Genomic DNA, 62671 nt, shown 5'->3' on the forward strand with positions numbered 1-62671 from the left:
CAAACCCAATGTCCACCTGGCACACTGACAGGGTCTGAATCAAACACAATGTCCACCTGGCACACTGACAGGGTCTGAATCAAACCCAATGACCACCTGGCACACTGACAGGGTCTGAATCAAACCCAATGTCCACCTGGCACACTGACAGGGTCTGAATCAAACACAATGTCCACCTGGCACACTGACAGGGTCTGAATCAAACCCAATGTCCACCTGGAACACTGACAGGGTCTGAATGTTAAGGGGAGGGAAGATTGGTCAAGAGGGTGATGATTATTGTTGTTCTACTGCCTGATTGTTAAAAAAGCTTTGTTAAAGAACAAGAAGACCTGCACACTGTTTACAAAAGCTTTGTTAAAGAACAAGAAGACCTGCACACTGTTTACAAAAGCTTTGTTAAAGAACAAGAAGACCCACACACTGTTTACAAAAGCTTTGTTAAAGAACAAGAAGACCTGCACACTGTTTACAAAAGCTTTGTTAAAGAACAAGAAGACCCGCACACTGTTTACAAAAGCTTTGTTAAAGAACAAGAAGACCTGCACACTGTTTACAAAAGCTTTGTTAAAGAACAAGAAGACCCGCACACTGTTTACAAAAGCTTTGTTAAAGAACAAGAAGACCCGCACACTGTTTACAAAAGCTTTGATAAAGAACAAGAAGACCCACACACTGTTTACAAAAGCTTTGTTAAAGAACAAGAAGACCTGCACACTGTTTACAAAAGCTTTGTTAAAGAACAAGAAGACCCGCACACTGTTTACAAAAGCTTTGTTAAAGAACAAGAAGACCTGCACACTGTTTACAAAAGCTTTGTTAAAGAACAAGAAGACCCGCACACTGTTTACAAAAGCTTTGATAAAGAACAAGAAGACCCACACACTGTTTACAAAAGCTTTGTTAAAGAACAAGAAGACCCACACACTGTTTACAAAAGCTTTGTTAAAGAACAAGAAGACCTGCACACTGTTTACAAAAGCTTTGTTTAATCAGCACAACAGTTTTCAGCTGTGCTATCATTATTGCAAAAGGGTTTTCTAATGATCAATTAGCATTTTAAAATGATAAACTTGGATTAGCTAACACAACGGGCCATTGTAACACAGGAGTGATGGTTGCTGATAATGGGCCTCTGTACGTCTATGTAGATATTCCATAAACCAATCAGCCGTTTCCAGCTACAATAGTCATTTACAACATTAACAATGTCTACACTGTATTTCTGATCAATTTGATGTTATTTTATTGGACAAAAAATGTGATTTTCTTTCAAAAACAAGGACATTTCTAAGTGACCCCAAACTTTTGAACGGTAGTGTAGATCTACATGATGTATTGTTACACCATGTAGGAGCAGTATAGACCTAGTCTGTTCATTATATACATCTACATGATGTATTGTTACACCATGTAGGAGCAGTATAGACCTAGTCTGTTCATTATATACATCTACATGATGTATTGTTACACCATGTAGGAGCAGTATAGACCTAGTCTGTTCATTATATACATCTACATGATGTATTGTTACACCATGTAGGAGCAGTAGAGACCTAGTCTGTTCATTATATACATCTACATGATGTATTGTTACACCATGTTGGAGCAGTATAGACCTAGTCTGTTCATTATATACATCTACATGATGTATTGTTACACCCTGTAGGAGCAGTATAGACCTAGTCTGTTCATTATATACATCTACATGATGTATTGTTACACCATGTTGGAGCAGTATAGACCTAGTCTGTTCATTATATACATCTACATGATGTATTGTTACACCATGTAGGAGCAGTATAGACCTAGTCTATTCATTATATACATCTACATGATGTATTGTTACACCATGTAGGAGCAGTATAGACCTAGTCTGTTCATTATATACATCTACATGATGTATTGTTACACCATGTAGGAGCAGTATAGACCTAGTCTATTCATTATATACATCTACATGATGTATTGTTACACCATGTAGGAGCAGTAGAGACCTAGTCTGTTCATTATATACATCTACATGATGTATTGTTACACCATGTAGGAGCAGTAGAGACCTAGTCTGTTCATTATATACATCTACATGCTGTATTGTTACACCATGTAGGAGCAGTATAGACTGATAGTAGCTGGCTACTTATTTAGATTTAGTTTGACCTAATGAAACTGCCTTAAATGTGCTGTAGTAAAATAAAATGTATTCGCACTAATCAATCAACACATTCCTGTCTTTGTATGTCTCAATATAATAGTATTATGTAATGAAATCCATTTAAAATAATATTTTCCTCAACTGCGTTTCCCACTCCAGTCAGCAGACGGCGATTTGCGTCGTTCAGGCGATGCTGCTATCGTGACGTATAATGTAGTGGACGGTTCTTCAAAAACAACAAGTCAACCACCTCGGTAGCTTGCTAGCCAACATAGCCGAAAGATTCAAGCTGTTTTCACGCTTTCGGTGTATATTAGCTGCTGTGTTTTAGACACACTTCTATCGTATCTACTTGTTAACCTATTTAATTTAATATGACGTTATTTTTTATTAGTCAGATATAGTAGCTGGCTGGTTAAATTAGCACTAGCTTAGTCGCTAATGATAGCTAGCTAGCTAACATCCCCGACCATGAGCTCACTAAGCTTCTCCCCTCCTGCTAAAGAAGAAGGGGTCTGCTGGACGGAGAAAGAAGCTCTGGGGCTACATTTTAGTGAAAGAAGAGAAGGAAGAGGAGGATGTCACAGTTAAAAAAGAAATTGAGGGCGAGGCTGTTACAGTGAAAGAGGAAGACGCGTTCACAGTGAAAGAAGAGGATGAGAAAGAGGATGCCGTTTTTGACTTGAAGAAGGAAGGGGAGATTTCTGTCACATTGAAGATGAAGAGGTGGAGGTAGGAGATCTGATTTACATCAGTAAGTACCGCCTTAAATAGTTTTTTCACTTTGGGTATTCGGAGTTGGCTCGTCAATACCTCATCAAGGGAGGGCCCTAGGATGATGACTGATATGTCTAGAATCAGACGACGTAGAGAGCAAGCTACCCCTTGTTTTCTCCGCTCCGTTTTCAAAAAGTGACTTAACATATATATTTGAGAAGGGTCTATCTGGGGGCCACGGCATGTAGTGATTTTACTGTAGTTATGATTTACTACACACAGTGCCCCCCAATAGTGCCATGCGAGAGTTGGGTTGGCTACACCAACGATTATGGATATACTGACAATAAGTCTCTGCCCTAACAAGGGGAGTCGTTGTCCACAAAGCAGCACTGTGGGTTGTCTAGCTCCCGCCTATCCTTTCTTTGGATTGGTGGATCTTATTATTATTGTTATCTATTGTTTATATTCTATGAGGGTTGTTGTCGTCAACCGCCTGTATTCAATGGAGAGAGATGCTAAGCTACTAGCATGAATATGCATAGCGATCTGGAGACAACTCCTATAGTGTTTTTTATCAAAGTTGTCGGTATGTCACGTGTCCACATAACAATTTAAGAATAACGACACTTCTGTTAGATCAAGTAAACCTCACGTAGCTAATAAGCCATTCATTTTGTTGTTGACCAAATTCAACACTTTCCACGTTGGGTTGATAATTGTTTCCACTAGAGAGAGAACCAATTGGGTACAACCTACTGTAACCTACTGGCATGACCTAGAGAGAAAACCAATTGGGTACAACCTACTGTAACCTACTGGCATGACCTAGAGAGAAAACCAATTGGGTACAACCTACTGTAACCTACTGACATGACCTAGAGAGACAACCAATTGGGTACAACCTACTGTAACCTACTGGCATGACCTAGAGAGAGAACCAATTGGGTACAACCTACTGTAACCTACTGACACGACCTAGAGAGAAAACCAATTGGGTACAACCTACTGTAACCTACTGACATGACCTAGAGAGAGAACCAATTGGGTACAACCTACTGTAACCTACTGGCATGACCTAGAGAGAAAACCAATTGGGTACAACCTACTGTAACCTACTGGCATGACCTAGAGAGAAAACCAATTGGGTACAACCTACTGTAATTGCATGAGAAAATAATGGTACCAGTCAAAAGTCTCCATGACTCTGCCGTTGTGCTGTAGAATTTGTGAACTTTGTCGCTTGTTTAATAAGGGACTATCATTTGTCGCAAAATCACAGGCCACAGACTTTGATAAAGACTTCCAAAAGTTTTTCCGCAGTTTGAGATCGACTGAGTTTTTTTTTATGGGGTTTCTCCCTGTGCACCTGCCAATGTAAATCCATTGAACGAGACAAGTTACCAGACAGGACATATTGCTGATGCTCTTCCTATTGATAACCTGAATGACAATTAACTTGTGGGTGGTGGTCGTGATGACGGCCTATTCGATGACGTCCATCGGGATTCCCCCCAAAAAAGAAGACGCTCTGGATTGATCACTGGAGTCAGATGTGAAGGAGGAGGTTGATCATCAGGAGTCAGATGTGAAGGAGGAGGTTGATCATCAGGAGTCAGATGTGAAGGAGGAGGTTGATCATCAGGAGTCAGATGTGAAGGAGGAGGTTGATCATCAGGAGTCAGATGTGAAGGAGGAGGTTGATCATCAGGAGTCAGATGTGAAGGAGGAGGTTGATCATCAGGAGTCAGATGTGAAGGAGGAGGTTGATCATCAGGAGTCAGATGTGAAGGAGGAGGTTGATCATCAGGAGTCAGATGTGAAGGAGGAGGTTGATCATCAGGAGTCAGATGTGAAGGAGGAGGTTGATCATCAGGAGTCAGATGTGAAGGAGGAGGTTGATCATCAGGAGTCAGATGTGAAGGAGGAGGTTGATCATCAGGAGTCAAATGTGCTTCTTCATTCATTACACCGGTAAAGACAGTTATGCCGTGCTCAACGTTGGATCCAATATCCCAAACAAATTGATGTTTATAATGTGTTACCGTCTGCTTGATTTACAGTAGGGTCTCGTTACTCTGTTTGGACACGGAGATACTTAGCTCATCTGTAGAGAACTGTTACTTGATGGTTAGGCTATTGCACAACACACAGAGCTATTTTCCTTCATTCAGGACATTTAGAATGACAACACATTACAGAGTAGCCTAGTGGGATTATTCACAAAATTATCTGGTGATCAGGTTATGAAATGTCATGACAAAGACATTTTAGTTTCCATGTTTCACCTGAAATATTAAATGATTTATAATTCTAGGTCTATGTTGTTGTTAGGTGAAATTATGGGTCCTACAGTAGGTCTATGTTATTGTTAGGTGAAGTTATGGGTCCTACAGTAGGTCTATGTTGTTGTTAGGTGAAGTTATGGGTCCTACAGTAGGTCTATGTTATTGTTAGGTGAAGTTATGGGTCCTACAGTAGGTCTATGTTATTGTTAGGTGAAGTTATGGGTCCTACAGTAGGTCTATGTTATTGTTAGGTGAAGTTATGGGTCCTACAGTAGGTCTATGTTGTTGTTAGGTGAAGTTATGGGTCCTACAGTAGGTCTATGTTATTGTTAGGTGAAGTTCTGGGTCCTACAGTAGGTCTATGTTATTGTTAGGTGAAGTTATGGGTCCTACAGTAGGTCTATGTTGTTGTCGGGTGAAGTTATGGGTCCTACAGTAGGTCTATGGTATTGTTAGGTGAAGTTATGGGTCCTACAGTAGGTCTATGTTGTTGTTAGGTGAAGTTATGGGTCCTACAGTAGGTCTATGTTGTTGTCGGGTGAAGTTATGGGTCCTACAGTAGGTCTATGTTATTGTTAGGTGAAGTTATGGGTCCTACAGTAGGTCTATGTTATTGTTAGGTGAAGTTATGGGTCCTACAGTAGGTCTATGTTGTTGTTAGGTGAAGTTATGGGTCCTACAGTAGGTCTATGTTATTGTTAGGTGAAGTTCTGGGTCCTACAGTAGGTCTATGTTATTGTTAGGTGAAGTTATGGGTCCTACAGTAGGTCTATGTTGTTGTCGGGTGAAGTTATGGGTCCTACAGTAGGTCTATGGTATTGTTAGGTGAAGTTATGGGTCCTACAGTAGGTCTATGTTGTTGTTAGGTGAAGTTATGGGTCCTACAGTAGGTCTATGTTGTTGTCGGGTGAAGTTATGGGTCCTACAGTAGGTCTATGTTATTGTTAGGTGAAGTTATGGGTCCTACAGTAGGTCTATGTTATTGTTAGGTGAAGTTATGGGTCCTACAGTAGGTCTATGTTATTGTTAGGTGAGATTATAGAACATTTTGGCATACGCTTAGTGGACAGACCCTCATTGTCCGGCTGATGGGAAAACTAGCCAAAGAGCATTTTACTGGTTGAAGTCGTTTTTAAATATAAAGTAGTAAATTTGACAAAAACATAAACATTATATTAATCAGGACATTCAAATGAACCTTACAATTATAATCCAAAGTAGTGTGAAATGCACTCATAAGTAACCTGTAAATGGAGGCTATATCTGCTGTCAGCCTATGAGAACTCCCCTGAGTTTTCCCCCACGGTGGTGAATTAGTGAATAGACACAGAGCTTAATGTGAGTTTCCTTGAGTAGCACTCCTGATCTTGCACTGATAGTGTGTTGTCATATTCAGAATACATTGTGGAAAAACTACAATCTTTGCTCACCTTTTTTGCTCCAGGCAGATATACAACATCCATAACTAGTGGTTTCTGCATTATCAGGGAGGTGTTTCTGCAACCAAATTGCATGTGCATCGCCCTTGTCGCAATTTTAGCAAACACAGAAAGGGGCCTATATTGGAGACCAAAAGTCATCTGGCACACTGCTTAGGATTTCAACAACTTTTACTTTTTTCAAGCCTAAAATCATTGATGTTACTACTAATGGGAAAAAAAAGACTAAATATGACTATTGTTGCTCACTTGACTGTCTTAAGACAATTGTCAAGTAATTTTAACATTCATTACAGACGTCAGTTGTTGTACAACATCATGGCTACGCTGTTGGCATCACCTTTTACAGTGGATTTCTGCTGTTGTGGGCCTTTAACCATCTGTCTGACTTGTTGTTCACACAGGAGAGAGACGTGACTATCGTGGATCTTCTGGGGAGCCTCAACAACATTATGAAGCTGACGAGGCAGAGAAGAGTCCCTCCTGATCAGAACACCTCAAGAAACACCAGAGGAGACCCACAGGGAAGAAATCTCACTGCTGCTCTGACTGTGGGAAAGGTTGCAAATCTTCATCAGAACTTAAAATACACCAGCGAGTACACACAGGAGAGAAATCTCACCACTGTTTTGATTGTGGGAAGAGTTACTTAAGATCAGAATCACTAAAAGTACACATGAGAATTCACACTGGAGAGAAACCTTATAGCTGTGATGAATGTGGGAAAAATTTTACTCACTCAAGCTGCCTGATAGTACATCTGAGCGCACACACCGGAGAGAAACCTTACCACTGCTCTGACTATGGAAAGAGTTTTATTAGTTCAACAGATTTAAAATCACACCAGAAAATACACATAGTAGAGAAACCTTTTAACTGTACTCAATGTGGGAAGAGGTTTAATCACTCAAGCTGGCTGATAGTACATCTGAGAGCACACACAGGAGTGAAACTTTATAGCTGTGATCAATGTGGGAAGAGTTTTGTTACATCTAGCCATCTGACTATACACCAGAGAACACACACAGGAGAGAAATCTTATAGCTGTAATCAATGTGGGAAGAGTTTTACTCAGTCAAGCAGCCTGGTATCACACCAGAGAACACACACAGGAGAGAAATCTCATAGCTGTGATCAATGTCACAAGAGATACTCTGATAAAAGATCTCTGATCAAACATCAGAAAATACATACATGAAGTAGTTGTTTCATGATATCAATGAAATGTCACAATGTAGAATATTTGAATGATGTCACAATGTAGAATGTTTTAACATTGTAGTAGGAATACAAAGGATTTGAATTTGTTAAAAGTCCATATTGATACAGAAACACTAAACCATGATTTAGATGTATTAAGAACAAGTTGATTGACAAAGTCATGAAAAATGGAATAAACCACATTTTGGCTCTGATAAAAGATATGGCTCTGGGGTCAAAATGATCCATGTCAGAACTATGGTTCAATGTAAATATGTAGTGGGTCTAAAGTTTGTTTTAAATTATCACTCATTAAACACGAATCAATCAACACATGCTTCTCTTTGAACGACTTCATATAATATTACACTTTTATGAAATAAATGAAAATAAACTTTTGGTTCCTCAACTGCGTTGCCCACTCCAGTCAGCAGAAAGAGACGCAGCAGAAGTGCCTCTTTTTAGATTTGATTTGATTTATATATTTTTTTATTCAAAATGCAGATCTACAATTTACATTGTTACATCATACAAAACAGAACACAGGTATTAACGAGAAAATACTAAAACAGACAAAAAATATAAATAATGAACTATTCTAGTGTAGTTGTAATCACTCTGAAAAAATCTATAATGATTCAGGAAGATGTTGTTGTTGTTGTTATTCACTAGGATTAATGTTTTAATAAAATAGTTACATTCAATCAGAAAAATGTGTCATTTTGGTATAGAATTTTGGAATTTTTGTTCGTGTATAAAGTATTTGGCAACAAGAATAAAAAAAAAGAACAATCATTTCAATTGTCTTGTTATCATTGCAATAGTAACATATTATATCTTTCATGTCAAAAACATGGGTCGTGTTCATAATGGTAAATAAGTATTTTGCAAGGTTTTCCCAAAATTCTGACACAAATTTACATTAAAGAACAAGTGGGACAGATTCTCACCTTTTTCACAGAAAACGCAGATATCATCAACAGCCACAAATTTGGATATCATAGAATTACATGGATATACAGTATCTTATGTAAAATTTTAAAGTGCACTTCCTTAACTTTGTTTGGTATACAATATTTGTAAGGCCTTAACCAGGCATTTATCCAGACAATGTCAGGAATAATAAGCATGTTCCAGAAACATTTTCCTCTCGGTGGAAGTTGGTTTTGTGAATGAAGAATTTGTCTTATATATTTATTACAACAGGATTTCTCAAGTAAGCCCACGCCTTCCAATCTGAGTTCTGGATAAACTTTGTGATCATTACCAAAGCTAAGATGAGTTTTCATGAGTGTAGTTAGACCACTGGGAACGGCTTTGATCACAGAAATAAACACTGAAAGGAATTGGAAACTCTTTCAATGTTATAAATTGTTCAAATGTGAGAATATTACCTCTGTTGTCAAAAACATCAAGAACAAAGTCAATATTCCTCTCATGCCAGTTGGGGTAGAACAATGACTTATTCCTTACAGTTATGTCTGAATTATTCCACAAAAGAGCTTTATGTGGGGGAAAATTGTGTAGGAAACATATTTTCCAGGCCTTAAAGCTTGTTGGTGAAACCTAGCCAATTTAGCGGGTAATCTTTCAGGAATATAATGACATTTCAGTAAAAATTGAAGACCTCCCACCTTATGAAACACATTATTTGGAATGAAATACCATATTGAATCAGTGTTGATCAAACATCTTGTCAATCAGTTGATCTTGAAAGTGTTATTTATGTCACAAAGTCCAACACTTCCAGACCTCCTTCAGGTCTTTTATTACAGAGGACTGACTTCTTCAGTTTGTGAGACTTATTTTTCCAGATGAAGTCAAGAAAGGTCTTGTTGATCTCTTTACAAGTAGCAGGATTTACAAACAAAGATGAGGGGTACACAAAACAAGACAGTCCCTCTGCCTTGGACAGAAGTACTCTCCCAAGTATAGAAAGATCTTTTTGTAGACAATTATTAAATATATTTTTGGTTTTCTTAATTTTAGGAGAGAAATTCATATGTTGTCTGACTGTGGTTTTTTGACAGATGTATTCCTAAATATTTAACACAGTCCTTTACAGGAATATTTTCTATTTCTTTATCATCAGAGTCAAATAAACATAAGATTTCTGTACTATATTAACACTGCTAATCCAACAATATTGCTAGGTTCCTGCACGAAAGAAACACTGCTAATTCAACAATAGTGCTAGGTGCCTGCACACTTGAATTAAAGGGGAACTACTCACAAAAATGTAAATTTCTTAGATTTTCCCCAAACCTCAAAAGTGGTCTCCTGATTGGTTTAAGTATTGTTGTGGACTTAGAACAATTGCATTGTTTTTCTGTTAAAAAAAAGTCTGACTTTGAGAACATAAACCCGAAAAATGAGAACAATTCTGAATTTGTGAATTTCTGACTCAGTTTCTCTGTTTCAATAAAAGGCCTACTATTATCCTACTGAACAGTACAGCTTGGGTTGGTCTACTATTATCCTACTGACCAGTACAGCTTGGGTTGGTCTACTATTATCCTACTGAACAGTACAGCTTGGGTTGGTCTACTATTATCCTACTGAACAGTACAGCTTGGGTTGGTCTACAATTATCCTACTGACCAGTACAGCTTGGGTTGGTCTACTATAATCCTACTATTATCCTACTGACCAGTACAGCTTGGGTTGGTCTACTATTATCCTACTGAACAGTACAGCTTGGGTTGGTCTACTATTATCCTACTGAACAGTACAGCTTGGGTTGGTCTACTAGTATCCTACTGAACAGTACAGCTTGGGTTGGTCTACTATTATCCTACTGACCAGTACAGCTTGGGTTGGTCTACTATTATCCTACTGACCAGTACAACTTGGGTTGGTCTACTATTATCCTACTGAACAGTACAGCTTGGGTTGGTCTACTATTATCCTACTGAACAGTACAGCTTGGGAAGTCTACTATTATCCTACTGACCAGTACAGCTTGGGTTGGTTTACTATTATCCTACTGAACAGTACAGCTTGGGTTGGTCTACTATTATCCTACTGAACAGTACAGCTTGGGTTGGTCTACTATTATCCTACTGAACAGTACAGCTTGGGAAGTCTACTATTATCCTACTGACCAGTACAGCTTGGGTTGGTCTACTATTATCCTACTGACCAGTACAGCTTGGGTTGGTCTACTATTATCCTACTGAACAGTACAGCTTGGGTTGGTCTACTATTATCCTACTGAACAGTACAGCTTGGGAAGTCTACTATTATCCTACTGACCAGTACAGCTTGGGTTGGTCTACTATTATCCTACTGAACAGTACAGCTTGGGTTGGTCTACTATTATCCTACTGAACAGTACAGCTTGGGTTGGTCTGCTATTATCCTACTAAACAGTACAGCTTGGGTTGGTCTGCTATTATCCTACTCAACAGTACAGCTTGGGTTGGTCAACTATTATCCTACTGAACAGTACAGTTTGGGTTGGTCTACTATTATCCTACTGACCAGTACAGCTTGGGTTGGTCTACTATTATCCTACTGAACAGTACAGTTTGGGTTGGTCTACTATTATCCTACTGAACAGTACAGCTTGGGTTGGCCTACTATTATCCTACTGAACAGTACAGCTTGGGTTGGTCTACTATTATCCTACAAACGCCAGTTAATATTCCAGAATAGAGCACCACAGAATTTATAGGCTCCTTTGACAACTGGTCAATTTGGAGTACCTCCGGCCTGGGCCAGGGGTGCGTCCCAAAAGTATTTACTGCTTCCTGACATGTGCACTCGTTCACTACACCCCATGCAGTGTAAAAGCATTGGATTGGTGAAGGCGTAGGTTATAGCACGAGTTTCCAAACTAATCAATTCTTGTCAAATCCTGTCCATGAAGGGAAGTGAACAAGTGCACACTTTGGGAGGAAGGGGAGATTATTGGGGTACAGACCAGGTATGCAGACGTTTCCCCAGCCCAGGTATGCAGACGTTTCCCCAGCCCAGGTATGCAGACGTTTCCCCAGCCCAGGTATGCAGACGTTTCCCCAGCCCAGCATCACTTCAACCAATACATCATCAAATCCTTTATGATTAGACAATTTGACTTCAGGCATTTCACTGGTGGTCTGGAACAAAATCCTGCAAATCCTGTATCTCTCCAGGGTTGGTGGGTGACTTCTGGACCCTGATCAGACATGGAGTAGTTGTCTCTGCATTTACACTGGGGCTCTGTTCACAAACACAAACAGACCCCACAGAGCCCCAGGACAGCAAACATATTAGACCCAACCAAATCATGAGAAAACAAAAAGATAATTACTTGACACATTTGAAAGAATTAACAACAAAAAAAGAGCAAACTAGAATGCTATTTATCCCTGAACAGAGAGTACACAGTGGCAGAATACCTGACCACTGTCACTGACCCAAACTTAAGAAAAGCTTTGACTATGTACAGACTCAGTGAGTTAGCCTTGCTATTGAGAAAGGCCCCCGTAGGCAGACCTCAAATCAAATTGTATTAGTTATGAGCCCCTAACCAACAAAGCAGTTAAAAAAAATATGGAAAGAATAGGAAATTAAAGTAACAAGTAATTAAAGAGCAGCAGTAAAATAACAATAGCAGGACTATATACAGGTGGGTACCTGGCTCTCAAGAGAAGACAGGCTATGTGCACACAGCCCACAAAATGAGGTGGAAACGGAGATGCACTTCCTAACCTCCTGCCAAATGTATGACCAGTTAATTCATACTGTATGTTGTAGTCTGTCCAAGAGGGAAATCACACAGACTGATCTCAGTTAATTCATACTGTATGTTGTAGTCTGTCCAAGAGGGGAATCACACAAGACTGACAGCTTGTAATTTTATTAAAAGCATTCCGTTGATTACATGACAGTTAATAGAGAAACATCATAACAATAATCTACTTCATAATCAAAATCATAACATTTATAATCAATAACATCATGAGAGGTAAACAACAACAACAAACCCCTTTATCAATTTTTTTTTTTAAATACAAAGAACGAACAGATGATTATAATAATACATGAACTAATAATGGAGACACTTCAAGATAAAGAATCTAAGAGACACTAAATAAGATAAAGAATCTAAGAGACACTAAATAAGATAAAGAATCTAAGAGAACACTAAATAAGATAAAGAATCTAAGAGATACTAAATAAGATAAAGATTCTAAGAGACACTAAATAAGATAAAGAATCTAAGAGACACTAAATAAGATAAAGATTCTAAGAGACACTAAATAAGATAAAGAATCTAAGAGACACTAAATAAGATAAAGAATCTAAGAGACACTAAATAAGATAAAGAATCTAAGAGATACTAAATAAGATAAAGATTCTAAGAGATACTAAATAAGATAAAGAATCTAAGAGACACTAAATAAGATAAAGACTAAAGACATTAAGACAAAAGCAACAAGCAATACATTCTGGAACACAAGTCAGATGTAATGAGCTACTATCTTCAAATATTTAAAACCCATGTTACCAAAACCCTATGTTACCAAAACCCCATGTTACCTCAAACCCCATGTCACCAAAACCCCATGTTACCCAAAACTCCATGATACCAAAACCCCATGTTACCAAAACCCCATGTTACCCAAAACACCACGTTACCCAAAACCCCATGTTACCCAGAACCCCATGTTACCAAAACCCCATGTTACCCAAAACCCCATGTTACCAAAAACCCATGTTACCCAAAAACCCACGTTACCCAAAAACCCACGTTACCCAGAACCCCACGTTACCAAAAACCCCAAGTTACACAGAACCCCATGTTACTCAAAACCCCATGTTACCCAAAACACCACGTTACCCAAAACCCCATGTTACCCAGAACCCCATGTTACCAAAACCCCATGTTACCCAAAACCCCATGTTACCAAAACCCCATGTTACCCAAAAACCCACGTTACCCAAAAACCCACGTTACCCAGAACCCCATGTTACCAAAACCCCATGTTACCAAAACCCCATGTTACCAAAACCCCATGTTACCCAAAACCCCATGTTATCCAAATCCCCATGTTACCCAAATCCCCATGTTACCAAAACCCCACGTTACCCAGAACCCCACGTTACCCAGAACCCCATGTTACCCAAAACCCCATGTTTCCCAGAACCCCATGTTACCCAAATCCCCATGTTACCAAAACCCCATGTTACCCAAAACCCCACGTTACCCAAAACCCCATGTTACCCAAACCTCATGTTTTTCTGGTGGTAAAAACCAAACTTAAAGGAATAATGGTGGTTGCAGTCACTCCTTTTAGATTCCTTCCAAGGTTCTAGAAAGATAAACTAATTCTGAACTTGTTATTAAAATTAGAACCACTTCAGGTTTGTCACCACATTTTAAACACCAGTCCACTGCTGACCATCGATTTAAAACACAAAACTGACCTAAGATCAGCATGTAGGGTCAGCTTCATTCTACTCCTACTCCGTCCCCTGGGCTGCTCTCTCCTCTCCCGGTCCAGCTTCAGCTCTGGAGCTCAGAGAGACCATCTCCATGGCATTGACATCAAGATCCATGCTGCTCACCCTGTTCACTCTCTTCTGCCTCCTGGTGGGCTAGGGAGACACAGCACCAACAGTCAGACATTTACTCTCTAGTACCTCCATTCGCCCTCCCTCTCCCCCTCACCCTCACCCTCTCCCTCTAGTTTAAATGACGTGTAACGTCTGAGTAAATGTCTTTACCTTGTAGTACAGGTAGAAGGTGGTGATGGCTGTCAGTAGGAGCAGCAGCACTACAACGTGTCTGATGATGAAGGCTGGCAGAGGAGAGGCTGCAAACAGAAACACCTTTGATGAGGGGACTGATCATCATCACATAGATCTGTGGGAAATCTGTCAATGACAAAGTTATAAGTCTGGTTCATGTTCAGTTACCTGTGATGGTGAGGGAGAGGAGCTCACTCTCAGAGGAGAAGTTATGAGAGAAAACATAATTGTCATAAACACAGCTGTAGTTCCCTTGGTGGGAGTCATCTGCAGCAGGGAAGAGGAAGGCAGCAGAGTGATTGACAGCTGGCTGGGTCTGGGTTCTGTTGGAGCCGGTGAACGTGAGGAGGAAGGAGCCTCCTGGGTACTGTGGCTGAGTGGAGCAGGTGATGGTGAAGCTGTAGCCCCTGAACACCTCGGGCCCCTGGTGGCCCCTGGAGACCCCTCCCATTGAGTCAGTCAGGGAGATATCAGGCTGGACTGTAACAATAAAAGAGAAGAAGAAAAACCTCTTCAACTAGTTTCCTATAGATATGACAATAACATCAGCATGTAACAGTGCTAGCCACCCTCCCTCACAGGGCAACATGAGTAGTGGGCCTACAGTCACTGAGACAACATATGTTGATATCAGGCTTAAGCAGGACATCTGGAACAAGAGGAGAGAAAAAGAAAACGTAGCTCCTCAACTACTTTCCTCATTTAGATATGACAATAACATGACATGTGACAGTGGTAGTGAGTAGAGACGTTCACTGAGATAACACTCAAATACAAAAGCATTCTGGGATATTTAAGTTGTATTTGATTCCTACTTGACTGAGTGATATATTTTGCAAAGCAGACTTACAAGTTAAACAGTCATCATGAGAGGTGCAGAGGAAGTTGTGTGAATGAAGGAAATCAGTTGAATATAATTATAATATGTTGATATTTCCTGAGCAGATCAATGTGAGTCCAGGAAGGAGATATAATACATGGACAAAAGTATGTGGAACTCAGCAGTGAGTTTTACAACAGAGGATTATTTTTACGCTCTACGTGGTTCAACACTCGGCGGTCCGTTCTGTCAGCTTGTGTTGTCTACCACTTTACGACTGAGCCGTTGTTGCTCCTTGACGTGCCACGTTAAGTCACTGAGATCTTCAGTAAGGCCATTCTACTGACAATGTTTGTCTATGGAGATTGCATGACTATGTGCTCTTTTTATACACCTGTCAGGAAGGGGTGTGCTGAAATAGCCGAATCCACTATTGTCCACATACTTTTGGCCACATAGTGTGTCTTGTTATTACCTGAGCAGATCACTGTGAGTCCAGGAAGGAGAAAATAACCTCTGGAACACTCCCTCAGTGAAGACTCAGACCCATAACAGTAAACTGCATTCCCACTAGTGGTGTCTCCAGGTGTTACTGAAACAGTGGAGCCACAACCCAGCTGTCTACACACTACTGCAGCTATAGCCTTCATGTCACAGAAAGATCCCACAATCCTCCACTCTCCCTGGTAGTACCACTCCACTCCACCAGCACAGCGACTGCCTCCTCCCACCAGCCTCACATCATCAGGCTCTGAGAAAAGAAAAGAGAGAGACAGTAATCTTACTATTTTCTCACTAAAACACACCTATATTGTCTCTCATATTCTTCACTCCAGGTGAGAAACAATGTTGATTGAGTGACAAACTGTTTCTTACCTGAGCAGGTGAGTCCAACAACATTACTAGGTAGGCAGGTGTTGTGTTTTCTGTCTGAGGTGTCACAGTCCAGGAGAAGGGACTCTTTGCCTTTACACTGGAACTCTTTATCCCAGGTCTGACCCTCACCTCCTCCATAGAGCCCCCCCTGTAGAGCTGCAGGAGCCCCAAGCTCCCCACAGACTACCTCTGCATCCTGCCGGTCAAAGTCAGCTTCACACACTGAGGCCCAGGACTGATTGGACTTCACCTCCACTCTCCCAGAGCAGAGACCAGCTCCATCTACAAGCCGCACAGACTCTGGAGAAAAAGAGTTGGTTGAACATTCAATCAGTTTTGTTGATGACACTATCAAGGACTAAACACAAATATGTTGGATAAAAGATTGTAGTTTGCTATGTTTGATACTGTAAGAGGTAGAAATGGGTTCTTAGTCACTCAGGATAGGGTTGGGAATAAGGAGACAGGAATAAGTTCACTTCACTTTATAGAAAATAAACAGCTGGACATCCATCAGGCAGCTTCACTTCAGTACCATCTGAACTACAATGATCTGCCCATGAACATCTCCCATAAACCAATATGACAAACACAAATATAATGCTTAAATACATCTGACATCTCATCCTCTCTTTAAATGAAATTAAAAACACATAAAACATAAACCTTTAAGCTGCATACTGGATCCTATTCCTACTAAACTACTGAAAGAGCTGCTTCATGTGCTTGGCCCTCCTATGTTGAACATAATAAACGGCTCTCTATCCACCGGATGTGTACCAAACTCACTAAAAGTGGCAGTAAAAAAGCCTATCTTGAAAAAGCCAAACCTTGACCCAGAAAATATAAAAAACTATCGGCCTATATCGAATCTTCCATTCTTCTCAAAATATTTTAGAAAAAGCTGTTGCGCAGCAACTCACTGCCTTCCTGAAGACAAACAATGTATACGAAATGCTTCAATCTGGTTTTAGACCCCATCATAGCACTGAGACTGCACTTGTGAAGGTGGTAAATTACCTTTTAATGGCGTCAGACCGAGGCTCTGCATCTGTCCTTGCGTTCCTCGACCTTAGTGCTGCTTTTGATACCATCAAACACCACATTCTTTTGGCGAGATTGGAAACCCAAATTGGTCTAAACGGACAAGTTCTGGCCTGGTTTAGATCTTACCTGTCGGAAAGATATCAGTTTGTCTCTGTGGATGGCTTGTCCTCTGACAAATCAACTGTACATTTCGGTGTTCCTCAAAGCTCCGTTTTAGGACCACTATTGTTTTCACTATATGTTTACCTCTTGGTGATGTCATTCAGAAACATAACGTTAACTTTCACTGCTATGCGGATGACACACAGCTGTACATTTTGATGAAACATGGTGAAGCCCCAAAATTGCCCTCGCTGGAAGCCTGTGCTTCAGACATAAGCAAGTGAATGGCTGCAAACGTTCTACTTTTAAACTCTGACAAAACAGAGATGCTTGTTCTAGGTCCCAATAAACAAAGATATCTTCTGTTGAATCTGACAATTAATCTTGATGGTTGTACAGTCGTCTCAAATAAAACTGGACCTCGGTGTTACTCTGGACCCTGATCTCTCTTTTGACGAACATATCAAGACTGTTTCAAGGACAGCTTTTTTCCATCTACGTAACATTGCAAAAATCAGAAACTTTTTGTCCAAAATTATGGAGAAAAATTCATCCATGCTTTTGTCACTTCGAGGTTAGACTACTGCAATGCTCTACTTTTACGGCTACCCGGATAAAGCACAAAATAAACTTCAGTTAGTGCTAAACACGGCTGCTAGAATCTTGACTAGAACCCCAAAAATGTATCATATTACTCCACTGCTAGCCTCTCTAGACTGGCTTCCTGTTAAGGCAAGGGCTGATTTGAAGGTTTTACTGCTAACCTACAAAGCATTACATGGGCTTTCTCCTACCTGACTCCAACTGGCGCCGACAGAGATGGGCGCCGACAGAGATGGCCGCCTCGCTTCGCGTTCCTAGGACACTATGCAGTATTTAGTTTTTTGATGTGTTATTTCTTACATTGTTACCCCAGGAAATCTTAGGTTTTATTACATACAGTCGGGAGGAACTATTGGATATAAGAGCAACATCAACTCACCAACATTACGACCAGGAATACGACTTTCCCGAAGCGGATCCTCTGTTTGGTCCACCACCCAGGACAATGAATCGGATCCCAGCCGGCGACCCAAAACAACGGCGCCGCAGAAGGGGCAGACGGAGCTGTCTTCTGGTCAGGTTCCGTAGACAGGCACATCGCGCACCGCTCCCGAGTATACTACTCGCCAATGCTCAGTCTCTTGACAACAAGGTAGACGAAATCCGAGCAAGGGTTGCCTTCCAGAGAGACATCAGAGATTGTAACGTTCTTTGTTTCACAGAAACATGGCTCACTCGGGATACGTCATCAGTCGGTACAGCCACCTGGCTTCTTAACGCACCGCGCCGACAGAAACAAACATCTCTCTGGTAAGAAAAAGGGCGGGGGTGTATGCCTTATGATTAACGAGACGTGGTGTGATCATAACAACATACAGGAATTCAAGTCCTTTTGTTCACCTGACATAGAATTCCTTACAATCAAATGCCAACCGTATTATCTACCAAGAGAATTCTCTTTGATCATAATCACAGTCGCGTATATCCCCCCCAAGCAGACACATCGACGGCCCTGAAAGAACTTCATTTGACTCTATGTAAACTGGAAACCTGTCAGGTCCTGACCTTACTGATCCTTTTTATGTCTCTGTTTTGGTTTGTCAGGGCGTGAGTTTGGGTGGGCATTCTATGTCTGGTGTTCTATGTTGTCCTTGTGTTGTATTTCTATGTCTGGCCTGATATGGTTCTCAATCAGAGGCAGCTGTCATTCATTGTCTCTGATTGGGAGCCATATTTAGGTAGCCTGTTCCCACCTGTGTTTGTGGGTGGTTGTTTCCTGTTTCAGTGTTTGCACCATACGGGACTGTTTCGGTTGTTTGTTCATGTTTTGTTATTTTTGTTCTGTGATCATTTTGATTTATTAAAAATCTATTATGGAGACTTACCACGCTGCGTATTGGTCCGATCCTTGCTACTCCTCAGACGAAGAGGACGAGAACCGTTACAAAACCACATATCCTGAGGCTGCATTTATTGTAGCTAGGGATTTTAACAAGGCTTATCTGAAAACAAGGCTCCCTAAATTTTATCAGCATATCGAATACGCAACACGGGCTGGCAAAACCCTGGATCATTGTTATTCTAACTTCCGCAACGCATATAAAGCCCTCCCCTGCCCTCCTTTCGGAAAATCTGCCCACGACTCCATTTTGTTGCTCCCAGCCTTTAGACAGAAACTAAAACAGGAAACACCCGTGCTCAGGTCTGTTCAACGCTGGTCTGACCAGTCAGATTCCACGCTTCAAGATTGCTTCAATCACGTGGACTAGGATATGTTACGCATAGCGTCGAACAACAACATTGATGAATACGCTGATTCGATGAGCGAGTTTATTAGCAAGTGCATCGGTGATGTTGTACCGACAGCGACTATTAAAAATTCCCCAACCAGAAACTGTGGATTGATGGCAGCATTCACTCAAAACTGAAAGCGCGAACCACTGCTTTTAATCAGGGCAAGGTGACCGAAAACAAACAGTGTAGCTATTCCCTCCGCAAGGCAATCAAACAATCTAAGCATCAGTATAGAGACAAAGTAGAGTCGCAATTCAATGGCTCAGACACGAGAGGTATGTGGCAGGGTCTACAGTCAATCACGGATTACAAAAAGGAAATCCAGCCCCGTCGCGGACACCGATGTCTTGCTCCCAGACGAACTAAACAACTTCTTTGCTCGCTTTCAGGACAATACAGTGCCACTGACACGGCCCGCTACCAAAACCTGCGGGCTCTCCTTCACTGCAGCCAACATGAGTAAAACATTTAAACGTGTTAACCCTCGCAAGGCTGCCGGCCCAGACGGCATCCCCAGCCGCGTCCTCAGAGCATGAGCAGACCAGCTGGCTGGTGTGTTCACGGACATACTCAATCAATCTTTATCCCAGTCTGCTGTTCCCACATGCTTCAAGAGGGCCACCATTGTTCCTGTTCCCAAGAAAGCTAAGGTAACTGAGCTAAATGACTATCGCCCCGTAGCACTCACTTCCGTCATCATGAAGTGCTTTGAGAGTCAAGGACCATATCACCTCCACCCTACCTGACACCCTAGAACCACTCCAATTTGCTTACCGTCCCAATAGGTCCACAGACGACGCAATTGCAATCACACTGCACACTGCCCTAACCCATCTGGACAAGAGGAATACCTAAGTAAGAATGCTGTTCATCGACTACAGCTCAGCATTTAACACCATAGTACCCTCCAAACTCGTCATTAAGCTCGAGACCCTAGGTCTTGACCCAGCCCTTTGCAACTGGGTCCTGGACTTCCTGACGGGCCGCCCTCAGGTGGTGAGGGTAGGTAACAACATCTCCACCCCGCTGATCCTTAACACTGGGGCCCCACAAGTGTGCGTTCTCAGCCCTCTCCTGTACTCCCTGTTCACCCATGACTGCGTGGCCATGCACGCCTCCAACTCAATCATCAAGTTTGCAGACGACACTACAGTGGTAGGCTTGATTACCAACAACGACGAGACGGCCTACAGGGAGGAGGTGAGGGCCCTCGGAGTGTGGTGTCATGAAAATAACCTCACACTCAATGTCAACAAAACAAAGGAGATGATCGTGGACTTCAGGAAACAGCAGAGGGAGCAGCCCCCTATCCACATCGACGGGACAGTAGTGGAGAAGGTGGAAAGTTTTAAGTTCCTTGGCGTACGTCAGTACAGGTGCATTGAAGCGGGGACCGAGAGACTGAAAAACAGCTTCTATCTCAAGGCCATCAGACTGTTTAACAGCCATCACTAACATTGAGTGGCTGCTGCCAACATGCTGACTCATCTCTAGCCACTTTAATAATGAAAAATGTATGTAATAAATGTATCACTAGCCACTTTAAACAATGCCACTTTATATAATGTTTACATACCCTACATTACTCTTCTCATATGTATATACTGTACTCTATACCATCTACTGCATCTTGCCTATGCCGTTCTGTACCATCACTCATTCATATATTTTTATGTACATATTCTTATTCATTCCTTTACACTTGTGTGTATAAGGTAGTTGTTGTGAAATTGTTAGATCACTTGTCAGATATTACTGCATGGTCGGAACTAGAAGCACAAGCATTTCGCTACACTCGCATTAACATCTGCTAACCATGTGTATGTGACAAATACAATTTGCTTTGAATTGGTTTGATTTTGATTTGATTTGACCTATCTTTCCGAGTCCTGCCGTACATACCTATGCGGACTCTATGGTCACAACACGCATGTCTCCTAACTGTACCTAGAATTTCTAAGCAAACAGCTGGATGCAGGGCTTTCTCCTACAGAGCTCCATTTTTTATGGAATGGTCTGTCTACCCATGTGAGAGACGCAGATTCAGTCTCAACCTTTAAGTCTTTATTGAAGACTCATCTCTTCAGTAGGTCCTATGATTGTGTGTAGTCTGGCCCAGGAGTGTGAAGGTGAACGGAAAGGCTCTGGAGCAACGAACCGCCTTTGCTGTCTCTGCCTGGCCGGTTCCCCTCTCGCCACTGGGATTCTCTGCGTCTAACCCGAGTCACTGGCTTACTGGTGCTCTTCCATGCCGTCCCTGGGAGGGGTGCGTCACTTGAGTGGGTTGAGTCACTGACGTGATCTTCCTGTCCGGGTTGGCGCCCCCCCTTGGGTTGTGCCGTGGCAGAGATCTTTGTGGGCTATACTCGGCCTTGTCTCAGGATTGTAAGTTGGTGGTTGAAGTTATCCCTCTAGTGGTGCGGGGGCTGTGCTTTGACAAAGTGGGTGGGGTTATATCCTGCCTGTTTGGCCCTGTCCGGGGGTATCGTCGGACGGGGCCACAGTGTCTCCCGACCCCTCCTGTCTCAGCCTCCAGTATTTATGCTGCAGTAGTTTATGTGTCAGGGGGCTAGGGTCAGTCTGTTATATCTGGAATATTTCTCCTGTCTTATCCGGTGTCCTGTGTGAATTTAAGTATGCTCCCTCTAACTCTCTCTCTCTCTCTTTCTCTCTCTCTCTCATAGGACCTGAGCCCTAGGACCATGCCTCAGGACTACCTGGCCTTTTTGATTTATTTTTAATTTCACCTTTATTTAACCAGGTAGGCTAGTTGAGAACAAGTTCTCATTTACAACTGCGACCTGGCCAAGATAAAGCATAGCAATTCGACACATACAACAACACAGAGTTACACATGGAATAAACAAAACATACAGTCAATAATACAGTAGAAAAAAGAAACCAAAAAGTCTATATACAGTGAGTGCAAATTAGGTAAGATAAGGGAGATAAGGCAATAAATAGGCCATGGTGACGAAGTAATTACAATATAGCAATTAAACACTGGAATGGTAGATGTGCAGAAGATGAATGTGCAAGTAGAGATACTGTGGTGCAAAGGAGCAAAATAAATAAATAAATACCAGTATGGGGATGAGGTAGGTAGATAGATGGGCTGTTTACAGATGGGCTATGTACAGGTGCAGTGATCTGTGAGCTGCTCTGACAGCTGGTGCTTAAAGCTAGTGAGGGAGATATGAGTCTCCAGCTTCAGTGATTTTTGCAGTTCGTTCCAGTCATTGGCAGCAGAGAACTGGAAGGAAAGGCGACCAAAGGGGGAATTGGCTTTGGGGGTGACCAGTGAAATATACCTGCTGGAGCGCGTGCTACGAGTGGGTGCTGCTATGGTGACCAGTGAGCTGAGATAAGGCGGGGCTTTACCTAGCAGAGACTTGTAGATAACCTGTAGCCAGTGGGTTTGGCGACGAGTATGAAGCGAGGGCCAGCCAACGAGAGCATACAGGTCGCAATGGTGGGTAGTGTATGGGGCTTTGGTGACAAAACGGATGGCACTGTGATAGACTGCATCCAATTTGTTGAGTAGAGTGTTGGAGGCTATTTTATAGATGACATCGCCGAAGTCGAGGATCGGTAGGATGGTCAGTTTTACGAGGGTATGTTTGGCAGCATGAGTGAAGGATGCTTTGTTGCGATATAGGAAGCCGATTCCAGATTTAATTTTGGATTGGAGATGATTAATGTGAGTCTGGAAGGAGAGTTTACAGTTTAACCAGACACCTAGGTATTTGTAGTTGTCCACGTAGTCTAAGTCAGAACTGTCCAGAGTAGTGATGCTGGACGGGCGAGCAGGTGCGGGCAGTGATCAATTGAATAGCATGCATTTAGTTTTACTTGCATTTAAGAGCAGTTGGAGGCCACGGAAGGAGAGTTGTATGGCACTGAAGCTCGTCTGGAGTTTAGTTAACACAGTGTCCAAAGAGGGGCCAGAAGTATACAGAATGGTGTCGTCTGCGTAGAGGTGGATCAGAGAATCACCAGCAGCAAGAGCGACATCACTGATGTATACAGAGAAGAGAGTCGGCCCGAGAATTGAACCCTGTGGCACCCCCATTGAGATTGCCAGAGGTCCGGACAACAGGCCCTCCGATTTGACACACTGAACTCTATCAAAGAAGTAGTTGGTAAACCAGGCGAGGCAATCATTTGAGAAACCAAGGCTGTCGAGTCTGCCAATAAGAATGTGGTGATTGACAGAGTCGAAAGCCTTGGCCAGGTCGATGAATAGAGCTGCACAATAATGTCTCTTATCGATGGCGGTTATGATGTCATTTAGGACCTTGAGCGTGGCTGAGATGCACCCATGACCAGCTCTGAAACCAGATTGCATAGGAGGACAGGGTACGGTGGTATTCGAAATGGTCAGTAATCTGTTTGATAACTTGGTTTTCGAAGACCTTAGAAAGACAGGGTAGGATAGATAGGTCTGTAGCAATTTGGGTCTAGAGTGTCACCCCCTTTTAAGAGAGGGATGACCGCGGCAGCTTTTCAATCTTTGGGAATCTCAGACGATACGAAAGAGAGGTTGAACAGGCTAGTAATAGGGGTTGCAACAATTTCGGCAGATAATTTTAGAAAGAGAGGGTCCAGATTGTCTAGCCCAGCTGATTTGTAGGGGTCCAGATTTTGCAACTCTTTCAGAACATCAGCTATCTGGATTTGGGTAAAGGAGAAATGGTGGGGGCCTTGGCGGGTTGCTATAGAGGGTGCCGGGCAGTTGACTGGGGTTGGGGTAGCCATGTGGAAAGCATGGCCAGCCGTAGAGAAATGCTTATTGAAATTCTCAATTATTGTGGATTTATCGGTGGTGACAGTGTTTCCTAGCCTCAGAGCAGTGGGCAGCTGGGAGGAGGTGCACTTATTCTCCATGGACTTTACAGTGTCACAGAAATTTTTTGAGTTTGTACTACAGGATGCAAATTTCTGTTTGAAAAAGCTAGCCTTAGCTTACCTAACTGCCTGTGTATATTTGTTCCTAACTTCCCTGAAAAGTTGCATATCACGGGGGCTATTCGGTGCTAATGCAGAACGCCACAGGATGTTTTTGTGCTGGTCAAGGGCAGTCAGGTCTGGAGTGAACCAAGGACTATATAAATTCCTAGTTCTACATTTTTTTGAATGGGGCATGCTTATTTAAGATGGTGAGGAAGGCACTTTTAAAGAATAACCAGACATTTTTTACTGACGGGATGAGGTCAATGTCATTCCAGGATACCCTCGGCCAGGTCGATTAGAAAGGCCTGCTCGCAGAAGTGTTTCAGGGAGCGTTTGACAGTGATGAGGGGTGGTCGTTTGGTCGCAGACCCATTACGGATGCAGGCAATGAGGCAGTGATTGCTGAGATCTTGATTGAAAACAGCAGAGGTGTATTTGGAGGGCGAGTTTAGTTAGGATGATATCTATGAGGGTGCCCGTGTTTACTGATTTGGGGTTGTACCTGGTAGGTTCATTGATAATTTGTGTGAGATTGAGGGCATCAAGCTTAGATTGTTGGATGGCCGGGGTGTTAAGCATGTCCCAGTTTAGGTCACCTAGTAGCACAAGCTCAGAAGATAGATGGGGGGCAATCAATTCACATATGGTATCGAGGGCACAGCTGGGGGCAGAGGGAGGTCTATAGCAAGCGGCAACAGTGAGAGACTTGTTTCTGGAAAGGTGAATTTTTAGAAGTAGAAGCTCAAATTGTTTGGGTACAGACTTAGATAGTAATACAGAACTCTGCAGGCTATCTTTGCAGTAGATTGCAACACCGCCCCCTTTGGCAGTTCTATCTTGGCAGAAAATGTTATAGTTAGGGATGACTCCTTGCTGTCCCTTGTCCACCTGGCCGTGCTGCTGCTCCAGTTTCAACTGTTCTGCCTGCGGCTATGGAACCCTGACCTGTTCACCGGACGTGCTACCTGTCCCAGACCTGCTGTTTTCAACTCTCTAGAGACCGCAGGAGCGGTAGAGATACTCTTAATGATCGGCTATGAAAAGCCAACTGACATTTTCTCATGAGGTGTTGACCTGTTGCACCCTCGACAACTACTGTGATTATTATTATTTGACCCTGCTGGTCATCTATGAACATTTGAACATCTTGGCCATGTTCTGTTATAATCTCCACCTGGCACAGCCAGAAGAGGACTGGCCACCCCTCATAGCCTGGTTCCTCTCTAGGTTTCTTCCTAGGTTCTGGCCTTTCTAGGGAGTTTTTCCTAGACACCGTGCTTCTACACCTACATTGCTTGCTGTTTGGGGTTTTAGGCTGATGTAAGAAGGGATTTATAAATACATTGGATTTCTTGATTGATGATACATGCTAATATTGTATAATGTATAAATAAATCTCTCAAAATGACCAGTATCTTACCTGAACATGTCACATGACGATAATATCCACCATCACAGACACCAGGTTCTCCTATGATGTCACACTGTCTAACAGAAGACTCATCTCCGTTGCAAACGCTATGTAGTCTGATTCCTCCTCTTCCCATTTCAACCAGAGGTCCTTCAGATACAGATACAGCATTCCCACAGTTCAGCTGTCTACACACAACCTTAGTCACTCTCATGCTCAACGCCCCAGTACATACACCTGTCCACTCTCCTTCGTAGAAGACTTCCACTGTCCCAGAACAGGAAGTGGTCCCATCCACCAGTCTGATTGAGAGTTCAGCTGTAAACAGCAGAGAAGAAAACACAGTGGTGAGGACTGATTATGACAGTGATTCTGTTATTCTAACAGCAGTAATGCTTTGTGGTTGACAAGTATTAGTAGTTCCATAAAACACTACTTGTTATTGGGTTTTAGAATGGTTTGTATGGACACATGAATTTCTCCATGTGGGATAATAAAGTTGACTAATATTGAACTGCTATAATCACTGTAGATTTATACTCTACCTACCTGGTGGACTGACGCTTTGAGCCTGGAGATCTGAGGAGAAAGAGAGAGACAGAGGAGAAAGGGAGGAGTCAGAGGAAGAGAGAGACAGAGGAGAAAGGGAGGAGTCAGAGGAAGAGAGAGACAGAGGAGAAAGGGAGGAGTCAGAGGAAGAGAGAGACAGAGGAGAAAGGGAGGAGTCAGAGGAAGAGAGAGACAGAGGAGAAAGGGAGGAGTCAGAGGAAGAGAGAGACAGAGGAGAAAGGGAGGAGTCAGATGAAGAGAGAGACAGAGGTTAAATGAACATCAACATGACCTTTCATGATGTGATGGGGAAGACAGGTTTATCATGAGGTTTCACCTGTGTTTGGTTACATAGTGTCCAATGTTCTTCTTAGTGATAAAACAGCAAACATTAACAGTGTTTACTTATCAGACCCACATATATAATAAATATACTATAATATACTATATTCATATGTTTTTAGTACTCACACATGAATCATATCATGTATGCAGGTCATGTGTTGTTTTGAGCCAGCAGTAAAAACACACTGACAGGACAGTTCCTCTTATGGCCACTAGGTGGTAATCCCCCCTCTCCTCCTCTCCTCTTCTCCCCCTCACTTCTCTCCTCTTCTCCCCATCTTCTCCTTCTCTCCCTTTCCTCTTCTCTCCTCCCCCTCTCCTCTCCTCCCCCTCTCCTCTTCCCCCCTCTCCTCTCCCCTTCCCCCCTCTCATCTCCTTTTCTCCCGCTTTTCTCTTCTCCCCCCTCTCCTCTTCACCCCCCTTCTAATCTCCTCTTCTCCCCTCTCTCCTATCCCTCTCCTCTTCTCCCCCTCTCTTCTCTCATCTTCTCTCCCTCTCCTCTTCTCCGCTTTCTTCTCCTATTCTCCCTTTTTTTTGGTAGTGTTGCAAACAAGGACAGACGATTTTTATGCGCTAGTCGCTTCACCACTCTGTGGTCCCGTTCTGTGTGACCTACCACTTCACAGATGAGCCATAAGATGAGCCAAGTTAAATAGTTCCTTAATGGATACCTGGACTGTCTGCACTGACACTACAAACACTCACAAGACTACACATACACACTATATAAACACTCACTAGACTACACATACACACTATATAAACACTCACCAGACTACACATACACACTATATAAACACTCACTAGACTACACATACACACTATATAAACACTCACCATAAACACTATATAGCCTCACTTCTGTATATAGCCTCAATACTGTTATAGCCTCGCTAATGTTTTAGCCTCGCTACTGTTATAGCCCCTCTACTGTATATAGCCTCGTTATTGTATATAGTCTCACTTCTGTTTATAGCCTCTCTACTGTATATAACCTCTCTACTGTATATAGCCTCTCTACTGTAAATGGCCATGTGACTGTATATAGCCTATCTACTGTATATTGACTCGCTACTGTATATAGCCTCTCTACTGTATATAACCTCTCTACTGTATATAGTCTCGCTACTGTATATAACCTCTCTACTGTATATAGGCCCTCTACTGCATCTAGCCTCGCTACTGTATATAACCTCGCTACTTTATTTAACCTACCTACCATCTATAGACCCTCTACTGTATATAGCCTCTCTACTGTATATAGCCTCGCTACTGTATATAGCCTTGCTACTGTATATAGCCTCGCTACTGTATATAGCCTTGCTACTGTATATAGCCTCGCTACTGTATATAGCCTCGCTACTGTTATAGCCTTGCTACTGTATATAGCCTCGCTACTGTATACAGCCTCGCTACTGTATATAGCCTCGCTACTATATATAGACTATATATAGCCTCGCTACTGTTATAGCCTCGCTACTGTATACAGCCTCTACTGTATATAGCCTCGCTACTGTATATAGCCTCGCTACTATATATAGACTATATATAGCCTCGCTACTGTTTTAGCCCCACTACTGTATATATCCTCAAAACTGTATATAGCCTCTCTACCGTATAAAGACTCACTTCTGTATATAGCCTCACTACCGTATAAAGACTCACTTCTGTATATAGCCTCACTACTGTATAAAGACTCACTTCTGTATATAGCCTCACTACTGTATAAAGCCTCACTTCTGTATATAGCCTCACTACCGTATAAAGACTCACTTCTGTATATAGCCTCTCTACTGCATATAACCTCTCTACTGTATATAGCCTCACTACTGTATATAGCCTCACTACTGTATAAAGACTCACTTCTGTATATAGCCTCACTACTGTATAAAGCCTCACTTCTGTATATAGCCTCACTACTGTATAAAGCCCCTCTACTGTATATAGCCTCACTACTGTATATAGCCCCTCTACTGTATATAGCCTCACTACTGTATATAGCCTCACTACTGTTATAGCCTCGCTACTGTATATAGCATCACTTTTGTATAAAGCCTCACTACTGTATATAGCCTCGAAACTGTATATAGCCTCATTAGTGTTATAGCCTCATTACCGTATATAGCCTCACTACTGTATATAGCCTCACTACTGTATATGGCCATGCTACTGTATATGGCCATGCTACTGTATATAGCCTCGCTACTGTATATAACCTCTCTACCTCATATAGCCTCACTACTGTATATAACCTCACTACTCTATATAGCCTTACTACTTTTATTTTCAATCTTTTAACTGTTGTTTGTTTTTCTTTACATATCTATTGTTCACCTAATATCCTATTTTTTTACCTAAAATTGCACTGTTGGTTAGGGCCTGTAAGTAAGCATTTCACTGTAAGATCTACACCTGTTGTATTCGGTGCACGTGACACATAACCTTTGATTTGATGTAGGTAGAGTTATTAAAGTGACTATGCACAGATAATAAGAGAGTAGCAGCAGCGTGTGGGGGGGGGGGGGGGGGGGGGGGGAAGCAAAAAGTCTGGGTAGCCATTTTACTAGATATTCAGGAGTCTTATGGCTTGGGGGTAGAAGCTTTTTAGAAGCCTTTTGGACCTAGACTCTGGTACCGGTTGCCGTGCGGAAGCAGAGAGAACACTCTATGACTACGGTGGCTGGAGTCGGACAATTTTTATGGCCTTCCTCTGACACCGCCTGGTATAGAGGTCCTGGATGGCAGGAAGCTTGGCCCCGGTGATGTACTGGGCCGAACACACTACCCTCTGTAGTGCCTTGCGGTCAGAGGCCGAGCAGTTGCCATACCAGGCAGTGTTGCAACCCGTCGATACCGACAGTGTTGGAGTTGTGCCTGGCCATGCAGTCATGAGTAAACAGGGAGTACAGGAGGGGACTTAGCACGCACCCCTGAGGGGCCCCTGTGTTGAGGATCAGCGTGGCGGATGTGTTGTTACCTAACCTTACCACCTGGGGGCGGCCCGTCAGGAAGTCCAGGATCTAGTTGCAGAGGGAGGTGTTTTGTCCCAAGATCCTTAGTTTAGTGATGAGCTTTGAGGGCACTATGGTGTTGAACGCTGAGCTGTAGTCAATGAACAGCATTCTCACATAGGTGTTCCTTTTGTCCAGGTGGGAAAGGGCCATGTGGAGTGCAGTAGAGATTGCATCATCTGTGGATCTGTTGGGGCGGTATGGAAATTGGAGTGGGTCTAGGGTTTCTGGGATAATGGTGTTGATGTGAGCCATGACCAGCCTTTCAACCAAAGAATTAAGAAAATTATGATATTCAAAAGGAAAATCTACTCATTAAAGTAAAAATCCACTCGCAACCACTCATTGTTTTTAATTTACTGTGTAAAATAACACTAATGTGTGAGAACAATCATTTTTGTTAACAGATCTTTCCTTTCTGCGTTATAATAAGGTTGGTAGAAATATGGAAAATCATTGAGGAAATCTGTTGCAGCTCAAATGGAGTACAAAATCCACAATGCAATGATCTCACCTAAACAAACTGCACTATCAATGTAGGTCTCCAATCTCACCATATTCAACCTGCAGATCGATGTGTCTCACAGAGTGGAGTTTAAATCACAACGGCAGATATACTTTTGAGGAGATGGGAAACGTTGACGATGAAACGTCATTGGCCCACGCGGTGCATTCTGGGCGATTCTGGGACAGGGATCGCTCTTCTTCGCGAAATGAATGGGAGTCTACTGAGCGCTAGCTCAAAAACCCAACATTAACACGAATTTAGTCAACAAGAAGTACAACATTACTAATATTTTCCGAGATGTGAGGTAATTAACTTGCTATCTGTAGTATCGTATAGCTTTGGAATCGTGGCACTACGTACTTTTCGAAGAAAATAGGCACATTTCTCGACACAAAGTATACTGACTATGAGAAGGGATTGCGTGACGATTACCGCGTGACGATATTATTGTGTTGCCTACGCGTGACGCAGCATGACAACCTGAACGTGATTGGTCAACAGTCTGCTGGGAAGGACGTTATACATTGGACCATTAAATTGGATCCCTATCTCCTTTCTATAATATCTCTGGCAAAGGCACCAGGCAATGCATCCTGGACTAAAGAGGCCGACAAATAGGAGAAACGTGTTAGACCCTCCGTTTACCAGTTTCTCAAGGTAGGAATATCACAAAAATATGATCAATGGCTCATTCAAGAGAAGACCTCCCGAATTATATCGTCCAGTATTGAAATCTGACGTGTATGAATAACGTTTTGGCGATCTAAAAGTAATATTCCTATTAACTTCCAGTGTAGTGAGACTTTATCACGGTGCTACGTCATACCAGAAATAAGTCATATTCCTATTAACTTACAGTGTAGTGAGAGACTTTATCACGGTGTCACGTCATACCGGACATATTTCTGCCTGCTTGAAGGCAAATAACTCAGATACACATGGAAACAGGAAATGACGCAGGGAATCGACAGAACATCACTCAGAAATGAACAAAAACGATACAATATTTAACCTGCACCGCTGATTGGACAGCGCCTCCATACAGGAAGGCAATGCATAGTGGGGCTCCGTGGCCTGTGGTTGAATGAACAACTTTTCTGTCCAGTAGCCAGCTAGAAATATTCAGTTTGTGGGCAGTTAAACATTTTTTGGGCACAGTTGAGTAGCATAAAATACTTATATGGAAATAATTACAGTCACGCAGATCTTTAGAAATTGTAGGATCAATTGTAGAGTGGCACTCATGAAAAACGTCGTCGACCCCCTGCTATAATGTATATGAAGTCACCCTTGTGGAGCGGTTCGTATTGTGTACTATGACAGTGTCATTGTCTCATGTGCTTCCGAACAAAATTGTTGCTTTGCATTCAGAGATGTTCCTTATGATGTGTGCACCCAGCTCATTTTGTATTTGCCTGTCTGCATTATTCACCAGGGAAAGGAAACATTCTGTGAATACTGAAGCATTGCATCAACAAGGTGGCTCTGATAATATTGAAACATTGTATAAATGAACGAGGCGGCTCGGAGAAACTGAAACATTTAGTATCAACAAGACAACTCTGAGAATATTCATATTGCAACATAGTAGTCAACACGGAGGCAGCAGGGCCAGTTTGTCTGTCTGATATTATTGTGTTGCCTACGCAGCATCTGGGTGCTCATTATATACTAAAACCAGCCCTACATCCACACTATAGATAAATAACTTAGCAATATTTAATGACGTTATGCAGCAATATTGATCTGTTCATCTTTTAATTCAGGAAGATGGACAAGCAACACTGATGGAGTGAGAGGTGGAAATGCATTATACCAGAGGTAGGTAGACTACAGGTAGGGATTAGGATGCAGACAGAGCAACACTGATGGAGTGAGAGGTGGAAATACATTATACCAGAGGTAGGTAGACTACAGGTAGGGATTAGGATGCAGACAGAGTAACACTGATGGAGTGAGAGGTGGAAATGCATTATACCAGAGGTAGGTAGACTACAGGTAGGGATTAGGATGCAGACAGAGCAACACTGATGGAGTGAGAGGTGGAAATGCATTATACCAGAGGTAGGTAGACTACAGGTAGGGATTAGGATGCAGACAGAGCAACACTGATGGAGTGAGAGGTGGAAATGCATTATACCAGAGGTAGGTAGACTACAGGTAGGGATTAGGATGCAGACAGAGGATGATGATGTAGTCCTATTGTTTTATTTAACTAGGCAAGTCAGTTAAGAACAAATTCATATTTACAATGACGGACTAGGAACAGTGGGTTAACTACCTTATTCATGGGCAGATCAACCGATTTTTACCTTGTCAGCTCAGGGATTCGATCTAGCAACCTTTCAGTTACTGGCCCAACGCTTTAACCACTAGGCTACCTGCCGCCCCTATAAGCAAAAAGGTGTATTTTTGGCTCCCTACAGAAGGCTATATCAAACCGCTGATACAGTACTGGACTACTAGGGTGAACAAATGTTCCTGGAAGTTTACAAAAAATTATAAATTACATATTTTTATTTTTGTGGGGGCGCTGCAGCACCCTTATCATGCCTACTTCCCTCAGCTATACTCTGTGTCCTCCCCTCCTATCTCTCTCTCCTCTGCCCTCCCCACCCCCTCCTTCCCTCAGCTATACTCTCTCTCCTCTGCCCTCCCCACACCCTCCTTCCCTCAGCTATACTCTGTCTCCTCCCCTCCTCTCCTCTGCCCTCCCCACCCCCTACTTCCCTCAGCTATACTCTGTCTCCTCCCCTCCTCTCTCTCGCCACCCCCTCTTTCCTCTCTCTCTCGTTCTCTCTCTCTTCCTGACATGTAGCATCAGGCCTGTTGAGCTTGACTCAGGTCACAGAACTCTGGCGTTGACACGCCCCCTTCTCCTACTCTAACATAAGACCAATATTAATTATAATACATAAAATATACTCATTCATTTACATAGAGACAGATACAATCAATCATTGACACACTGAATATACAACAGTCTGACACCATCACAACTTAACTGACATTAGTGCCTGTCCCCAGATGGACAGTTAGGCTACAGTAAAGTACATTTGCAGGTGATCACATCAGTGTCCTGCTTTGAGACAGATTTTTACTGTCTGCTTCCAGTTGCATGTTCTTTTACCAGCCCTGAAAATTATGATATATCTTACAATATCAAAACATCTCAGTAACTGTCACCAGTGTATATGAGTATAACAGCATCCTACCTGTGCTCCAGAATAAGATCATGAATATCATTGCAGGTATCATATCTGTCTCTAACTGGGGCTCCACTGAGCTATACAGTCTACTGTCATGTAGAGAGGACTGAAGAATGGAAAATACTGCTAGGCTATATGACTTGTCTCTCATTACTTCCTTATTTCAATGGTGTGAAAACTTTTCTTAGATCAGTGGTTGAACTCAGCTAAATAGAGCAAACTGATCTGTTCTGAAAAACCCCACAGGAAACTGCTGACAGAGCAGCAAAGTTACACATACAGTTGAAGTTGGAAGTTTACATACACTTAGGTTGAAGTCATTAAAACACATTTTTCAACCTCTCCACACATTTCTTGTTAACAAACTACAGTTTTGGCAAGTAGGTAAGGACATCTACTTTGTGCATGACACTGGTAATGTTTCCAACAATTGTTTACAGACAGATTATTTCACTTACAATTCATTGTATCACAGTTCCAGTGGGTCAGAAGATTACATACACTAAGTTGACTGTGCATTTAAACAGCTTGGGAAATTCCAGAAAATGATGTTATGGCTTTAGAAGCTTCTGATAGGCTAATTGACATCATTTGAGTCAATTGGAGGTGTACCTGTGGATGTATTTCAAGGCCTACCTTCAAACGCAGTGCTTCTTTGCTTGACATCATGAGAAAATCAAAAGAAATCAGCCAAGTCTCTGCTTTGCTGCAGGAGTGACTGTTGCACATTCTTGTGTTAAGTTGTTCTTTTAGCTGCACATGCAGGGTTTGACACCATAAGGGGTGATCTATATAAGATGCTGTCTTTCTTTTGTTCACAACTCAGGAGAGACATCAGTTGTATGTTGATCTTTGACTTCTGTCTACGGCTGTATTCTAATTAAAATATCTTAATTTTATATATTCACATTTTAAGTATTCCTTATTTGTTAAGTAAATAACGGAGACAGAAAAGTGGAACCAACACGTTGTCAACTTAGAGAAAAAGCACACATAATTTCCTCAACTGTAAACAATAAGCCGTAGTCTTTTACAATATTATCAATCACCCTTTGATAGATATGGAGAGTAATTATGTAGATATTGAGAATGGACATGAAGGAGTAGATATCTCCAATCCTCAAATAAAATGCAGCAAAACATTAAATAAACAATAATTACAACATATTTGCATTGTGGATAATGTGTGTTGTGTTTTATTTTCCCTTGTCAGCCACCCATCTCTGCTTGGTCAGTCTGGATAGGCCCAGTGTCTTCTGGGTGAGGCTGTCAGCCACCCATCTCTGCTTTGTCAGTCTGGATAGGCCCAGTGTCTTCTGGGTGAGGCTGTCAGGCAGATCTGAAAGAGACACACAAAGTGACAGTAAGTATACAGGTCAACAACATGTCTGTGTACATCTGTTGGTGTGACTGAGCATATGCAGTATAATTCTGAATGACCTGTATCCATCTGGGTCTCCTCAAAGTGTCTCCCTTCACGGCCAGTGTAGTAGGAACTGGTGCAGCCGGTAAATGAAATACCACAGCAGAGGACTGCTGTGACTGCAGCTGAACTGCTGGAGGTGGCAGATCTAAAAGAGAGGCACAATTTTCTGACCTGACAATAATCCTAAACTAAACAGAGTGAATGAGTGTAAGGCCTAGATCCAATCAGATCAAGTGTTAACCTGTGATATCTGACACCACACAGCTGATGTTTTGGCCGGGTCAGAGGTGTAACTGTGTTGGATCTGTCCAATCAGTGAGCAGCAGCTCTTGATCAAAGTCACAAAACTACAGCCGTCCTACAAACATTACAAGTTCAGAAGGAGAACGTGTCATATAGAAATAATGACGCTCAAATTCTAAATCATGAAACTAAATCATGAGGATGTCTATCAGCCTAATGGAGGTGTAGATTACATCTCACATTCTAAATCATGAGGATTTCTATCAGCCTAACGGAGGTGTAGATTACATCTCACATTCTAAATCATGAGGATTTCTATCAGCCTAACGGAGGTGTAGATTACATCTCACATTCTAAATCATGAGGATTTCTATCAGCCTAACGGAGGTGTAGATTACATCTCACATTCTAAATCATGAGGATTTCTATCAGCCTAACGGAGGTGTAGATTACATCTCACATTCTAAATCATGACACTAAACTGCACCCCATATCAACCAACTACTAGCTGGTCACAAGGCTACGTTGTTATCATTTAGTAATGTTGTACTGTAGTCTACTGCACCCCATATCAACCAACTACTAGCTGGTCACAAGGCGACGTTGTTATAATTTAGTAATGTTGTACTGTAGTCTACTGCACCCCATATCAACCAACTACTAGCTGGTCACAAGGCTACGTTGTTATCATTTAGTAATGTTGTACTGTAGCCTACTGCACCCCATATCAACCAACTACTAGCTGGTCACAAGGCTACGTTGTTATCATTTAGTAATGTTGTACTGTAGTCTACTGCACCCCATATCAACCAACTACTAGCTGGTCACAAGGCTACGTTGTTATCATTTAGTAATGTTGTACTGTAGTCTACTGCACCCCATATCAACTAGTAGTGACAAGGCTATATTGTTGTCATTAAGTAATACTGTAACGTTACTGTACATCACATTATCCACCTAGCTAGCTAGTGATAGCTTAGCTAGCTCCAAAGAAACAAACAATTAATGACAACAGGCTGTTTAACAATATATATCTACCTGATTGCATGTAAAACAACTTTACAGGTGATTAAAGTTTGAAAGCAAAGTTGACTTACCAGTATGCTGCTCTCTGGGGAACTAGAGCGAGGCATCCAGATATGAGGTTAGCTAGCGCCGTTAGCATTAGCTAGCTAGCAGCGCCAGCATGTTAGCTATGAAAGTATCTATCCAGCAATAATGTCGAGGTCAAAAACGAAAGGAACTATGTTAAGCCGTGCTGACTTCGTATGATGAGTCAACTTGGACTGAAATAATGAACAGGCTGAAAGTACATTTCTGTGACTAACTAGATGACTTTAGCTTGTCATTCCTGTTTACAGAGTGTACGTCCCTCCACATGGAGAAGCGCCACTGTGTCAACATTATAGAATTATATTACATCCGGGTTGGTTTACAAACCCCACTGACAATGCATGGGACACTGTTTAGGGCCGTTCAGCAAAAGAATCCTCAGCTGCGAAAAATATATATGTAAACTTTCTTGTTAAATAGTGTGGTCTACAGCTTATCATGATACTCTACCTCAAGCGAGCAAAACATTGAGACTTCCTTAGATTTTGTGCACCACCTGTTGTTTACAAATAAGCATCGGCCACCGCCTCTCGTCTTACCAGAGGCAGCGGTTCTATCCTGCCAAAAAAGCTTAAAACCAGCCAGCTGTATGTTATTCATGTCGTCGTTCAGCCACGACTCGGTGAAACATAAGATATTACAGTTTTTAATGTCCCGTTGGTAGGATATGCGTGATCGTAGTTTGTCTTTTATTATCGATTGATTGTACGTTGGCTAATAGGACCGATGGTTAAGGTAGATTGCCCTCTCGGAGACGGATCCTTACAAGGCACCCGGACTGTTGTCCACGATACCGCCGACTTTTCCTCCGGCCACTGACGGGGATGAGGGCTTTGCCGGGTGTCTGGAGTAAATCCTTCCCTTCCGACTCGTTGAAGAAGAAGAATTCCTCTAGTACGGGGTGAGTAATCGCTGCCCTGATATCAAGAAGCTCTTTTCAGTCATAAGACACTTTGGCAGAAACATAAGTTACAAATAACGTGAAAGAAACATACAGAATAGCACAATTGGTTACGGGATGGTAAAACGGAGGCCATCTCCTTCGATGCCTTTAGATAATCATAATTAGACATCCAACCCCTAGGGGGCAGCAGGAGACATGTGTCTGGAGTACCAGCATGGTTTAATGGCTCTGGTGAAGTTTAACCTAAGGACTTGTGTGGTGGTGCACTTTATAGGGATTAGGGTTCCATTTGGGGACCAATCTATGGGAGAATCGCAATTACATTTCCTTAATTACTCGAGTCCTCTCTCCTCGCCTCCTACTCAAAACCCAAAGGAGGCAGGGAGAGGACACAAGGAATCAAGGAAATGCAATCTAACTAGCTGACAGGATGATGAAATACTGTACTAGGCCTGGGTAATATGATGGTGATGATATTTCATGTTTCATACTCACACCAAACTACAGTGAAGTCTGTAGGCTCCAGGGTGAACTTTCCCTTAGGTACATGTAACCCTCTCTTCTGAGGGACCTGAGTTCCTATCAGTTTGGACCTAGTATCTAGATGTGTGGCAGTACTATTAGACTAGGTGGTCTGTAAGTAGTCAACATGTGAAGGTTAATGTGTGTAAACATAATGTAAACATAATGTCTGACCAATCGGAATCCACGCTTCAAGATTGTTTTGGTCACGCGGACTGGGAAATGTTCCGTAAAGCCTCAGACAATAACATCGATTTATATGCTGACTCGGTGAGTGAGATTATTAGGAAGTGCATTGGAGATGTTGTACCCACTGTGACTATTAAAACCAACCCTAACAGGAAACCATTCGTGCAAAACTGAAAGCGCAAACCACCACATTCAACCATGGAAAGAGGTCAAGGAATATGGATGAATATAAACAGTATAGTAATTCCCTCCACAAGGCAATTAAACAAGCGAAATGTCGGTATAGGGACAAAATGAAGTCGCAATTCAACGGCCCAGACACGAGACGTATGTGGCAGGGTCTACAGGCCATCACGGATTACAAAAAGAAAACCAGCCACGTCTTGCGACACCGACGTCTTGATCCTAGACAAGCTAAACACCTTCTTTGCCCGCTTTGAGGATATACAATGCCACCGACACGGCTCGCTACCAAGGACTGCGGGCCCCCCCTCTCCTTCTCCTTGGCCGACGTGAGTAAGACATTTAAACGTGTTAACCCTCACAAGGCTGCCGGCCCAGACGGCATCCCTAGCCGCGTCCTCAGAGCATGCACAGACCAGCTGGCTGGGGAGTTTACAGACATATTCAATCAATCCCTATCCCAGTCTGCTGTCCCCACATGCTTCAAGATGGCCACCATTGTTCCTGTTCCCAAGAAAGCTAAGGTAACGGAACTAAATTACTTCTGTCATCATGAAGTGCTTTGAGAAACTAGTTAAGGATCATATCACCTCCACCTTACCTGCCACCCTAGACCCACTTCAGTTTCGATATCGCCCCAACAGGTACACAGATGATGCAATCGCCATCACACTGCACACTGCCCTATCCCATCTGGACAAGCCGAATACCTATGTAAGAATGCTGTTCATTGACTACAGCTCAGCATTCAACACCATAGTACCCTCCAAGCTCATCATTAAGCTTAAGGCCCTGGGTCTCAACCTCGCCCTGTGCAATTGGGTCCTGGACTTTCTGACGGGCCGCCCCAAGGTGGTGAAGGTAGGAAACAACATCTCCTCTTCGCTGATCCTCAACACTGTGGCTCCACAAGGGTGCGTGCTCAGCCCCCTCCTGTACTCCCTGTTCACTCATGACTGCGTGGCCATGCACGCTTCCAACTCGATCATCAAGTTTGCAGACGATACAACAGTAGTGGGCTTGATTACAAACAACGACAAGACAGCCTACAGAGAGGAGGTGAGATCACTCGGAGTGTGGTGTCAGGAAAACAACCTCACACTCAACGTCAACAAAACAAAAGAGATGATCGTGGACCTCAGGAAACAGCAGAGAGCACCCCACTATCCACATCGATGGGACAGTAGCGGAGAAAGTTCCTCAGCGAACACATCACGGACAAACTGAAATGGTCCACCCACACAGACAGCGTGGTGAAGAAGGCGCAACAGCGCCTCTTCAACCTCAGGAGACTGAAGAAATTTGGCTTGTCACCTAAAACCCTCACAAACTTTTACAGGCGCACAATCGAGAGCATCCTGTCGGGCTGTATCACCGCCTGGTACGGCAACTGCACCACCCTCAACAGCAAGGCTCACCAGAGGGTATTGCGGTCTGCACAACCCATCATCGGGGGAAAACTACCTGCCCTCCAGGACACCTACAGCACCCGATGTCACAGGAAGGCCAAAAAGATCATCAAGGACAACAACCACTCGAGCCACTGCCTGTTCAACCCACTATCATTCAGATGGCGAGGTCAGTACATGTGCATCCAAGCGGGGACCGAGAGACTGAAAAACAGCTTCTATCTCAAGGCCATCAGACTGTTAAACAGCGATCACTAACATAGAGAGGCTGCTGCCAACATACAGGCTCAAATCACAAGGCCATCAGACTGTTAAACAGCGATCACTAACATAGAGAGGCTGCTGCCAACATACAGGCTCAAATCACAAGACCATCAGACTGTTAAACAGCGATCACTAACATAGAGAGGCTGCTGCCAACATACAGGCTCAAATCACTGGCCACTTTATTAAATGGATTCAATAAAGGTATCACTAGTCAATTTAAATAATGACACTTTAATAATGTTTACATACCCTACATTACTCATCTCATATGTATATACTGTATTCTATACCATCTATTGCATCTTGCCTATGCAGCACGGCCACTGCTCATCTATATATTTATATGTACATATTCTTATTCCATCTCTCTACATGTGTGTTAGGTAGTTGCTGTGAAATTGTTCGATTACTTGTCAGATATTACTGCTCTGTTTGAACTAGAAGCACAAGCATTTCGCTACACTCGCAGTAACATCTGCTAACCAGGTGTATGTGACCATTAACATCTGCTAACCATGTGTATGTGACCATTAACATCTGCTAACCAGGTGTATGTGACCATTAACATCTGCTAACCATGTGTATGTGACCATTAACATCTGCTAACCATGTGTATGTGACCATTAACATCTGCTAACCATGTGTATGTGACCATTAACATCTGCTAACCATGTGTATGTGACCATTAACATCTGCTAACCATGTGTATGTTACCATTAACATCTGCTAACCATGTGTATGTGACCATTAACATCTGCTAACCATGTGTATGTGACCATTAACATCTGCTAACCAGGTGTATGTGACCATTAACATCTGCTAACCAGGTGTATGTGACCATTAACATCTGCTAACCATGTGTATGTGACCATTAACATGTGATTTGATGTAGTGCAGTGCCTCCACCTAATAAGTAAAGATATGTATTTACTGTAATTTCCAGACTATAAGCCACTACTTTTTTCCGCTATGAACCTCGCGGTTTATACAATGACGCGGCTAATTTATGTTTTGTTTTTTTTCACAAGTAGCACCGTCACAAAATGTGACGTAAATCGAGCGCGCTCAAACTTCCCATCATTCTGATTACGGTAGTCATTTTGTCACCCTCATCATGGCAAAGACACGGAGAAATGCATATGATGCAGCTTTCAAGTTGAAGGCGATCGATCTGGCTGTTGGAAAAGGAAATAGAGCTGCTGCACTGGAGCCTTAATGAGTCGATGATAAGACGTTGGAAACAGCAGCGTGAGGAACTGACTCAGTGCAAAAAGACAACAAAAGCTTTCAGAGGGAAGAAAAGCAGATGGCCCGAACTAGAAAATGAGCTTGAAGACTGGGTCAACACAGAGAGCAGACGGCCGAGGTGTTTCAACAGATCCGACTGAAAGCCAAAACAATCGCCACCGCAATGAAGTTTGACTTTCTTGGTTTACTGCTATTTTTTTAATTTTTGTTACAAGCCGTGTTTCGTTTAAAGGCTGTGTAAGTTCATTTATTTCAATGTACCGGTAGGCACTTGCGGATTATAGACATGTGCGGTTTATTTATGTACAAAATACACATTTTTTTTTAAAATTCAGTGGGTACGGCTTATATTCAGGTGCGCTTAATAGTCCAGAAATTACGGTACTGACTTGGGTCTGTGGTGGCAAAATTGCTGTTATGTTTATCTAGTGTATCTATGTATTTAATTAGTCTGTTATAATGTTTATCTAGTGTATCTCTGTATTTAATTAGTCTGTAATAATGTTTATCTAGTGTATCTCTGTATTTAATTAGTCTGTAATAATGTTTATCTAGTGTATCTATGTATTTAATTAGTCTGTAATAATGTTTATCTAGTGTATCTATGTATTTAATTAGTCTGTTATAATGTTTATCCAGTGTATCTATGTATTTAATTAGTCTGTAATAATGTTTATCTAGTGTATCTATGTATTTAATTAGTCTGTAATAATGTTTATCTAGTGTATCTATGTATTTAATTAGTCTGTTATAGTGTATCTATGTATTTAATTAGTTGTAATAATGTTTATCTAGTGTATCTATGTATTTAATTAGTCTGTTATAATGTTTATCCAGTGTATCTCTGTATTTAACTAAAGTCACATGATGTACTGATGAGACTTGCTCCCTCTCCTAGAACACTTCCCCTTTGTCTACATGACTGACTCATGGTTCTGGACTCACAGCCAAATGCTGTTTCTCCATATCCTGTTATTTAGCAGTAGACTGAACTAAACTGTGAGAGACGAACAGGACAAATGGTTGAGGTTCCTTTGAGAAACAGTGTTGAGACAATGAGCACTGAGAAATGGTGTGACATTTCTCAACAAGACCTCACCACAAAAGTCACAATGTGGAAAGGTGAACATCTCTCTGCAGAGGAGTTTATATATAATTTAATACATTTGATTTCATCTGTTTTTGTTTTCTCAATCATTCAGTTCCATAGGTCAGAGGTCAAGCTGAGCTGAGCCAATAGTGGAAGAGCTTACTGGTTGACTATATTCAGTTGACTGTATGTTACTATGTCAGCCCTCTGTCTTTTGACACCTCCCTCCCTTTCTCTCACCCTCCCCACCCCCTCCGCTCTCTCATTCTCTCTCTCTTCCTGACATATAGCATCAGGCCTGTTGATCTTGACTCAAGTAACAGACCTCTAGCTTCTACACCCCTCCCTTCTCTAACATAAGACCAATATTAAATATAATATATACTCTCATTCAGTTCCATAGGTCAGGGTCAAGTTGTGCTGAGCCAATAGTGGAAGAGTGGAAAAGGTTACTGGTTATGATGACATCACTACTGGTTATGATGACATCACTGGTGAGAAGTCTGTAATGAAAATATATTCAGTTGTCTGCATGTTAGTCTGTCAGCCTTATCTCCTTCAAACCTCCCTCCCTCTCCTCCCCTTATCTGTCCCCCCTCCCTCTCTCTGATCTTATCTCCTTCAAACCTCCCTCCCTCTCCTCCCCTTATCCCCCCCCTCTCTCTCTGATCTTATCTCCTTCAAACCTCCCTCCCTCTATCTGTCCCCCCTCCCTCTCTCTGATCTTATCTCTCATTCTCAATTCAATTCAATTGAAGGGCTTTTTTGGCATGGGAAACACAAGTTAACTAGTTAATATACAAAAGTGAACTAAACAATGAAAATGAACAGTAAACATTACACTCACAGAAGTTCCCAAAGAATAAAGACATTTCAAATGTCATATTATGTATATATACAGTGTTGTAACGATGTGCAAGTGGTTAAAGTACAAAAGGAAAATAAATAAACAAATTTGGGTTATATTTACAATGGTGTTTGTTCTTCACTGGTTGCCCTTTTCTTGTGGCAACAGGTCACAAATCTTGCTGGCTATGCTCACTGTGTCTGTACATAGTCAAAGCTTTCCTTAAGTTTGGGTCAGTCACAGTGGTCAGGTATTCTGCCACTGTGTACTCTCTGTTTAGGGCCAAATAGCATTCTAGTTTGCTCAGTTTTTTTGTTAAATCTTTCCAATGTGTCAAGTAATTATATTTTTGTTTCCTCATGATTTGGTTGTGTCTAATTGTGTTGCTGTCCTGTTCTCTCTCTCTTCCTGACATATAGAATCAGGCCTGTAGAGCTTGACTCAGATGACAGACTTCTAGCTTCTACACCCCCCCTCCTCCTCTCTCACCCCTCCTCTCTCCTCCCCCCCTCCTCCTCTCTCACCCTTCCTCTCTCCTCCCCATCCCCTCCTCTCTCTACTCCTCTCTCTCTCTCTCTTCCTGACATATAGCATCAGGCCTGTTGATCTTGACTCAAGTAACAGACCTCTAGCATCTACACCCCTCCCTTCTCTAACATAAAACCAATATTAAATATAATATATACTCTCCTTCATTTACATAGAGACAGATACAATCAATCATTGACACACTGAATATACAACAGTCAGATGCATGACACCATCACCAATGTTCCTCTAACTTTCTCCGTCACTGAGCAGATTTCAGGTCTGCTGAACGCAAACTTTAATGTTGTGAAAATTCTGTACAACTTCCAGTATGTGTTTACTGTGAACACAGAGGCTGTACCCCCTTTATGTTACAGTTAACAGTGGACAAGTAGGCTACTGTGGCTATTTGATCATAATGTGGATCTACCAGAGTGACCTACCATCAAAAACAATGGAGAAAATACATCCCATAACATTTTAACATGGAAACAGCTGTTCTATCATTCAGCCTACAGTAGCAGCCAATGTGTGGTGTTCAACGTAGACCTACATTCCATGAGACTTTTGAAAGAAACATACAGGGCTTGACATTAACCTGTTTATCCACTTATCCAACTGGGATAATAACTCACTAACTAGCAAAGGAGATGAACAAAATGTCCAGCAAGCAGGCCAACAGCCCGAGACCCCCAAACAATAGGAACACAAGGCTTTATCGTGGGTTTTTACAGAAATGTTTGGCGATCCACTAGGAATGCCATGGAGATCAACCAGTTGATCGCGATCAACCGATTGGTGACCAGCTGCTCTAGAAAACGTAGTGAATTTCAATCTCGTGCTTCTCGCTATTGGCTGATTTATCTGCAGTTTAGGGGGAACATTGTGTCACACCCTGATCTGTTTCACCTGTCTTTGTGATTATCTCCTCCCCCTTCCAGGTGTAGCCCATCTTCCCCATTATCCCCTGTGTATTAATGCCTGTGTTTTATGTTTGTCTGAAGCCAGTTTGTACTGTTTGTTCAAGTCAACCAGTGGTTTGTGTCTGCGCCTGCTTTTTCCCAGTCTCTGTTTTCTTGTCCTCCCGGTTTTGACCCTTGCCTGTCCTGACCCTGAGACCGCCTGCCTGACCACTCTGCCTGTCCTGACTCTGAGCCCGCCTGTCTGACCACTCTGCCTGTCCTCACTCTGAGCCCACCTGCCTGAAAACTCTGCCTGTCCTGACTCTGAGCCTGCCTGACCACTCTGCCTGTCCTGACTCTGAGCCTGCCTGACCACTCTGCCTGTCCTGACTCTGAGCCTGCCTGACCACTCTGCCTGTCCTGACTCTGAGCCTGCCTGACCACTCTGCCTGTCCTGACTCTGAGCCCGCCTGCCTGACCACTCTGCCTGTCCTGACTCTGAGCCCGCCTGCCTGACCACTCTGCCTGAGCCTGCTTGCTGATCTGTACCTCAGCCCTCCTCTGGATTACCGATCTCTGCCTACCCTGAGCATACCTGCCGTCCTGTACCTTTGCCCCCTTACTCTGGACTATCGACCCCTGCCTGCCTTGACCTGTCTTTGCCTGAACCCTGTTGTCTGCATTTGGGTCTTACCTAGGTTCTAATAACACTGACCATCACACCTTAACTGACATTAGTGCCTGTCCCCAGATGGACATTTATGCTACATTAAAGTACATTTACAGGTGATCACATCATTGTCCTGCTTTGAGACAGATTTTTACTGTCTGCTTCCAGCTGCATGTTCTTTTACTAGCCCTGAAAATGGTAATATATCAAAACATATCTCAGTAACTGTCACAAGTGTATAGCACAGCATCCTACCTGTGCTCCAGAATAGGCTCATCAATATCACTGCAGGTATCATATCTGTCTCTAACTGGGGCTCCACTGAGCGAAACAAGTCTACTGTCATGAAGAGAGGACTGAAGAGTGAGAAATACTGCTGGGCTATATGACTTCTAACTCATTACTTCCTTACTTCAATTATGTGGCAAACTGTTAAGCAAATCAGACCAGTTAAACCCACCTACCTACAGGAAACATTGACATTAGAAAAACTCCACAGGAAACTGCTGACAGAGCAGCAGTTACACATAGTGTGTCCTGTAATATCTTACCTAATTGTCAGTGATTGACCTGGGAAAGTCACCTCTAACTTTCTGTGGTGTAGAAGCTAGAGGTCTGTTACCCAAGTCAACTCAACAGGTGTGGTAGTAAACTACAAATTTGACGCTGTTTTTTCACTTAGAGAATTGTCTTAAATGCTATTGTTTTTTCACTGATACAAACTTGTCTTGTGTAACTTAGTGATAAGCCTGGGCGTACAGCCAAGAGCTGTTTGGGTGTGACCGCAGTGTGTGACATCCTGATTTTCACAATGTGCAGGAACTCCGCTGTGTGGAAACATGCAGAATGGATCAGAGAATAGTGTGAGCTGTGGTAACGCTCGACGGCTGAGCCCTGGTGCTGTCAACGTCAGCTATCTTCATCTGCACAGACAAGTTAGTCACCTTTTACACACTATGTTCCTCACCCTCTCTCTCCCTCCTCCCCTGTCTCCTTCTACCAACCCAGTCTGTCAATAATCTCTATCTCTCTCACCCCTCTCTCTCCCCCATCTGTCTCCCCCATTCCCTCATCCTCACCTTATCTCCCCCTCTCCCCTCCTCTGTGTGTGAAGTGGGGTTGGTGTCAGGTTTCCCTTTTCAAAAATGAGTCTCCCAATCCTTGGTGTTGGAGAGAAAAGTGTTGAAAGATGAAAAGAGGACTGAACAGGTAACTTGATATGCTGACTTGTATTGATTCCCCCTATTCAGCACCAAGAGTCTCTCTCTGTCTCTGTCTCTGTCTCTGTCTCTCTCTCTTTCTCTCTCTGTCTCTCTCTCTCTTTCTCTAATTTTCTTTTGAAGTGATGTTTCTTTGTCTTGCTGTGACAAGGTACTCACCACATCCTGGGTCTGTCATCACAACACGCCACATTCACAGAGTTGAACCTATTTCCTGTACATCTCTCTGACACACACACACACATCTTTTCTCTACATACTCTCTCACACACACATTCTCTCTCTCTACACACACTTTCTCCATCTCACACTCTCTACGTACACACTTCCTGTCTGCTAAATAACAGTGTCAGGAATATCATCTATCATGGTGGGCTACTGTCCCATCTGTGGGAAACCCGTCTACTTTGGTGAGTGCAGTGTGTGTGTGTGTGTGTGTGTGTGTGTGTGTGTGTGTTTGCAGTGTCACACAGTGGGTCAGAGATGCCATGGAATAGTTACTAGATTGTTAGGGCAGGTTTTTTGAGAGGCATCGTTCGCTCGCAAATCTTTTCTAAACTCAATCGTTATACCTTTCCTATTGTGTGTGTGTGTGTGTGTGTGTGTCTCCATGCTCTGAACAGTCTGTCATGACTCACACACAGACAACAGGAAGTGTCTTCTCTGAGGAAGCAGACTGTTCTCTAACACACCGACTCCTCTCCAATACTCTAACCTGGTGTCCTTTCCTTTCTAACCAGCCTTCTTTTCATCCTGGGATAAGTTCCAACACCCTAAACTGGTCTCTTTTCCTTCACTGGCTGGGTTCCTATAGTCTAACCTGGCTTCCTTTCCTTCAGAGGCTGGGTTCCTATAGTCTAACCTGGCTTCCTTTCCTTCAGAAGCTGGGTTCCAATAGTCTAACCTGGCTTCCTTTCCTTCACATGCTGGGATCCAATAGTCTAACCTGGCTTCCTTTCCTTCAGAGGCTGGGTTCCAATAGTCTAACCTGGCTTCCTTTCCTTCACAGGCTGGGTTCCAATAGTCTAACCTGGCTTCCTTTCCTTCAGAGGCTGGGTTCCTATAGTCTAACCTGGCTTCCTTTCCTTCACAGGCTGGGTTCCAATAGTCTAACCTGGCTTCCTTTTCTTCAGAGGCTGGGTTCCAATAGTCTAACCTGGCTTCCTTTCCTTCAGAGGCTGGGTTCCAATAGTCTAACCTGGCTTCCTTTCCTTCACAGGCTGGGTTCCAATAGTCTAACCTGGCTTCCTTTCCTTAAGAGGCTGGGTTCCTATAGTCTAACCTGGCTTCCTTTCCTTAAGAGGCTGGGTTCCAATAGTCTAACCTGGCTTCCTTTCCTTAAGAGGCTGGGTTCCAATAGTCTAACCTGGCTTCCTTTCCTTCAGAGGCTGGGTTCCAATAGTCTAACCTGGCTTCCTTTCCTTCAGAGGCTGGGTTCCAATAGTCTAACCTGGCTTCCTTTCCTTAAGAGGCTGGGTTCCAATAGTCTAACCTGGCTTCCTTTCCTTCACAGGCTGGGTTCCAATAGTCTAACCTGGCTTCCTTTCCTTCAGAGGCTGGGTTCCAATAGTCTAACCTGGCTTCCTTTCCTTAAGAGGCTGGGTTCCTATAGTCTAACCTGGCTTAGTGGCCTTTTTGGGTACTTCAGATTATCACATGAGTCTGTAATTATCTCTGGTCCTCTGTGTGGCCTTATCACATGAGTCTGTAATTATCTCTGGCCCTCTGTGTGGCCTTATCACATGAGTCTGTAATTATCTATGTCCCTATGTGTGTCCTTATCACATGAGTCTGTAATTATCTCTGGCCCTCTGTGTGGTCTTATCACATGAGTCTGTAATTATCTCTGGCCCTCTGTGTGGCCTTATCACATGAGTCTGTAATTATCTCTGGCCTTCTGTGTGGTCTTATCACATGAGTCTGTAATTATCTCTGGTCCTCTGTCTGGTCTTATCACATGAGTCTGTAATTATCTCTGGCCCTCTGTGTGGTCTTATCACATGAGTCTGTAATTATCTCTGGTCCTCTGTCTGGTCTTATCACATGAGTCTGTAATTATCTCTGGCCCTCTGTGTGGCCTTATCACATGAGTCTGTAATTATCTCTGGCCCTCTGTGTGGTCTTATCACATGAGTCTGTAATTATCTCTGGTCCTCTGTGTGGTATTATCACATGAGTCTGTAATTATCTCTGGCCCTCTGTGTGGCCTTATCACATGAGTCTGTAATTATCATGTCAAATAGACAATAATTAAATAAGATTGTTTAAAAATATATATAATATAAAGCTGTAAATCATTAACCTTAATATAAACCATGAACTCAGTAAATATCATTGGTGTTTTTACCTCTAACGAGTCACCATCCCGGATCCGGGATCCTCCTCATCAAAAAAGCTGACTAGCATAGCCTAGCCTAACGCGACAGGGATATCATATAATATAATTTCATGAAATCACAAGTCCAATACAGCAAATGAAAGATAAACATCTTGTGAATCCAGCCATCATTTCCGATTTTTTTTAATGTTTTACAGCGAAAACACAATATATATTTCTATTAGCTAACCACAATAGCCAAAGACTCAACCGCATATTTTCACCATGTTTCTACCGCATAGGTAGCTATCACAAAACCGACCAAATAGAGATATAATTAGTCACTAACCAAGAAACAACTTCATCAGATGACAGTCTTATAACATGTTATACAATACATTTATGTTTTGTTCGAAAATGTGCATATTTAAGGTATAAATCATAGTTTTACATTGCAGCTACCATCAAAAATATCACCAAAGCAGCCAGAATAATTACAGAGAGCAACGTGAAATACCTAAATACTCATCATAAAACATTTATGAAAAATACATGGTGTACAGCAAATGAAAGATAAACATCTTGTGAATCCAGCCAATATTTCCGATTTTTTAAGTGTTTTACAGCGAAAACACAATATAGCATTATATTAGCTTACCACAACAGCCAAACACACAACCGCATTTCTCCACCGCAAAGATAGCATTCGCAAAAACCAGCAAAAGATATAAAATTAATCACTAACCTTGACCAACTTCATCAGATGACAGTCTTATAACATCAGGTTCTACAATACACTTGTGTTTTGTTCGAAAATGTGCATATTTAGAGCTGCAAACCGTGGTTATACATTGTGAATACGTAGCATCGATTCACCAGAATGTCCGGAGCTATCTTGGACACTCACCTAATCTGACCAAATAACTCATCCTAAACTTTACATAAAAATACTTGTGGTATGGCAAATGAAAGATACACTGGTTCTTAATGTAACCGCTGTGTTAGATTTAAAAAAATAACTTCACCATAACAAACAGCTTGCGTTATTGCGAGACAGCGCCCGCCAAAACGGCGGAGAATAGAAATAACATTTTCCACAGAAATACGAAATAACATCATAAATTGTTCTTACTTTTGCTGAGCTTCCATCAGAATCTTGTACAAGGAGTCCTAGGTCCAGAATAAATCGTTGTTTGGTTTTAGAATGTCCTTTTCTCCTGTCGAATTAGCAACCTTAGCTAGCCATGTGGCGCGAACATGCCCATTTTCTCTTGACGCAAAGAACGGAAAATTCCAAAACTCCCAATAAACGTTGAATAAACTGATAAAACTCGGTTGAAAAAAACTACTTTACGACGTTATTATCACATGTATCAAATAAAATCAGAGCCGGAGATATTCGTTGTCTAAGGTTGCTAACGCTTTTCAGAAGACAATGTCGAGGTACTTCGCGCGCCAGAGAAGAGAAAGACATTTCCAGACCAGTCACTCCAAAAGCTCTTGTTCGGCCTCAGATCAAGCTAGACACCCCATTCCACCTTCCACTGCGTGTTGACATCTAGTGGAAGGCGTATGAAGTGCATGCATATCGATAAATATTAGGCAATTGAATAGGCAGACCCTGGAACAGAGCATCGTTTTCAGATTTTTCACTTCCTGTCTGGAAGTTTGCTGCCAAATGAGTTCTGTTTTACTCACAGATATAATTCAAACAGTTTTAGAAACTTGAGTGTTTTCTATCCAATAGTAATAATAATATGCATATTGTACGATCTAGAATAGAGTACGAGGCAGTTTAATTTGGGCACGATGTTTTCCAAAGTGGAAACAGCGCCACCCTATTGACAAGAAGTTTTAATATGAGGGTTTCAGCATGAAATATTCTTAATGTTTTTTTAAACACTTGTATTTATTTTACTGTCAAAATGTCTTTGTTGTAAATGTGTTGGAGCCAAACTGATGTCAGTTGTTAAATAAGTCAATAGAGTTCATCAAAATAATGCTGTTGTTGATTAGATGCTTTTTCATTGATTAGTCTGTTGGACAATATGGACACAGACACCATATAGAGGAATACATTTTATGAAAGTTATTCAAGTATAAATTCCCAAAGTTACTTTGGTAAATTACCAGTAGCTTAGCAACTCTCAGGTCATAGTGCAGAGCTCTCTCTGAATGGCAGACACCATTTGACCTCTAACCCTTGGTATCTTCCAACCCCACTGGTCCATGACCTGCAATCTCTATTGCACTCAACACTGCCCTTTCCCACCTGGACAAAAGGAACACCTATGTGAGAATGCTATTCATTGACTACAGCTCAGCGTTCAACACCATAGTGCCCTCAAAGCTCATCACTAAGCTAAGGACCCTGGGACTGAACACCTCCCTCTGCAACTGGATCCTGGACTTCCTGACGGGCCGCCCCCAGGAGGTAAGGGTAGGTAACAACACATCCGCCAAGCTGATCCTCAACACGGGGGCCCCTCAGGGGATCGTCCTCAGACCCCTCCTGTACTCCCTGATCACTCATGACTGTCGAGCAAGGCACGACTCCAACACCATCATCAAGTTTGCCGATGACACAACAGTGGTAGACCTGATCACCGTCAACGATGAGACAGCATACAGGGAGGAGGTCAGAGACCTGGCCGTGTGGTGCCAGGACAACAACCTCACCCTCAACGTGAAAAAAACAAAGGAGATGACTGTGGACTACAGGAAAAGGAGGACAAAGAACGCCCCCATTCTCATTGACGGGGCTGTAGTGGAGCAGGTTGAGAGCTTCAAGTTCCTTGGTGTCCACGTCACCAACAAACTAGCATGGTCCAAGCTACCAAGAGAGTCGTGAAGAGGGCATGACAAAGCCTATTCCCCCTCAGGAGACTGAAAAGATTTGGCATGGGTCCTTAGAACCTCAAAAGCTTCTACAGCTGCACCATCGAGAACATCCTGACGGGTTGCATCATTGCCTGGTATGGCAACTGCTCAGCCTTCGACTTCAAGACACTACAGAGGGTAGTGCGTACGGCCCAGTACATCACCGGGGCCAAGCTTCCTGCCATCCAGGGCCTCTATACCAGGCGGTGTCAGAGGAAGGCCCTACAGATTGTAAAAGACACCAGTCACCCTAGTCCTATACTGTTCTCTCTTCTATCGCACGGCAGGTGGTACCGGATCACCAAGTCTGGGACCAAAAGGCTCCTTATCAGCTTCTTCCCCCAAACCATCAGACTCCTGAACATCTGATCACATGACCACCAGACCCCTCTTTTACACTGCTGCTACTCTCTGTTTACTATCTATACATAGTCACTTTAACTCTACCTACATATTACCTCAATTACCTGGATTAACCGCTGCCCCCTCACATTGACTCTGTAACGGAACCCCAATATAGCCTCGCTATTGTTATTTTACTGCTGCTGTTTAATTATTTATTACTGAAAAAATATATATGTTTACTGAACACATTTTGTCTTAAAACTTTTTAAAGCAATGTTGGTTAAGAGCTTGTAAGTATGAATTTCACTGTAAGGTCTACACCTGTTGTATTCAGCATTTCACTGTGAGGTCTACACCTGTTGTATTCAGCATTTCACTGTAAGGTCTACACCTGTTGTATTCAGCATTTCACTGTGAGGTCTACACCTGTTGTATTCAGCATTTCACTGTAAGGTCTACACCTGTTGTATTCAGCATTTCACTGTGAGGACCACACCTGTTGTATTCAGCATTTCACTGTGAGGTCCACACCTGTTGTATTCACCATTTCACTGTGAGGTCCACACCTGTTGTATTCAGCATTTCACTGTGAGGTCTACACCTGTTGTATTCAGCATTTCACTGTTGTATTCAGCATTTCACTGTGAGGTCTACACCTGTTGTATTCAGCATTTCACTGTGAGGTCTACACCTGTTGTATTCAGCATTTCACTGTTGTATTCGGCGCATGTGACAAATACAATTTGAGTATCCTCTAACCAGATTGGTCCATGACAGACATTTGACCTCTAACCCTTGGTATCCTCTCTCCCCATTGGTCCAGGTGAGAAGAAGAGGTCATTGGGGCGGGACTACCACCCTCTGTGTCTGAAGTGTCAACAGTGTCAGAGACAGTTGACCCCGGGACAACATGCTGAGGTATGGAGAGAGAGGGAGGGAGGGAAGAGGAGGAGGGAGAGAAGGGGGAGGGAGGAACAGGAGCTGAGAGGGAGGGAAGAGGAGGTAGATACTGCTTGGTGATGAGTTACCCTACTACACTAACTGTTACATGTAGATGTTTGGTACCAGAGGTAGATACTGCTTGGTGATGAGAAACCCTACTACACTGTTACATGTAGATGTTGGGTACCAGAGGTAGATACTGCTTGGTGATGAGTTACCCTACTACACTAACTGTTACATGTAGATGTTTGGTACCAGAGGTAGATACTGCTTGGTGATGAGAAACCCTACTACACTGTTACATGTAGATGTTGGGTACCAGAGGTAGATACTGCTTGGTGATGAGTAACCCTACTACACTAACTGTTACATGTAGATGTTTGGTACCAGAGGTAGATACTGCTTGGTGATGAGAAACCCTACTACACTAACTGTTACATGTAGATGTTGGGTACCAGAGGTAGATACTGCTTGGTGATGAGTAACCCTACTACACTAACTGTTACATGTAGATGTTGGGTACCAGAGGTAGATACTGCTTGGTGATGAGAAACCCTACTACACTAACTGTTACATGTAGATGTTTGGTACCAGAGGTAGATACTGCTTGGTGATGAGTAACCCTACTACACTAACTGTTACATGTAGATGTTGGGTACCAGAGGTAGATACTGCTTGGTGATGAGTAACCCTACTACACTAACTGTTACATGTAGATGTTTGGTACCAGAGGTAGATACTGCTTGGTGATGAGTAACCCTACTACACTAACTGTTACATGTAGATGTTTGGTACCAGAGGTAGATACTGCTTGGTGATGAGTAACCCTACTACACTAACTGTTACATGTAGATGTTTGGTACCAGAGGTAGATACTGCTTGGTGATGAGAAACCCTACTACACTAACTGTTACATGTAGATGTATGGTACCAGAGGTAGATACTGCTTGGTGATGAGTAACCCTACTACACTCACTGTTACATGTAGATGTTTGGTACCAGAGGTAGATACTGCTTGGTGATGAGTAACCCTACTACACTAACTGTTACATGTAGATGTTTGGTACCAGAGGTAGATACTGCTTGGTGATGAGAAACCCTACTACACTAACTGTTACATGTAGATGTTTGGTACCAGAGGTAGATACTGCTTGGTGATGAGTAACCCTACTACACTAACTGTTACATATAGATGTTTGGTACCAGAGGTAGATACTGCTTGGTGATGAGTAACCCTACTACACTGTTACATGGAGATGTTTGTACCAGAGGTAGATACTGCTTGGTGATGAGTAACCCTACTACACTAACTGTTACATGTAGATGTTTGGTACCAGAGGTAGATACTGCTTGGTGATGAGAAACCCTACTACACTAACTGTTAAATGTAGATGTTTGGTACCAGAGGTAGATACTGCTTGGTGATGAGTAACCCTACTACACTAACTGTTACATGTAGATGTTTGGTACCAGAGGTAGATACTGCTTGGTGATGAGAAACCCTACTACACTAACTGTTACATGTAGATGTTTGGTACCAGAGGTAGATACTGCTTGGTGATGAGTAACCCTACTACACTAACTGTTACATGTAGATGTTGGGTACCAGAGGTAGATACTGCTTGGTGATGAGTAACCCTACTACACTAACTGTTACATGTAGATGTTGGGTACCAGAGGTAGATACTGCTTGGTGATGAGTAACCCTACTACACTAACTGTTACATGTAGATGTTGGGTACCAGAGGTAGATACTGCTTGGTGATGAGTAACCCTACTACACTAACTGTTACATGTAGATGTTTGGTACCAGAGGTAGATACTGCTTGGTGATGAGAAACCCTACTACACTGTTACATGTAGATGTTGGGTACCAGAGGTAGATACTGCTTGGTGATGAGTAACCCTACTACACTACCACTGTTACATGTAGATGTTTGGTACCAGAGGTAGATACTGCTTGGTGATGAGTAACCCTACTACACTGTTACATGTAGATGTGTGGTACCAGAGGTAGATACTGCTTGGTGATGAGAAACCCTACTACACTGTTACATGACTTGGTCAAAAGTAGTACACTAAATAGGGAATAGTGTGTGTCTTAGGATGGTATGTACAGCAAATAACCTCTCTCTCGCTCTCGCTCTCCTCTCTCTCTCAGCAGGTAACAGGAGACTGATGTCAAACTGTTACAGCTCAGCCTCCTCTTCCTCCTCCTAGGAACCAGTCTAACTAACCAAAAACCAACCAAAATACAACCTAATGAGAACTAACAGGCTATCAACAAGGATCTATGTTCAACAAAACTGACATTCAGCCATCAAGCCAACGACCAACCAACTAGACCCAACATTCAGCCAACCAACATTTGACCAATCAAGAAATCCTCTGAAAGTCCCCCTCTTTCAGTCAATCATAAAACAACTACCTGGACCACAACGTTGTGTTCAATGGAGACAACGGTTGTTCTTCAATAAAACAGAAGCTGCTACAGTCGTCTGGTTGAAGTGTGTTAAATACAGAGTCCCTTTAGGCACCAACACACATCCTACACTACACATGTACTGGAGTACACAGACACACATCCTACACTACACATGTACTGGAGTACACAGACACACATCCTACACTACACATGTACTGGAGTACACAGACACACATCCTACACTACACATGTACTGGAGTACACAGACACACATCCTACACTACACATGTACTGGAGTACACAGACACACATCCTACACTACACATGTACTGGAGTACACAGACACACATCCTACACTACACATGTACTGGAGTACACAGCCTCACATCCTACACTACACATGTACTGGAGTACACATACACACATCCTACACTACACATGTACTCGAGTACACAGACACACATCCTACACTACACATGTACTGGAGTACACAGACACACATCCTACACTACACATGTACTGGAGTACACAGACACACATCCTACACTACACATGTACTGGAGTACACAGACACACATCCTACACTACACATGTACTGGAGTGGACACACATCCTACACTACACATGTACTGGAGTACACAGACACACATCCTACACTACACATGTACTGGAGTACACAGACACACATCCTACACTACACATGTACTGGAGTACACAGACACACATCCTACACTACACATGTACTGGAGTACACAGACACACATCCTACACTACACATGTACTGGAGTACACAGACACACATCCTACACTACACATGTACTGGAGTACACAGACACACATCCTACACTACACATGTACTGGAGTACACAGCCTCACATCCTACACTACACATGTACTGGAGTACACATACACACATCCTACACTACACATGTACTCGAGTACACAGACACACATCCTACACTACACATGTACTGGAGTACACAGACACACATCCTACACTACACATGTACTGGAGTACACAGACACACATCCTACACTACACATGTACTGGAGTGGACACACATCCTACACTACACATGTACTGGAGTACACAGACACACATCCTACACTACACATGTACTGGAGTACACAGACACACATCCTACACTACACATGTACTGGAGTACACAGACACACATCCTACACTACACATGTACTGGAGTACACAGACACACATCCTACACTACACATGTACTGGAGTACACAGACACACATCCTACACTACACATGTACTGGAGTACACAGACACACATCCTACACTACACATGTACTGGAGTACACAGACACACATCCTACACTACACATGTACTGGAGTACACAGACACACATCCTACACTACACATGTACTGGAGTACACAGACACACATCCTCCACTACACATGTACTGGAGTACACAGACACACATCCTCCACTACACATGTACTGGAGTACACAGACACACATCCTCCACTACACATGTACTGGAGTACACAGACACACATCCTACACTACACATGTACTGGAGTACACAGACACACATCCTACACTACACATGTACTGGAGTACACAGACACACATCCTACACTACACATGTACTGGAGTACACAGACACACATCCTACACTACACATGTACTGGAGTACACAGACACACATCCTACACTACACATGTACTGGAGTACACAGACACACATCCTACACTACACATGTACTGGAGTACACAGACACACATCCTACACTACACATGTACTGGAGTACACAGACACACATCCTACACTACACATGTACTGGAGTACACAGACACACATCCTACACTACACATGTACTGGAGTACACAGACACACATCCTACACTACACATGTACTGGAGTACACAGACACACATCCTACACTACACATGTACTGGAGTACACAGACACACATCCTACACTACACATGTACTGGAGTACACAGACACACATCCTACACTACACATGTACTGGAGTACACAGACACACATCCTACACTACACATGTACTGGAGTACACAGACACACATCCTACACTACACATGTACTGGAGTACACAGACACACATCCTACACTACACATGTACTGGAGTACACAGACACACACCCTACACTACACATGTACTGGAGTACACAGACACACATCCTACACTACACATGTACTGGAGTACACAGACACACATGTACTGGAGTACACAGCCTCACATCCTACACTACACATGTACTGGAGTACACAGACACACATGTACTGGAGTACACAGCCTCACATCCTACACTACACATGTACTGGAGTACACAGACACACATCCTACACTACACATGTACTGGAGTACACAGACACACATCCTACACTACACATGTACTGGAGTACACAGACACACATCCTACACTACACATGTACTGGAGTACACAGACACACATCCTACACTACACATGTACTGGAGTACACAGACACACATCCTACACTACACATGTACTGGAGTACACAGACACACATCCTACACTACACATGTACTGGAGTACACAGACACACATCCTACACTACACATGTACTGGAGTACACAGACACACATCCTACACTACACATGTACTGGAGTACACAGACACACATCCTACACTACACATGTACTGGAGTACATAGCCTCAAATCCTACACTACACATGTACTGGAGTACACAGACACACATCCTACACTACACATGTACTGGAGTACACATACACACATCCTACACTACACATGTACTCGAGTACACAGACACACATCCTACACTACACATGTACTGGAGTACACAGACACACATCCTACACTACACATGTACTGGAGTACACAGACACACATCCTACACTACACATGTACTGGAGTACACAGACACACATCCTACACTACACATGTACTGGAGTGGACACACATCCTACACTACACATGTACTGGAGTACACAGACACACATCCTACACTACACATGTACTGTAGTACACAGACACACATCCTATACTACACATGTACTGGAGTACACAGACACACATCCTACACTACACATGTACTGGAGTACACAGACACACATCCTACACTACACATGTACTGGAGTACACAGACACACATCCTACACTACACATGTACTGGAGTGGACACACATCCTACACTACACATGTACTGGAGTACACAGACACACATCCTACACTACACATGTACTGGAGTACACAGACACACATCCTACACTACACATGTACTGGAGTACACAGACACACATCCTACACTACACATGTACTGGAGTACACAGACACACATCCTACACTACACATGTACTGGAGTACACAGACACACATCCTACACTACACATGTACTGGAGTACACAGACACACATCCTACACTACACATGTACTGGAGTACACAGACACACATCCTATACTACACATGTACTGGAGTACACAGACACACATCCTACACTACACATGTACTGGAGTACACAGACACACATCCTACACTACACATGTACTGGAGTACACAGACACACATCCTACACTACACATGTACTGGAGTACACAGACACACATCCTACACTACACTTGTACTGGAGTACACAGACACACATCCTACACTACACATGTACTGGAGTACACAGACACACATCCTACACTACACATGTACTGGAGTACACAGACACACATCCTACACTACACATGTACTGGAGTACACAGACACACATCCTACACTACACATGTACTGGAGTACACAGACACACATCCTACACTACACATGTACTGGAGTACACAGACACACATCCAACACTACACATGTACTGGAGTACACAGACACACATCCTACACTACACATGTACTGGAGTACACAGACACACATCCAACACTACACATGTACTGGAGTGGACACTACCTAGTAAGATCATGGTTTAATACCACCAGAGTTCTGAACACACACACACACACACACACACACACACACACACACACTTACGGACTTTTCTATGAGCGTTTCAGCATGACAGTTAACTGAGCCTCTGTCCAAGAGGGGAATCACACAGACTGATCTCAGTTAATTCATACTGTATGTTGTAGTCTGTCCAAGAGGGGAATCACACAGACTGATCTCAGTTAATTCATACTGTATGTTGTAGTCTGTCCAAGAGGGGAATCACACAGACTGATCTCAGTTAATTCATACTGTATGTTGTAGTCTGTCCAAGAGGGGAATCACACAGAATGATCTCAGTTAATTCATACTGTATGCTGTAGTCTGTCCAAGAGGGGAATCACACAGAATGATCTCAGTTAATTCATACTGTATGCTGTAGTCTGTCCAAGAGGGGAATCACACAGACTGATCTCAGTTAATTCATACTGTATGTTGTAGTCTGTCCAATAGGGGAATCACACAGACTGATCTCAGTTAATTCATACTATATGTTGTAGTCTGTCCAAGAGGGGAATCACACAGACTGATCTCAGTTAATTCATACTGTATGTTGTAGTCTGTCCAAGAGGGGAATCACACAGACTGATCTCAGTTAATTCATACTGTATGTTGTAGTCTGTCCAAGAGGGGAATCACACAGACTGATCTCAGTTAATTCATACTGTATGTTGTAGTCTGTCCAAGAGGGGAATCACACAAGACTGATCTCAGTTAATTCATACTGTATGTTGTAGTCTGTCCAAAGAGGGAAATCAAAAAAGACTGACAGACAGTGATTTTATTAAAAGCATAAAGTTGATTACATGGCAGTTTAGAGAGCAACTTAACAAAAATCTACATAATAATAAATCTCATTACAATTATAATCAATAACATAATTATCTCTATACTACTAACAACATCATAACAATAATCTACATCATAATCCATATCATAACATTTATAATCAATATCATAACATTTATAATCAATAACATCATGAGAGGTAAACAACAACAACAAACCCCTTTATTAAAAAATGTTTCAAAATACAAAGAATGAACAGATGATTATAATAATACATTAACTAATAATGGAGACACTTCAAGATAAAGAATCTAAGAGACACTAAATAAGATAAAGAATCTAAGAGACACTTCAAGATAAAGAATCTAAGAGACACTAAATAAGATAAAGATTCTAAGAGACACTAAATAAGATAAAGAATCTAAGAGACACTAAATAAGATAAAGAATCTAAGAGACACTAAATAAGATAAAGAATCTAAGAGACACTAAATAAGATAAAGAATCTAAGAGACACTAAATAAGATAAAGAATCTAAGAGACACTTAATAAGATAAAGAATCTAAGAGACACTAAATAAGATAAAGAATCTAAGAGACACTAAATAAGATAAAGAATCTAAGAGACACTAAATAAGATAAAGAATCTAAGAGACACTAAATAAGATAAAGAACCTAAGAGACACTTAATAAGATAAAGAATCTAAGAGACACTAAATAAGATAAAGAATCTAAGAGACACTAAATAAGATAAAGAATCTAAGAGACACTAAATAAGATAAAGAATCTAAGAGACACTAAATAAGACAAAGACTTGAAGACAAAAGCAGAATTCAAAAAGCAATACATTCTGGAACACCAAACAGACGTAATTGAGCTACCCTCTTAAAATAACCAAACCCCCATGTTACCCTAAACCCCATGTTACCAAAACCCCATGTTACCCAAAACCCCATGTTACCCAAACCCCATGTTACCCAAAACCCCATGTTACCCAAACCCCATTTTACCCAGAACCCCATGTTACCCAGAACCCCATGTTACCCTGAACCCCACGTTACCCAGAACCCCATGTTACCCAAAACCCCATGTTACCCAAACCCCATGTTACCCTGGTGGTAAAAACCAAACTAAAAGGAATAATGGTGGTTGCAGTCACTCCTTTTAGATTTCTTCCAAGGTTCTAGAAAGATAAACCCCATGTTACCCAAACCCCACGTTACCCAGAACCCCATGTTACCCAGAACCCCATGTTACCCAAAACCCCATGTTACCCAAAACCCCATGTTACCCAAACACCATGTTACCCAAACCCCATGTTACCCAGAACCCCATGTTACCCAGAACCCCATGTTACCAAAACCCCATGTTACCCAAAACCCCATGTTACCCAGAACCCCATGTTATCCAAAACACCATGTTACCCAAAACCCCATGTTACCCAAAACCCATGTTACCAAAACCCCATGTTACCCAAAACCCCATGTTACCCAAAACCCCATGTTACCCAAAACTCCATGTTACCCAAAACCTCATGTTACCCAAACCCCATATTACCCAGAACCCCATGTTACCCTGGTGGTAAAAACCAAACTAAAAGGAATAATGGTGGTTGCAGTCACTCCTTTTAGATTTCTTCCAAGGTTCTAGAAAGATAAACTAATTCTGAACTGGTTATTAAAATTAGAACCACTTCAGGTTTGTCACCACATTTTAAACACCAGTCCACTGCTGACCATCGATTTAAAACACAAAACTGACCTAAGATCAGCATGTAGGGTCAGCTTCATTCTACTCCTACTCCGTCCCCTGGGCTGCTCTCTCCTCTCCCGGTCCAGTTTCAGCTCTGGAGCTCAGAGAGACCATCTCCATGGCATTGACATCAAGATCCATGCTGCTCACCCTGTTCACTCTCTTCTGCCTCCTGGTGGGCTAGGGAGACACAGCACCAACAGTCAGACATTTACTCTCTAGTATCTCCATTCTCTCTCTCTCCCTCTCCCCCTCACCTACTCCCTCCCTCTCACCCTCTCCCTCTAGTTTAAATGACTTGTAACGTCTGAGTAAATGTCTTTACCTTGTAGTACAGGTAGGAGGTGGTGATGGCTGTCAGTAGGAGCAGCAGCAATACAACGTGTCTGATGATGAAGGCTGGTAGAGGAGAGGCTGCAAACAGAAACACCTTTGATGAGGGGACTGATCATCGTCACATAGATCTGTGGGAAATCTGTCAATGACAAAGTTATAAATCTGGTTCATGTTCAGTTACCTGTGATGGTGAGGGAGAGGAGCTCACTCTCAGAGGAGAAGTTATGAGAGAAAACATAAACACAGCTGTAGGTCCCTTGGTGGGAGTCATCTGCAGCAGGGAAGAGGAAGGCAGCAGAGTGATTGACAGCTGGCTGGGTCTGGGTTCTGTTGGAGCCGGTGAACGTGAGGAGGAAGGAGCCTCCTGGGTACTGTGGCTGAGTGGAGCAGGTGATGGTGAAGCTGTAGACCCTGAACACCTCGGGCCCCTGGTGGCCCCTGGAGACCCCTCCCATTGAGTCAGTCAGGGAGATA

At 42.6% G+C, this 62671-nt stretch overlaps 1 long non-coding RNA gene and 1 pseudogene across 2 annotated transcripts; one reads left to right on the forward strand and one right to left on the reverse strand.

Annotated features, from left to right (window-relative positions):
- Positions 1-34326: 34326 nt before the first annotated feature.
- LOC120043056 lies at positions 34327-36749 on the reverse strand. 2 transcript variants are annotated; one of them, XR_005476307.1, is made up of 3 exons: positions 36688-36749; positions 35146-35276; positions 34327-35044 (listed from the first exon to the last, which is right to left on the reverse strand). It is a non-coding gene; the product is annotated as an uncharacterized LOC120043056 (long non-coding RNA). The 2 variants fall into 2 exon arrangements; XR_005476306.1 differs by lacking the exon at positions 36688-36749 and adding an exon at positions 36472-36623.
- Positions 36750-46750: 10001 nt separating this feature from the next.
- On the forward strand, positions 46751-55373 carry LOC120043052 (annotated as a pseudogene).
- Positions 55374-62671: the final 7298 nt, after the last annotated feature.

This window comes from Salvelinus namaycush, unplaced genomic scaffold (assembly GCF_016432855.1).
Source record: "Salvelinus namaycush isolate Seneca unplaced genomic scaffold, SaNama_1.0 Scaffold85, whole genome shotgun sequence".
NCBI classification, from domain to species: Eukaryota; Metazoa; Chordata; class Actinopteri; order Salmoniformes; family Salmonidae; genus Salvelinus; species Salvelinus namaycush.